The sequence below is a fragment of the Cryptomeria japonica genome, chromosome 8 (genome assembly GCF_030272615.1).
Source record: "Cryptomeria japonica chromosome 8, Sugi_1.0, whole genome shotgun sequence".
Classification (NCBI taxonomy): Eukaryota; Viridiplantae; Streptophyta; class Pinopsida; order Cupressales; family Cupressaceae; genus Cryptomeria; species Cryptomeria japonica.
The window spans coordinates 570429200-570501288 of NC_081412.1; the positions used below are offsets into that span (position 1 = coordinate 570429200).

The 72089-nt window shown below is 32.3% G+C and overlaps 1 protein-coding gene across 2 annotated transcripts; it reads left to right on the top strand.

The window, feature by feature from the left end:
* The first annotated feature begins 28961 nt into the window (after nucleotides 1-28961).
* On the top strand, nucleotides 28962-34822 carry LOC131030596 (probable anion transporter 3, chloroplastic). 2 transcript variants are annotated; one of them, XM_057961464.2, is made up of 10 exons: nucleotides 28962-29109; nucleotides 29320-29428; nucleotides 29732-30320; nucleotides 32151-32377; nucleotides 32576-32948; nucleotides 33036-33080; nucleotides 33267-33413; nucleotides 33712-33849; nucleotides 34078-34111; nucleotides 34218-34822. In XM_057961464.2, the coding sequence occupies exons 3-10, from the start codon at nucleotides 29811-29813 to the stop codon at nucleotides 34388-34390; spliced, it is 1647 nt and encodes a 548-aa protein (XP_057817447.2). In that variant the 5' UTR covers nucleotides 28962-29109; nucleotides 29320-29428; nucleotides 29732-29810; the 3' UTR covers nucleotides 34391-34822. The 2 variants fall into 2 exon arrangements, with proteins under 2 accessions (XP_057817447.2, XP_057817448.2); XM_057961465.2 differs by having other exon boundaries at nucleotides 29095-29230.
* Nucleotides 34823-72089: the final 37267 nt, after the last annotated feature.

Sequence of the window (72089 nt, forward strand, 5' to 3'; positions counted from 1 at the left end):
CATGAAGGTAGCATTCTAAGGATGAAATTCAAGTCGACACACTTATTATTTCTCAGATTTTTGGTGCTTAGAGCAATCTACAATTGATATTATGTGTGTTTGGGTTTCACTCAATTCTATACGGAGAAGTGGTATGATGGAATGTGTTACATTCCTTGATGTGACTAATGATATAGTATTGTAGATGGTGGTTTCATGTTTTCTAATGCTTTATGTTTTTTATTAAGGAAAATCAGGTTTTAAGGGACCCGAAACCCGCTTACAATATGAAAAGATAAGCATGAAAGAAGCAAGAGAAAATAGAACAAAGACAGAAAAGATGCAAAAGACCAACAGAAAACACAACAGCTAGGAAAAGGGACAACATAGAGCCAGCGAGAGATTGGCAGACAAAGACCTGAATTACATTTCAAATAAAAACTTTTATGGACTCTTCTGCATCCTTGACCAGCATCATCATAGCCTTAGTGACTTCTCTCAGGTCTTTGTTCTCTTGCTTCAGATGAATGTCTTTAGTCTTTATCTCCAAATCACAGGTCATCTGCCTAGTTCTACACCTGGAAGTTTGGGGAGCAGAGCTGGAGGTCGGCATATCATCAATGATCACCATATCTTTGTTCTGATGGTTCCTCTCCAGACAATCCACTAGGGCGTTCATATTTTGAGATGAAACCCTCAAGACCTCAAGACTGTGATTCATGAAATTCTTCAAGCCTTCTCAATTTTAGCAACCCGATTGATGATGGCTTCCTTTTCAACCTCGGCCTTATCTTTGACAATTCTGATCACATCTTCCAGGTGTTTCAAGTCTCCCTTTATCAAATCTTTTTCTGACCAATCCTGCATTTTAATTTCATCCTCTGCTTTACTGGTTTCCACCTCTGCATCCTTTTCCCCAGTATTGGAATCCTTAATCAAATCCTAAATTGATGGTTGTGTTAGTTGCATCAGGTTGGAGTTATCTGTTTCATCTTTTGTGGCTAACTCATATCTTTTTGGTTCATGTAGTAACATGTGGTTATGTAGGTGCTATCTTGGATGCATCTGGGAGGTGTTCCAACATGGTGTGAACTTTCACATGTTTCATTTTCTGTTTAGATTTAACTTGGAGATTGTTTTGAGGCCGATGGTTATACATGTACACGTTACATCTTTGTAGGTTGACCTGATGAATTCTTTCAAGGTTATGGTTGATATATAAAGAACATAATCATTATGAGTTGAGTGTGGAAACAAGAAAAGAAATGGTAATATAATACAAAGGTTTAGATGTGAAGCAGGATAGAGTTGAAGATTGTTTTCAGATGTGCAAACTATAATCTATAGTCTGGTAGACATTGTATTCTTGCAGTCCAATCCTTTGTTATTTTAAGGTTTATGTATCTTGCGCTCAAGAAGTAATCCTTAGTTGTGCAAGTTCTCATTGTATCTTACTCTAAGGCGACACACCTAGCTTGTATAAGGGTAAAAGCACAATGTTGTGTCACACTTTTATAAAGGAAGTGACCAACACAACTAAAATTGTTTAACTTCGACCATATAAAAGTAATACTTCTAAATTGAATTTCAAAATAATGCAAACTGATCAAATATAGAAATATTAATGAAATTTATGTCTATTAATTTTTAAATTTTTAAAAAAAATTGACATGTGTTTTATATATTCAAAGACAAATTTTTTATTGTTGAAAAATACCGAAAAATCGGGGGTTCTAGTCGACATCACCAAACAAAATGAAAACAAACTTATTTTTTATTTATTTTATTTTTCCAAATAGAGGACATATATATGCAGTGTTAAAAAAAAATTATGATGTAAATTTTTCTCGTAATAAAATATTAAATTCCATCATAGCTAAATTTGGTAGTTTTCATTTGGTGTCACCTTTTGTCTACTAAATTTATGATTATTAAAAACAAAATTATACCCTTTTGGAGAAGATTCTCTCATCTAGTGAAAATATATTTTTTTAATATCATTATATATATATATATATATATATATATATATATATATATATATATATATATATATATATATATATATATATATATATATAATTTCTAATCACCTTCTTTTTAAACTTAAAAAACCTACTCGTAATTTTTAATTAATTAAAAATATTAAAATTAATCAAAATACTAAAAACATTATATGTCTAGATTCGTGACTTCGAGCTCTACAAAAGGGTATTTTTTTATTTTTGTAGAAAAATATTCTGCTTGAAGAAAAACTGAGCAAAAGTGAAAAGTTAAAAAAAAATTAAAAATAGGTAATTCGGCTGCCATATCACATGCCACATAGGTAAGTCTGGTCGAACTCAGTTCGACGGGATTGAGTTCGACCGAACTATTTTGAAATTTTGTTGAAAAATTCTAAGCTCAAGTACTCACAAATAAGGGATAATATAGCCAATAGTCCAGCTGAACTAAGTTTGGCCGAACTCAGTTCAACCAAACTCTTGGCGCCATTTAGGCGTCATGCCAATGACACGAGGCGCCACCTGGTGGGGTGGTAGTCCGGTCGGACTACCCCCAATTAGCCCCAAGTGTGACACAACTTCATTCTTTTGCCCATACATCTCTTAGGGGAAGTGAGCTCCTTGGCCCATGACTTAAATCTTGTAAATAGTTATACATACATTGTCAGTTTGATGGTCATCGCAGTTTTTCCCAATTTGGGTTTTCCACGTAAAAATCTTGGTGTTCTTCTGTGGTTTCCTTGTTATTTTTGTTGTTCACTTTCATACTTGTGATGTATGAGATATAAGATGTGGTAAAGGTTTAATATTATTAGTTTTTTATGTATGTTGATTTGACCCCCCACCCTTTAGCATCCAATAGTGTTCAACAAATAGTGTACTTTGGAACAATTAGATGATGCGGGGAACAAAATAATGCCTTGCTTAGAATTTACCCACCCATCCAAACATGTTGTACTATAGTTGGTTTTTTACTACAACACACTAAATTGAAAATATACTTCTTGTCATATTTGCGTTTCTCTCAACTAATACATTTTGTAAGAATGTATTCATTTTTTGCATGGTTAAATGATGTTGAGTTGATCAAAACTAAGAGAGATAAATATGGAGGTACCCTGTGTCCACTTGTATATCTAGACAAGAAATTCTCGTGTCATGACCTATAATAACTACACTATCATATTAGTTTAATAGTTTTCACTCCTAGGTCTCTTAAGAGACTACATCATAATATTGTACTCTAGAATGATTGAGTGACTTGTGGAACAAAAAGAGGCCTTACCTAGGATTCACCCACCCATATAGATTTGTTGACATAGTCATTTTATCAAAGCTACTAACAACTTGGTAATTTTTTAGTTTAGCAACTTTTTTTTAACAATCATTTTTCTCATTTTTTCGAGCTATGGTTCTAAATTATTACTATCTTATTTTGGTTGGTTAAAATTAGGAAACATTCATTGAGTTACTTGTTTTGGTGTTTCCAAATGATTCCTCAATTTCCTCTAGAGATCAACCACTTCGTCCAATAAAGAATAGTGGGAGGTTGTGCCAATGAACAAGACTTCGTCTAATAAAGAATAGTGGGAGGTTGTGCCAATGAACAAGAAACTCACCCTTAAGATAAATTTCCCCTACATTTTAGGCTCTACTAACCCAGATGGGTTTCACTTTATGGTATCACTTAAAGATATGTAACTTGACAAAAGAATGACACTGAGCACATAATTTCTCATCTATAAGGAATATTATAAGTTGGTTTGGTAACTGTTCGAGGGAGGGCACTATAATTATCCCCCTACATGATTTTTTTGCATAAACTATTGATCACTTGTCCATGTTAGTGTATGGGCACTATAATTTGTCCCCTCCAAGGCTTTTTCAGTTGGAGATTCCTAAATATTATATGGTTTATAGTTCATTGCCATATTTTTTTATTCCAACTTGAGAGTATGACTTTGTTTAAGGGAAAAAATATGTTGTGTTAGGACTTGAATATATTTGAAGCTAGTTTTTCTATCATAATTCTTAGCAACCATGTTATGTCTTGAGTTTATCTAGTCAAATATTCTTTGCAATGCGAGCTCAAAGATGATCACTTTTGATAATTCTAAAATGGAAATAATATGTAGATATTTAATTTAAATCTTCATGGCTTCAATGACTACCTCATTATGAGAAATCTAAATTGTATTACTCATTTTCCATAGCCCTTAAATACCTAACCTAAATTTACTAATATTAAAAATTTATTCATAATAATACTATATTTTTATATGAAAAAATGAAATTTTTTATATTTATTTTTCTCCTACACATTATTAAGCATACTTAGGTTATATTAGGATGGTTTATATGAGGACACGAGGCATAGTCCTACATTTACATGTGTCATTCACACCCACATTTGGGTGGTTGAATGTCACACCCTCTTTTGGACTCATTTGCCACCTCCCCATAACCATTAGTTTGTCCCTACCTAAGTTGGTTTGCCACATGTTTGGCATTTTCCAAGTAGGAACAACTCCCACCTAATTTGGTTATTTGGGAGTTATTATTCCTCTTGGAATTATGTGCCCACATTTTGCTATATAATCAGCACTCACCTCTCCCTTATGAGTGAATTCAGAGCTAACTCATATGAGTTCATATCAGCTTAGTCAGTACAAGGGAGTGTGATAATATCATCATTCTATTATTGCACCATATTTCAACATTTCATTCTCTTTATTTCTCTCGTGTAGAAGGTTGATCTTGGTTTTACAGGTGATCCTAGGAGATTGAGTCCTTCAGTGACTCTAACACTTAGCAACCATGTTGTGTCTTGAGTTTATAGTCAAATATTCTTTGCAATGCGAGCTCAAAGATGATCACTTTTGATTATTTGAAAATGACAATAATATGTAGATAGTTAATTTAAATCTTGATGGCTTCAATGACCACCTCATTATGAGAAATCTAAATTGTATTACTCATTTTCCATAGCCCTTAAATACCTAGCCTAAATTTACTAATGTTAAAAAAATATTCATAGTAATATACTATATTAATATATGAAAAAACAAAACATTAAAATTTTTAATATCAAATTTTAAAATTTTAATTTCGTCAAAGGCAACTCCTACTTGAAATGGACCAAGCTGATTTACGACATCCTTAAATCAAACTGCTTGAAAAGGGATGCAAGACAATTGCATTCATCTTGACCATTCGTTATTGTTGTTGAAATTTATTTTGCCATGGATGGAAACTTTCGTATTTGTCAAGCTTCTCATTTATTATGAATGTGGAACCATGGGTGTCACACCGAGCAATGTAAGAGGCAGTGCACATTGTGCAAAAAATGACTCAGGGAACCCCCATCTTGTTACCATTTGCAAAGAATTTTACCCCGACTTTTAAAGAATCATCACCCGCCAACAATTTTTTATTATACAAAAACTATCTAGTCACCATGCACGCCCTTCGATTCATTGTGCTAAATGAAATTGAATGTAGAAGTACACATTTAAAATATTAAAAAATGGTTGCAGTGGTAAATAATTTTAAAAATGTTAAGATGTGTGCAGAGTTAATTTCTTAATTTACAGTTTTCATTCTCACTTTATATAAATGTATATATAAATAAAATATGATATATTATAATAAAATAACAATGTTTTATTATAAATATACAAACATTATGATAAATAACATTATATATTAATAATTTATATATAAATAATATAATTAATAGTCATGTAGGAGGAAAAATCTGAAATCATTATGGAGTGTGTACTTCATGAATTTAATTAATAGTATATAAATTGTATTAATTATGTTTATAAATATAGTGTTTTAATATATATTTGATTTGAAAATTTTAGTGTCTATATATATATTCTGTTCTCTTGGCTTGCTCTTCTTCTTGATGATGGAGCATGTAGTTTGATCTGAAACGTTGAGGAAATAATTACACACAACTTTTATCAGATAATAATAATTTTTATAAATTGTAATTTAACTTTTAGAAAATATTATATAGATAAATAATTATATTTTAGATAATAATATTTATATTTTTTTTAATTTTGTTTTCCCACAAGTTTAGCAACCTAGCTAATAATATATAAGTTTTACAATATTAATAATTATTACCTTTTTAATGAGTTTTATATGATTTTTTTTTTTTAAGTTTCCTTTTACTTATAATTTTTACATTATAGTGAAATTTTATCTTTAACAATTTGAATATAATTTTTCTAAATTTTAATATTTTATTAAGAAGTAGAATTTTATGTTCAATTTTATAATCATTATAATTGATTAATATTGAATTTATCTTTCAATTCATGTTAGTTTTTTTGTAATACAAAAATAATTTCTTTAGATACATATTTCATTAATTTTTAAAATTTGATATATTAAAAAAAAAGTTTTATTTTTTAATTTAATTACTTGCCAATTTAAAATGTTTATCATTTATTATTAAATTTTTAAAACTATTATAATTCTATAAAATACAACATATGCAAAATATGTTTTTGTTTTTGTACTTGATTTTTCTTTCTTTGATTGATCCAAACAAAAATAATTATGTTGATGTTAGGATATTAAGGTTATTATTAAAAAAAATCTTTGATAAAATTTCATATAGAGAAAGGGGCCTAATTATTGCCTATAATCATTCATTGAATTTTACTAATTAAAAGCCGACTAAAAAAATATGTTAGGCTAATAGTAGTCCATTAGTAGACCCAAAAGTTGGGAAAAAAGTTACTAACTAGACTAATTGTGCAACTTTATTAGTACCTTAGCATACAATTACTAGGGCATTTGTGCATATTCAATTAGTTTTGCAAATTTTGGGGTGGTCAAAGTGAATAGTTAATAGGAAAATAGAGTATGTATTGAATGTTAAATCAAAATGACCACTTTTTGGTCCTTCCACGCAAAACAAATCCCACTATGCTCAACGTAGCTACCCACAAGCCAAACAATATGTATAAGCACTCAAGTCACATACGAAGAAGACCAAAAAAAATTAATCATCAAGACCCAATGTACTATTTAGGAGCTATAAGGTGCATGAAGTTAGCCACAATGGCTATTGATTCCCTTACCCTAGTATAATTTAAATTATTATTATATCTTATGTTTTATATTATGTAAATTCATTTTGTAAAATACTATAGTTATATTAATAATTAGATATAAATATAATATAATATACAATTATTATTAAGTCAAAACCCTAAAATTAAATTCTCTATATTTATATATATTAGAAACATATTGTCGATTCTTATATTGGGTGGTAGTAATGAGGTTTTGTTCTAAGTTCCATGGTTATTTTGAAAATGTTAGAGAGCATTTGAGACATGAATAAAGAGATCAAATTGCTTTTACTTCTTCTCCTACCAACCAATGAAAAAAAATGGAGACAAGATGATTTGTTGGTTTCCTTCTTAAATAGGTACATTGCATGCAAGACATTAGATCATCCAATGGGCATAGCTACAATACGTTGGTCAGTTGAATGTTATAAAAATAGAGCATACTATTTTATGAGAATGGAGAAACTATTATATGAAAGAATCAAAAGAATTGTGCAACATATTTTTAGACTATTCTTAACACTAAATTTAAGCATGTACGAGTATGATCCTTTATGACATTTTGAAAATAAAAAAATAGAATCTGAGGCTTTTCATTTTTGTAAGCTGCACTAAAACACAAGAAAAGAACTAGAGTGAAGATAAAATGTACATGCCAATATTAACTAACTCAACAAATTATTTGCTTCATTGGTAGTCACTACAAACCCCTAATTAATTGAACTTAATATAATTCCAAAAAGAAATATTTGTCTTTTGGGATACCGTTAACATTTCCATCCATCTCTCTCCACCTCTCCCTCTCTTTATATTTATCTATTTCGTCTCTATCCACCCCTCGCCTCTCTCTCTTTATATCCCCCTCCTCTTTCTCTCTTTCTCTTCCCCTCTCCATCTCTCCATCTCTCCTATTGAAAACCTAACATGGACTTATTGGTAATGGATGCATAGTTGATTTTAAGCTATCAATTTCCTCTTTGTCCCTTCATATCTCTATCTCTATATATTTCACTCTCTCTACATCAGTCTCCATATCTCTATTACAAGTTATCTTTGTCACCTTCTTTCTCTCTCACTCTTTCCCCCTCTAAATCTCTCTATATTTATCTATATCTCCCTATCCCTCCCTCTCCTTCTCTATCTATCTCTTTTTATCTCTAACTCTCCCTTATTCACCATATATCTCTTGCTCTATATCTCAATCTCTTTATTTCTCTCTCCCTTTATCTCCCTCTCACTCCTATGTCTCTTTCTATCCCCATCTCTCTCTCCCATCTCTTTATCTCTTTCTATCAATACATTTCTCTACCTCTATCTATATCTCTCTATCTCTCTCCTTATCTCTCTACATCGTCCTCTATCTCCCCCTCTCTATATCTCTTCAACTCTCTCTCTATATCTCCCCCCCCCCCCTCTCTCTCTCTCTCTCTCTCTCTCTCTCTCTCTCTCTCTCTCTCTCTCTCTCTCTCTCTCTCTCTCTCTCTCCTTTCAATATCCATCTCCATCTCTATCTTTATCTACCTCTCTATGTCTATCTCCTTATCTCCCTTTTGCTCTTCCTCCCTCTATCTCTCCATCTCTCCCCATTGCAAACATGACAATATGAGCCTAATTGTCAACCTGATTCAAAGTTTTTTTTTAAATAATGTTTGGGTCCTTGTAAGTGGATGCATAGTTGCTTTGAAGATATCACTTCTCCATTGAAACCTATGTTAAAAAAAAAATATTATGTACTTCACAAATGTTTGAAAAAAAATAGACCAAGATTTTTCCTAATTTACCTTCCACACTTCTTTGGTGTACCCATTGCACACCAAGGTGCAATTGCTAGTTTATATAAATAAGAAATTTTTTTTCCATTATAGCATATGAAGATTCAACCACTTAATTTTTACGTTATATAATGTAGTGAATTTTTTTAATTATATAATTAATTTAATTATATTATAATTAATATTAAATTATTATTATATTATTATATTGTAATTATTAAATTATTATTATATTATTATATTGTAATTATTAAATTATTATTATTATGTTTTAATATATTATTTTTATAAATCTATTAAACTCTTTACAAAAGTCATATAATTTTTAGTGCCAAATTATTATGATTTTTACAAACATAACATGTGCATATTGGCAATGGATCCTTATTACTCTCTATCACTCAATATCACCATGTAGATCTATCTTTCCTTCTCCCTCTTCCTCTACATCTTGCTATCTCTTCTACTTTATATCTCCTTCTCTATCTTCCCACATCTCTATATCGGTTTGTCTCCCTTTTGTCTCGCTCTATCTTCCTCCCACTCCCTCTATCTCTAGACATGTGTCCCTCTATTTATTTATATATCTCCCTCTACATCTTGCTATCTCTTCTTCTTTATATCTCCCTCTCTATCTTCTTACCACCCTATATCTATTTGTCTCCCTTTTCTTCTCACTCTATCTTCCTCCTACTCCCTCTATCTCTAGACATGTGTCCCTCTATTCATTTATGTTTCTCCCTCTATGTCCCTCTCACTATTCTTAGGCCTCAATATCTATATCTCATTGTCTCTTTATCGCTATCTCTCCATACTTCTTGTCTCGAATCTCCCTTTATGTCAATCTTGCTATTTCGTCATCTCTCTCCACCCCTATATCTCTCCCTCACTCTATTTATATCCATATATCACTTCCTACATATATAAATTTATCTTTCTATCTCTCCCTAGATCTCTACCTCTCTACCTCTACATATTTATCTCTTTCATCTCTATCTATCCCCCTTCCTCTCTCTCTCTCCCCCTCCTCCATCTCCATCTTTATCTATACCTTTTTTTATCTCTATCTCCTTACCCCCTCTCTCTCACTCTTCCCCACTCCATCTCTCCCTCTCTCCCTATTATGAACATAACATGTGAGCTTAATTATCTCCTGAATCCATAGGTTTTATTTCACTCTTGATTGGATATTTGTAAGTGAATGCATAATTGATTTGAAGATATCATTTCTTCATTAAGACTTTGTTGCACAAACAACATCACTTGCTAAATGGCCTATCAATTGACCTCATTTAATACACAAGAGTATGCAACTAATAGACCAAAAAATTCCCTAATTGACCTTCCACACCTCTTTGACATACCTATTGCACACCAAGGTGCAATTGCTAGTTTTAGACTAATGTCATATTACTCCATCAATTGTCTTCTTTCACTTTCACTGCTGAAATATTTCTATATTTGTTTCAACATCAAAGCAAAAAAGATGGCAAACAAAAAGATAGTTGGCTTGAGGTACTAGACAAGCCAAAATCCACATAACATCAATCACTAACCTCCTTATGAAATCTAAACAACAAGCAATCCTTTTATTATTTTCACAAAAAACAATAACTCATTGATTTTTAACAAATAGGAAGGGACTCGAACTGTATCACAACTCTTGTTATATTTTTATATCTCCATTAAACTCTTGATCAAAGCAAAAAATCTATTAAAAACTATATTATTATTATTATATTTGCATGATGGAGATAGGGATAATTGTTTGATTAGTTAAACTAGAGTGAGTGGTAGTTGAGAGGTGGAAGTGAAGATATAATCATCATTAAATAATTAAAAATATTAATAAAATGTTGATTTTATTTGTTTTTCATGCATTTAAATGTCACAAACACATCAAATTAAATGCTTCTATTTTTTATTAACAAATATTTTTGCATCTATAAGTGAGTATAATACGCCTTCAGAGTAAATAATTATTTTTAATGCATACACCATTTTAATAAACTCAATAAGATAATATTTTTCTATTTCTTTGATAGGCTTCATAAAATATTGTACAAACAAAGACTCTTAGAAATGAGAGAAATAATTTATAATAAAAAATTGAATGGACCATTATTAATCTATTGGTGAAATTTAAGATCAAATCTTGTTGAGTGTAAGGCTTTGACATCATAAAGATCATGCCTTGAACAAATTCGAATACCCTTTAGTCTTTAACTCTTAGCCAAACAAATCTCAACCTAAGACTCCTCTAACACAACCTGAATACTCCTTTGATAGTGATAATAATAATACTTTTATAATAATAAGAATAAGATGATAAAGCAATGTAATCTATTTCGTAAAGAACTGAGCATCTGGAAAAGATTTCAACTCCCGTAAGAAATGACGGTAAGTCATCATCGCTTTTTAAGACTTTGAAAAAGTGTTACTAACTATTTGCGAACAATTCGCCGCATTATTCTACCTTAGCTAAATATTCGGATAAATATTTTTAATAACCGATGGTTGTCAAACAGTAATTACACTGTTCTATCACCAGCAAAAGAATAATATTTGTTTGTGTAAACGTACACTATTACACTTCTTAAAAAAACATCTCAAAAGTTTGGTTTTTTTGGTTTTTTCAATTGAACAAAACAAATACAATGAATATATGGAAAAGTGAAGAGCAAAACAATCCCATGTAAACCAAACAGTAACATTAACATCAACGTAATACACATGGCAACAAACACTAGTCAGAGTCAAGAAAGGCTGCCCCATGAGATAGCATAAAATGATTCAGCACTACAATATATGACAAACGTTGAATAGTTGATAGTGCACAAGAAATTGTCAAATATGCATTCAAGTGTATCTAGTTGTTGGATAGATATATCAAGATATTTTTTTTTATGTTTTTCAGATCAAATGCTACGATCTATCATATAGAATAGATAGATAGATAAATAGCTAATGTGTTGGATAGATAAATATGATTTTGACTTGTAAATATTCAAAATGTTGAATAGAGAATACACTCTACTATGAGCACATTGATGGTAGTTGTTGAATGGCAGCTTGTGCATGGAGGGTCCCATGGACTCGGATGTTTGTGCAAGTGGATGGGGTTAGAAATTTGTCAAGTAGGGAGAAAGGACCGAAGGACCTAGTAGATGAGCACGTTCCAATGGTTGTGATAACATTTGTTGATTTAATGCCCACTCTTGCTGATTTGGTGCCCAATATTTTTTACAACATTGCACCAATAGTTGTGACTTTAAAGTTGGTATTGTGATGATGACTACCCCATAATTGAATGAAACACATCCCTAAGCACTAAAAAGAAATGAATCATGTGATGCCACATCAACGCACAAGTATCACTCTCACTTTTGCATAAGTATCGTTTCATTTTTTTGGGTTGTTTTGGACACCTTGAAAAAAAACATGTTGGTGTAGCATCATATTTGATGATGTGACCCTAAAACCTTAATTATAAGCAGGGGACTTGCCAACTAAGCTGCTGTAAAAAAAGGGGAGTGATTTGAAATTTTCATGTAGGATTTTGAGAAGCGTGAAGCTAGGGTGCTCAACTATTGGGTCCTCTCCCCTAAATAAGTACAATTTTTGGAAGAACTTTTTCTTATATTTGACACTCTATTTCATAGAAACTTTTAGAAAATTTAAAAGTTGAGTTGATATATTATTTGTATGATCAATTATTTTCTGGATTCAATTGTGTAAGTAATTTTTGCATTGACGTTTAGGGTCACACTTCGTGAACCATCATCAGGATGAAAGAGAATAGTTGCAAGATAAAAATGATGTATTACAGACCAATACTAATTTAAAAAGAGAAGGGAAAAATAGTGGTGTGAGGGATGCACACAATTCAAGGAAGGAAGAAAAATAAAATAACAATAACAATAAAAATGCTAGAAAGGAAACATAAGAAGATGGTCCACAGAGTGTGACCCAAAACGTCAATGCAAAAAAAAATTACACATTTGAATCTTGAAAATAATTGATCAATAACATGGATTGTGGAAATCTCACAAATCTTATAGATAATTTGTAGGTTGCATATAGGAAATGAGAATTAAAGTTTTACAAGGGAGAATGAACAAACTTTTTAGAATGAATAATGAAGGGTATAATCCTTGATGTAAGGCATTAGTAGAGCATTGTAAAAGGCATGGTTTTCCCCATTCAATTAAGCGGTGATGCATTTAAAGGTAGCAACTTGGCTATTTGGGAAGGTAGAAGCTTTGGGTTCACTAGATTTAAATTCCAACCAAGAGATTCAAATCCCTAACCACTCCCAATATACAAACAATGTATTTGATGATTATGAGGAAAGACAATATTGAAATGATTCAAAACTAATGGTTTTTGTATAGATAGTGATATTTGAAGTTTAGGGCACAAAAAATACTATACAGTGGAGCAATTTTCAATCAATATAGAGGAGAACAAGGTAAATATTTGGAATTTCAACTCCGTGATGGTAGTGTACATGTTATTGCTAAATGTCAAACCAGGACTATGTTTTTTTTCAAAGGGGGTGCCAACAAAAATGGATTTTTATAAATGGGCCAAAATAAATTTGGGAAATTGAGGTAACAATAGACCTAGGAAAAGGATATGTTTCTTGTATATTTAAATGGGTTGAAAATGTTCAACAAGTTCTTTAATATGGCACATGGACTATCAATGGACAAGTTTGTTACCTTATCACATAATGTTTTATTTTTCATCTTAAAGGCCCATGTTGTGCACAGTACCCCATATGGGTTGAGTTACCATACCTACACTTGGCTCTTTTAGATCATTTTAAGGATATTGTGGGTCAACTTGGGAGATTAATGTGGCACAAATAAAATAATAACAAATTTTCCATCCCAAGGGTTCATCCTAGAGTGTGTATATAAATTGATCTAGATCAACCATCACCAAAGAATATTAAATTAATGGGCCATGTGTTTAAAATGTTGTAGCCAGTAGTTTATCTTGACAAAACCTTTAATGTGTGTTTATTTTTCCATGGCGACCAACTTGATTTGAGACTGTCTAGTGACTTGAAAGCTAAAATAACTTAACGCACTACATGCACTTTCTCTCTAACACATTCACCTCAAACCCTTCCTATACAAACTACTCATAAGACTTCCTCATTGCCATGTTTTCACCATAAAATTAACACTTCATCCCTCACCTCATCTCCTCAATTTTAGTCAACTCCTACAATAACCTCCACTCCTTATAAGAATATTGTTGTGACTAATCTTTGAAAGATGGTCAAGAGAGAAAAAAAAAAAAGAAAAAAAAAAGGAACCTTCCAAGCCCTTACCACACTTTTGGCCCCTCTTTTGTACACACGAAGACTCTATGTCCATGTTTCCTTCCCCTTCTTTAATAGTCCCTACCAATTGTTCATCTATCTTCTAGCATGTGTTGTTAGTCTAGATATCTATCTACTAGTATAAGAGAATGAAGTAGAAATGAGCAACATGTCTGACTTTCAAATCATTTTGGGGTTTTGCCTTCAAAGGGTGGAATCATTGTAGATCACTGACATGATATATCATACATACATACATACATACATACATACATACATACATACATACATACATACATACACACAAACAACTTTTGTTTTATATATACATCTAAAGAGCAAAGCGTTCTTTAGGATTCAATGTCAAAAAATCTCAGCAACTCGCTAAAGATCTAATCAATGAATTAATGAAGATCAAACAAAGATTTAACTTTTTTCAAAATAGGATATTAGAGTTCAAGGAAATTGTAGGTCAAAACAAGGAAAACCCTCTTGGCTAAGAAGGTTGAAGGAACATAACTACCCCAAATTCTAATATAATTTGAGAAACATTAAAGAAGTTATAGGTGTAGTTGACAAAGTAGTGAAGACAAATGGAATCATAACCATCGAATTGGACCATCATCTCCTTCTCCCTTGGCTTTTTATGTCTTACTTGGATAACCACTCCTTTTGGGGGAGAAGTTAGCCTAGGGTCAATTTGATCCTTGGACTTAAATCTTAAAATTTGATCCTAAGTATGGGGAATTTTAAGATTTTAACCCAAGGATCAAATTGACCCTAGGCTAACATGATTTTGTAATAGGTGACTTAGGTTCCTAAATGAGGCCCTATTTATCTGGATCTTAAGGGATTCTTTTAAAGTTTAAACTTATGGAGAAACAAACAAACTTTTGAATTTTTCAGCATAGGAAATCTTACTAAAAATTGTAAATTACATATTAAAATTAATAGAAGGACCATGCTTCCTATTCTTGAAGGTTTTTAGCCTTGGTGGTGGTGTGTTTTATTTTAATTCCTTTGAGTTAAACAACTTGAAGGAATCTATTTAATATGTTCATAAGGAAAAATCCCTCCAAGGGAAACTTGTTCATGCTAAAAAACTTCTCAATGTTGTTCCTAGAAATATTAGACTACAAACTTCCATTGTTGATACTAAAGCCCAACTGTACAAAAGTGATAAAAGAAGGAAACAAGAGAACTAAATATTTCTTTAATTATCTCAAATTCTAAACACACACAAAAAAAAAATGGTTCTATTAGGGATGAATTTGATTTTCTTCATTCTAATCCTTTTGAAATACACAATCTATATAGATGATTTTATAAAGATATTTTCAAATGTGATCAATGGTAAGAGATTCAACAAACTCTTCAGGATAAATTATCAAGGTTAATATTTGTAACTAGATAGATTATAAATATAGCTAATACCTAGATAAAGCTCTTTCTTTTGAAGAGTTGGAAAATTCTCTTTCCTCCATGGCCCCTTATAAAAGTCTAGACAACAATCTAGGTTTCCTATGGAGTTCTACCAGGCTATATGCCATCACATTAAGGAATATTTTTACTAGACTTAAACTTGAATGCCTTTCAGAAAGGATCTTTAGGTATGAAAATTATTGGCACTGGCATAGTCAAACTTCTTCCCAAAGGGAAAAAGGAGGACACTATCTTTGTTTGATGTACTATCATGCTACTTAACACCTCCTATAAAATCATTACAAAATCCTTAAGCATTAGGGTTAAACCTATGGTGTAAGGAATTTTTAGAGCTAAGCAAACAAATTTTGTTGCTAGTATATTTATTCTTGACAATCTTATTTTGGTTTTGAAAACTTGTGAATGGTCTTAACAAATGGGTCAAAAATGCTATTTTGATCAAACTTGATTTTGATAAGGTACATGACATAATTTGATGGATTTTTATCCTTAACATGCTTCAGTGGTTGGGGTTTGACTCTAAAATTTGAGCTCATATCCAAATAACACTTCAAGATGTTGATCCTCGAATTATTAATAATAATATGACAATAGACTCATTCTTTTATAAATAACCATTCGATAAGGGTGCCCCTTGGATCCATATATTAATGTTCTTACAATTAATGTATTGGACTATATGGTTCAATATCATTCCAAGAATGTCTATCCCATTAAATTTTATTGTTATTTGTTAGGAAATAATGCAAAATATCCTAAATGTTTAATCTATTTCCTACATAACCCCATGAGAGAAAAAAATGCATGCAATCTTACAAAATAACTATAATGCAAATATCGACTAGACAAATCACAAGATAGCAAAAGATATACCTTGGTAAAACCCTCAAAAGGGAAAAACATAAACTCCAAAAGCATCCACACTATATTTATTTTTATTTAACAATAAAAATTACAAAGAACTTATAGAGTTTTTATGTATACTTTTGAAACATCAAATTCCTCTAATGCACTCTCCATGTGTCCAAGCATGTAACCACATATTCCATGCCATACTTAACATATACACTCACAAGAGAAATTCAATACAATGACAACCCACTCGCCCAACCAACATTTACTACTAAACATGTGTTTTATTTTATAGACTCAATCTCACACAAATACAATCATGGTACGATAAAATCATTTGCCTCAAAACTATAAGTACAAAAAACCATTGACCCCTTATTTACTTTTTGATACATATTATTAAACATTTTTATCCAATTAATAATTAATTATTCTATGTCTACCACACATAAAATAATTAACCCAATGTTACATAAAAATTAACAAGTGGGCCCAAATAAATATCAAATGTGGCTAAACACATCTCCTAGATGCACCACAACTAATTATTTTATTATTTAACATAGTCAAATTATTCCATGTTATGAAAGGTGTGCACCACTCAGTCCTAACATGTTATTATCTCTCATTATGCTATGATAGTTTGTTAGTTTTACAAAATATTGAGAAAGATATCTCTAATATGATGGATATATTGGATAATTTGTATTGTTGTTTTTAGGATCTAAACTTGCTGATGATAAAACTATTTTTTATGATTTGAGTAGGATCTATACCTTACTAGATACCTCGAGAATGGAAATAAATTATGAGGTATCTTGGGATACCCTTTCTTTCTCTAATATGTGTGGCTAGTATCTTAAAAGAGCAAAAACAAACTTTTTATCTTGGGAAATAAATTCCTTTATTTTGCTAGGAAAACCCAAGTTGCTAATAATTTTTTTTTTGCCACACATATTTATTATTCATCTTTTTGGATGCCACCTAATAAAGGTTATGAGGACAATTGAAATTATTCATCAATGTTTATAAACTAAACGAGATGGTAATATTAGATTTATAGCCACATTTTAGACTAATTGCATTCAACCTAAATGCAAATGAGGTTTGGGGCTAATAGACCCAAAACCACAAGGGATTTGTTAAGTAGCCAAAAGTGAAGAACTATGGAAGATTCTCATAAATAATAGAGTTAACCTAGCCTCAATTAAAGGTAAATGGAAATTGGTGGGGTGGTTAGATAAAATCCTTCATGCTTCATTTTTCTTTGTTTAAGATTCACCATCCTTTCAATCGATTTGGAGAGCTTGCCAGTGCATATGTCATTTCTTATAGTGGAGAGATGGTATCTTCAACATGGGTCAACTTCTCCACTTTGTATCTCTGATGAAACAAATATATTCTCTATCATGAGTAGTCCCTTTCTTTAAGTTTTTTGAAAGTCTTATTTTAGATATTTAGAAAAGGAGTCTACAATGTTGGAGACCTTTGGGAATTTCTACATTGAGCTACTTACCATGGAATATTGTTATAATTTAATTTAGTTTGAGAAACAAGTAAAAACAAAATTATTTTTGTTTTTATGTAGTCTTTGGTGTCGTTGGAATTGTTTGTAACTTGTTATGAACCCCTATTCAGTGCAATTTGTCAAAGGTTGGTTATGGTTGTTAGCTTAGAATTTCTTTTTTTTTTCTTTAAATATATATCTAATTGCTTAATTTTGGAAATTTAAAGCCAATTCAGATGCTTAGTTATTGACTTTGAAGTTACTACATCGCAAAGTTGAAGTGTATTATGGTCTAGGAAATTAATTGCCTATTTTTCCAAAGACATTAAGAGACAAGGCACATTTTTTGGAGATGCTCATTTGTTAAAAAATAATGGAATTCTATGTTTAATGACTTGCCTATTATTTTTTAACATAAACTAAGCTGGAAAGAGGCCTTACTTGGAGCCAAGCTTCATAATAATGTTATTTATTGTGGTGTTCAACATGTTATTTTATTGCATTTATAGATAAATAATTGTAAAGAAGTTTTTAATAACCATAATGATCACCAAGAATTTATAGTTCTAAAGCTTTGCTTTGATGTGTTTCATTGTCTTGCTTTTTTATTGTTGTAGTTACAAGTAGAGTCCGAGAAGAATTTAAAGACACATTTCCAAATTCAATAAATCAATCTTCAAGTGAATCAGCTTCTAAGTAATAAGAGGATTTGGATTGCTCAAGGACTAAGGTCTCTTTTGCAAAACTATTGGTTCTTTCTACTAAGTTAATGGTTAGTTGACTTATTCTCTTCCCTTCTATTCATGTTTCGATCATTTGGATATTGTGATGTTGCTTTAAAATCATAATTAAATATACTTTTTTTAGTCTCTCTTATTGTAATTTTAGACTAGCTAATTTTTGATGGACAAATATCATTAAACTACATTTTACTCTTTGTATATCATTGTTTCAATAAAAAAATGTGTTACATATATGCTTAAATTAGTTTAAGGAAAACCTATTTTCCTTTACAATATAGTATGAATCAATTCATCAATTTACAAAACCAAATATATAGCTTTAGTCTCTCGAATGGGAAACATGCTAAATTGTACAGTCAATTATTAAGAAAATTTAACATGCCACCATTAAATTATATTATATTTTAAAGTACACATTCATAGATATTTGGTTAATTAATGATAAAATATATTACAAAATATTCCCATCATTTATATAAACTATGAAGAAAATGACTAAGTATTTTTTTTTGTAACACATACACAATTTATAACCAAGTCCCCTTCTTAGGTGATTTGTATCCATCTACCCATGCTTGTGCCTATGATTTGCATACATTTTTACAATAAAGAAAATGACTAAGTATTTTGTTTTTGTAACACATACACAATTTATAACCAAGTCCCCTTCTTAGGTGATTTGTATCCATCTACCCATGCTTGTGCCTATGATTTGCATACATTTTTACAATAAATTGTTCAGAATGTTTAACTTCTTTTCACTACTTAGTGAAACACAAGCAACTATGGAATTATTTTCTCACCATAAATTATAAGAGATTGCATGGCATTGCTCTAAAAATATTTATTGTATGGTTTCTTTTGTAGCCTTTAATATATGAAATATAGGCTACTGATGCTTTAGGTGGGTTTACTTATGATGATTGAAGATAATAGTAGAATCTAATCATGTTCATTTGTTATGTTAGCATTTTCTAGTCTCAATTATTATTGTGTTGACTGTAGTAGGTCTTTTGTGATCAATTCCTGAGATGTCACAATTTTTTTAAGAAAGACCATCCTTTGCTACCAAGGAAACAAATATAGTCCATGCTAATTATTCTTCCTTGCTACTTCTAAATGAGATCCTAACAACTATGGATTTAGAACTAGAGAAGGTTCTAAGATATACAAATGTATTTATAATAAAAATACAATATGAATTGTTGAGTATGATATACTTGCACACATTAGAAGAGGCTTACAAATTTACATTTAAAGACAAAGAAATGCCACTAAGGATACAAAATTCATCAAGAAGGAGTGGTAGTTTGCATAATTTTTATAACCAACCACTTAAGGGGCTAGCTAAGCACTAGCGAGACTAAGAATCTAAAAGGCAGAGATGAACCTAGAAAGCCATCTAAGAACTAGTATGCAACTTCAATATCCTACGTTTTTCTTTTACATTAATTTTTAATAACTTGATACAATCACACACTACTAAGCCATTAAAGAGGAAATAAGCATAGTTAATTCTCATCCATAAATCCTTAGAGGAAAGATAATGTAGTTACCATATCTAAGCTAAAGTACAGACTGAAAGTGCTGAAGTACAAAAAAATATGAAAACAGAGTTGAGAAGTCTCCCAAAAATGCCATTTGAGGTGTCGGAACGCCACAATAGAGACCAAGAATGCGATTCGGGAGCCCAAGAGAGCTAATCTGCACTCTGAAAGAGCTAATCAACCTATCAATGAAATTTCCTGCAAACAAACTTGTTAAAGATCAAAGGGGCTAGGCCCCACGGTGGGCACCAATAAATGTGATGCTAAAAATGTGGTAAATAAAAAGACATACACATATAATGAGACAATAAAACATAAATGAAAAGCTTAATTGAAAGCTAGCTTAAAAAATGCAAACCATATGCCTTCCTTGAAATGTCCCATTTTTCTCTATTCTTGAGGACCTTGAAGGTGTTGGATTGATTGGCTCTTAGCAGAGCTATGACCTCCAAAGTGGCAACTCAAGAGTTGAGTAGCTACTTGATCATGATTAATTATGCAAATGATATAAAATGCAATGCTATGATTAATCCAAAATGTTAATTACTAGATGATTGAAATGAAAATTGCCTATAGTAATGATGCTAAAGCTATGAATGCAAGGGATCCTTATTGCTCCAAAATGAGGGATATTTATAGGAATTCCAAGACCAAAGCTGAGGTGGCAGGAATCAACGGTCCAGATTTGATCTAAATATATCAAGAGCCAAGATTGAGGAAGTTGGAGAAGAGGTTGGAGGAAGGGACACTTGTCATCTCTGTGGTAACAAGTGTCAAGGAGCCTTGCTCATGAGAGGGCAAGTGTCCAAGGGAGGAGACATGTGGTAAAAGTGTCATGTGTCTCAAGGGGAGAATATCCATACCATAGGAGGTTAGGATAAAGAGGTTAGGATGTGCAAGATAGGATAGGGTTAGTTAAACCCAGGATGAATGGGTTAGGTTAGGGGATGGTTAGGTTAGGTGGTTAAAAGTTAGGAGCCATGTGCTCATTTGAATTTAGAAATTCAAATAATTGGAAAATGATAATTAATCTCAACAAACTTGAGTTTGTTCATCTTAATTAGGGATTAGAAGAATTGATTTATATGGGGGCACATTAATTAATTTAGAATTAATTAATCAACGGGGGATATGAAATGAACTATATAAATACATCATGTAGATTTATTTACTAGTAGATGAATAGAGAAATTAATTAAATTGCTTGTGAATTCAATTAATTGGGAAGGGGAATTAATCAAATAACTGCATATTTAATTAACTATCTTTAGACCATTTTTAGGTGTATACAGTTACCATATCTAAGCAAATTTTGATAGCCTAACGACATGTAAATCAACACTTCAATAACATGAAAGAAGAAGAATAGAATAAAGATATATAAAAGAGAAGAAACAACGATATATGTGGGGAAAACCCTTTTGGGTAAAAAAAAACACTCCAAAGCATCAAACCAATGTATTAATCTACAACAAATTGTTACAATACACTTGAAAGCTCATAGCCTTTACATGAAGTCTATATATTTCTCTTCTAGAGTAAATCTAAAAGCATGACCCTGCAAAAAAATAATTTCCTCAATCCCTTATCAAATATAAATAGAAGACACACAATGTATAGAGATTTACAAGTTTGAAGTAGCTTCTAGACAAAGCCAAAAGAGAGGGTTGTACAAATTATCGTGGTACATTTTCCAACCACTTGTAAGCATGTAAATGACACTTATACATCACTTTTTAACCCCTCTCACATACCTCCAAACTTGGGGACAATTTTTTTTGCTAATAATAAGTATGACAGATTCTCCTATGCACCTTACAACTATCATATAATTCCTCATATATAACAACACTTAAAACTATAAGATAATCTACCATAAATGACTATAATTAATTGTTTCTCTTAAAAATCATAATAACCCAAGACGACTTCTAACACTTGTCCAGCCTGTCATAACAATCCATCAAAACTTGCAATAAGAATCTATCATACAATAATGACTTACATAGGTTTTGACGATGCTAACACATGGATAAATATCTCTACCAAAGTGGGATGCCTACTTTCCCATATAAGGACAACATACATTCTCGTCATCTTCCATTTCACCTCCCAATGTGAAGACAACTCAGTGTGCCATGTCACACTAGATGATAAAATATGATGAGCAAGAAATTACAATTAAGGCATTAAATAAATAAATACAATGTCAAGAATGGCTAAGGTTGAGACACCTTCATTCCCTAAAGAATCACGTGCTTTTCTATTGGTAAACATATTTTTTACTATATTTCCAACTTGAATAATTACCCTAAATTGCTTAGGAAGAAGTGACAAACGCTCAAACAATTGGAGATATTGATATTGAATTAGAGGACTTCCTTTGCATTTGAGAGGGGCATCTCCCTTATATGGCCAAATTAGGTTTTTAAAGGGTATAATTTTAACCAAAAATTAAAAAAGGTAAGAAGAAAACAAAAAGGACAAGAAAGATAACTATAAAAAAAGGAGAACGAACACAAAGATTCATTCCACTAGGAGGGACTATTGGAATAGAAAAGCATGCAACTAGGTTTTAAGAAATGGAATGTAATATAACATACAAAAACACATTAACAAAGATGATGCATAGATCAATTAATATCATATAACTCCATCCTAGATGTATGAAGAAAATGTATACATAAAAGAAGAAATAACTATAGTTCATCGCATGACAAGACATTCAAAGAAATGGTTGTAAATTAAACATATGAACAACTAAAAACATAAAGAAGTGCATTTTGACTCACACACCAACTGTCTCATTATTTATTTATTTATCTAAAATTAAAGAGTTCATAAATATGTTTTTCTGGTACAAGATTAAAAAATTCCCTTTTTTTCCCTTAGAAATTATAAAAAAAGGTCTAAAAATTGTTGATAGCAGGGCAACAACAATGCAGGAAAACTGATTGGGGGGGGGGGGGGGGGTGAATTAGTTTGCACCAAAATCAACCAAATTAATCACAACCTTAGATCTGATCAACAAAAACAATAGAAAAGATAAAAACCACATCAACAACACACATAACACAAGGATTTTTGACGTGGACAACCCAGTTAAGGGAAAAACCATAGGGGGATATTACAATGGGGAATTCACATGCATTCAGGCACATTTCCTAGAGCTCACTACTCAAATACAAGAAGGGCTACAATCTTGAGGAAGTATCACTTCCTTACAAAGATTGGACAATAATCCAGATTACATGAACTGAAAGAATAGCATCTCCAAATGCCTAATTATAGTTCTAGTTAATCACTTTGTCCACACAACGACTCTTCTATGTTCTTCTTCACACTTTTGAATGATAAATTCGCTTGTTCGCACATACAATTCTCTCTCAAATCATAAAATACTCGTAGACACACAACCAACATGATTACAACACTTATTTATATAGATCATCAACCCCTTAAGGTTAGCTCAACACATAAGACCTAATTACAAAATTACATCACACGATACATAAATTCATAACCAGACCAATATAATATCGACAAGGACATAGAAAAGACTCAAATCAAATGCTCTAACATGCTACACCACCAAATAATTCGCCAAGATCATTCACAACACACTACACCAAATATGTCGCATAACACGAAGAATACCACCAGACCAATAAAATCTCCATTAACGTACACCACGATCAACGCAGACCACCAAAACACATAGAACGCGATCAAATAATATCAACAAGCAACATGAATTCCACCACAAACATCACAATAACTTGGATAACAAGATTCATCATTATTACATCACTGAAGCTCAAGAACGCCAACTGAAAAATTGAAAGATATGCTTGTGAAGTTCCCAATCATGAACCATTCGATCAGAAGACACACATGAAGGTCCCAAACACTCTCCAAAATCCATAATTCAAGATATAATCATTCTGGAGCAATATAGATCAAATACCACAATTCTACAACACAGAACACTAAAAAACCAGTCCACGTGTACCGAACCTCACAACTCAATCAAATCACCTCATAGCAACATGAAACTCATACTGAATCAACTAGAGATAAGTATCTCAAAACCCAATAAACCACATTAGCACGTTTGCACTAGATCACCAAAACCAACCCTTTGAAACACACCAATTCTCTGCAACACAGGAATATGTTGACATCAATGACAACAACATATCCCAACAATCTCCCCCTTTGGCATTGATGACAACATATGAATGTGAAAAAAAATCAATACAAAGAAAGAAATCAACAACCACCAATCTCCCCGTAAGATCATAAGGATCAACTCCCCCTTAGACATATAACTCAAAAATACTTCGTGGTTTTTCACATGCTCTTCTCCCCCTTTGACATCAATATCAAAGACACAAACAAATCATGCATCTCTCCATCTAAGAAGGATAATCTCCCCCCTTAGGATAAACTCACAAATCTGAACAACTGAACAACATACTAACTACTCCCTTGGAGCAGCAACACCCACTCATCAATCCGGATAACAAGATAAGACAATGAAGTCCACCGGATCGATGTAGCCCAATGTATCTAGTTCTCAGTAGGAGGGGCAATCACCACTAACTTCTCATACAAATGTGTCAGCGGGCAAAGGCTTAGTGAAGCAATTTGTTCCTTTGTAGAGACACATCCTTTAAAGTATCTATAAATTTTAGTTCACAGCTGGTTCTTTAAAATATAATTATTAATAATAAATCTTATTTTGGTTAGACTTCTTCTAACCCTTCTATAAAGAGAGTTACCTAAAATCTAACTTTTAAGGCATGTATATCCATAGAAGAACAAATCTTCTATTCACTTACATGTTAGGATTTTCATTATTTTTAATTGGTGTTTCCATATTTGAATTGTACATCATAACCCATTTATATTTTATAAGGTTGATACAACCTTATCAAAGTTTGATGAAGTTATCAGAACTTCTCAAATAGTCAACAAACATTCACATGTTTTTTTTATGCTTCCACATTTGTACACCTTTCTACCAAAGCATATTCAACCAATCTATTTTGCACATATCCTTGGTCCAAAGTTCATAACAATTAAACATGCCATCCATAATAGTGAAGTAGGTTTTATACCTACACTAAGCATTTGATAATAGCATCTATGTCCTTTCCCATGGGTTCCTTAGACATTGAATTCTTCCTCTCCACATAGGCAAGAGTCTGTAAGCACCTTCCCAAGTTTACAATTGGTATATATGTTTCTTGCTCAAATTTCTTAATACTATTGATCCACTCTAGAAAATTGCCTCTTTGATTATGCTTTAATACATGGTTGCATCCTATTTTAAAGATTTTGTTTTGGTTTTAAGAAAAATATAAATTTTAGAAGTTTACCAAGTTCTCAAAACTTCATAGGGTTCTGCTTGTGGTTTCAAAACCAAGTTAGAATACAAGTACTTCAAACTTGCGTTATAACACATCCTTAATAAGCTTCAAAATTACCTTTTTTATATATTCATTTAGGCACCCATGAAGTCTTTCTCTTAACCCTTACAATAGTTGAGAATAACTCTTTGGTTTTCACTGAAGTTGTGAAAACCTTGTTGGGAGTCGACAAAGGTTTCAAAACCAGATTTGATCTTTGACACCATTTTCAAAATGCTTTCTTTCACATCAACAAAGAAAAACCTTTATTAGTAATTGACACAAGTTATAGAACCTAAACAAGAATCCCACATGACCTTTTCTTTCAAAAACACACTTTAAAGAAAAAAAATAGATAACACGCTTTAAAAAAAGAAAAATCAATAAATAACAATATTTAAAGAAAATAAGATTAAACATGATAAAAAAAATCCTTTTTTTTCCTACTAAAATTCATGTTAAAAATATCTTCTTACTAAAAATTATAAACATTACTTTAAAAAACATAAGCACATAAATAATAATAATTAATTAAAAAGAAAAAGTTTTTATTAAAATAGTTAAATATTTAAGCGAGATTAAAGGAAACTATAGAAACATCTCCCATCAACCTATTGATAAATAAGGATATTCCATTTGAATTCGGATCTTCATCGACGTGACCATCTTCTTACCTGCTACTTTTCATTTCCACCAATCCCAACAATAAGGTCAGCATATTTTCCTTTTTATATTCTACCCAGATTTTACTCATTTAGAAAAAAAATCTTTCCACCTAACTTCCAATTGACCCCAAAATTAGAGAAAATTAAAGAAGCCAACCTTCACTTCTTATGTTCATACGACCACCTTCTAAGTCATAGGAATGTTACTTGTTAAACATAAGTAGGTATGGGTTTTCTAGTCTATAAAAATAGGGTAGATTTTTTTTTTAAATGAATAAGTGTATCATATTTTATTAATTAAAAAATATTAGTTCGTGCATGTAATACACAAAAAAGTGGGTGGATGCAAGATCACATCAAGAAAAGTCGAATGAGATCAAAGTCTTATCAATTTCTATTTTTCACTTCATTGTCAATAAAATATATCCAAATTTTATCAACCACCATCCTTATTTTTTTGGATAATTGTGATTTAACTATTAAGAAGATGCTAACTAGTTAAAGTAGTCATAGATGACCTTTCAATTATTTTTTCCAATTTTGAAAAAAAATCTTATCATATCAATTTCTATTTTTCACTTAATTATTAATAAAATATATCTAAATTTTATCAAACACCATCCCCATTGTTTTGGATAGTTGTGATTTAACTACTATGAAGATGCTAACTAGTTAAAGTAGTCATAGATGACCTTTCAATTATTTTTTCCATTTTTGAAAAAAAAATCTTATCATATCAATTTCTATTTTTCACTTCATTGTCAATGAAATATGTCCAAAATTTACCAACCACCATCCCCCCTTTTTTTGAATAGTTATGATGCTACGTAGTTAAAGTAGTCATAAATGACCTTTCAATTATTTTTTTCAATATTAAACCAATTTTTAGATTTTAAAATTTAATGAACCACATAATTTAACTTACCATATTTTTTATATAATGATATATATGACACTTTAATATAGTGTTATAATTTATAATATATTATTTTATAATATTTGTTATAAAAATATATACTAATATAAAATAATTTTAAAGATATAATATATGTTTTTTTTTATAAGAATGTCTTTAATTTGATTTTTTCTAAACATAAATTTAAAAACTTGCTTTTAATTGTGATAATAAATTTAAGATATGTGTTTAATATGCAAGCTTTTAAATTACTCATGGTTAATTGTTTTACAATATCAACCAAAAAAAAAATTAAGATTTTTTGTTTTGCTTGTAAGTTTTAAAAAACTAATCACTATTATTCCTTGTTTTTATAATTCAACACAAATTTACAATCACAAGGAAATAATCAAGAAGACCACAATGAAATTGTACCTTACAAGTAATATGATAATAATTTGTTTATTTATTTTTAATGTATGAAATCAAACTAATAAATAGTCACATGTTTATTTATTTTTAAGGTATAAAATTAAATTATGCATCTTATACATTGGATGCAATCTTCAATGCATATAGAAATATTAACACTATCTTATTTGAAAATTATTCATACAATAAATTCTTTTGTTCTTATAGGCATATATTGTAAGATAATAAGCATTTATATTTGTATTTATGTTTATTTCTATTGTATGAAGCTTGCCACTATTGAAACAATCTAATTTGATAATTGAAAAATAACTCTTTAACAAACTTTAAAATGCATATGAAATCATTTGACGACAAAGTTTGATTTCTAGGATTTACTATCATTATGACCATGATTATTTAATACCAGTTCTAGTTCTTTCTAGTTTTATAATTTGTTGTATAATGAATAAATTCCTTAACAATCTTCTCATTTTATTCTTCTATTACACACCAGATACTAAACCTATGTATAAATAATTCATGTTCTCCCTTCATTGTTTCACCAAGATAATTTTGCACCATTCAAATTACTTTGTAAATATTATTAGTATTCCAATTTTTGTATTTAACTCCAACAATATATTCATCTAGAAGTCTTAGCATTAACACCTTTGCTTTCAAATTAATTAAGTCATTTAATTTGTTCTTATGACAATAATATAACTTAGATAATTCACAAAATTAGATAAAATATATGTATAATTTTCTCTTAATAATTTACAAGACATCATCATAATGATCTACCATTTATATTTTTTTTATTAAAACATCATTTGAAAGGCAGGTAAATGACCAAATCCTCTAAAAAAAAATCACAATTTATATTATTTTAATTTAAACATCAATTGAAAGGCACTAAAATGACCATATCCTCTTAAAATTGATCAAATCCTCCTAAAATTTTCATGTGACAAACAGAGATGACAGGGAGGGATGACCGTCAAATTCCAGGTGTGATTATTTGTTGCAAAAATCTCAGTTTCAATTTTTCTTTATGTTACATCTTGACCACGCCAAAATTCAAACATTTTTCTATAACCTGATCTGCCAAAAGAATTTCGAAGATCTCTTCATAGTTTTATTTTCAAGCTTATCCACTGTAATTATTCAAAAAACAACTTTTGGAAAGACAATTTTTTAAACCTCTTTTTCAAACTTTGTGTTGTCTTGTCTTCACTGTGCTGCAAAAATATATTTTGGGTATCGATAGATAAATATGAATTATTCTGTTTAAGTTTGGTGGGGGTGGTTGAGAGCGCGGAGGGTGGAGTTGCCGTGTCAATTCCATGTCAAATTGGACAAATGTCGACTATTTAGGCAATGTAGTTGTTGAACATTTTGATCTGGTAAGCCAGAACAATTTCCCCATCAAAACACCAAGGTAAGAAGTACTCAATGTTTTGACATGTTTATACAATATTTTAATGCAATACATCTGGTTGTAAACTTGCCTTTGAACTCTACTTGAGACCTTGTGCTGAGCTGTAGGCCTGGCAATCTAGGTAATTACCAGAATGTCAAATGCTTTGATCTAATCGTAGAAATGCAACTCATAGTTTTGAACCAATTCAATCAATTCTATTGGTGGCAGGAAGGACTGTTGTTTCTCTTTCTTATGGGTAGCCAAGCTCGTGGTTAGGGTAGGAATGCACGTGGAGCACCCTGACGATTGCTCTCAAAATTGCCCTTTTTAATCCAAGGTATGCCAGAAGAATGTTTAGGATTTGTACAGTGAAATAACAAAGATTTAAGAACACAGTTTTTGTCATTGTTTTGTCCCCCTTTCAGAAAAGAGTTGATTTTGATGCAGTTTTAGGATATGCAGTTGTTTTCTTCCCCTTTCACTAAAACTGGTTGCTTGAAGTTTCAAAAGTTGATTTTGATGCAGTTTTAGGATATGTGCTACAAGAATTTCTGCACCACCTCGATGGTTCATTGGATGTCTTCCTGATTTGATATTAATTCTATTGGATTTTGGTCACTCTGGTTTGATTTTGATGCAGTTTCAGACTTCATTGTGTAGACAGTATCTGTCGCAACTTGGTGGCTTTTGGGTTTTGGGTCTTGTGATTTGGGTTCAATATGTGTACACCCAATGCAAGGCAGTTGACACTCACAATTGATGCAAGAATGAATCGTGGGCTGTCGTCACCTGCAAGACTTAACCAGTCTTCTTTGCTTGCCCTGAATTCGGGATTGAGTTCCAGGGAGAGATGGCAGAGTAAGAAGGGAATGCTGAGGACTAGAGATGTGACAAGCAAGAATATGCTTCCTGTTACTGAAATGCACAAACCCAATTGTAGTGAATCATGGATGCTTAGGCCAAGATTTCAAGCCCAAAGAGTTCGGCCCCAGGCTGCATCTGGAGCAGATATGACATTTGAGGATGATAGTATTGCACTAAATGCACTTGCAGATAACACTCAGCAATCAAAATTGATGGACTTTATCACATCAGAGAGAGCTAAAGTGGTTGCCATGATTGCTATGGGGATGTCACTCTGTAATGCCAATAGAGTTGTAATGTCTGTTGCAATTGTGCCTCTTACAGCTACTTATGGTTGGAGCAGTTCTTTTGCAGGCATTGTTCAGGTGTGTATGACTTTCTTTATTGAATTTCAGGTTGTGGTGCACCCAATTTGCATGCAATCTGTTTTTCTGTCTAAATTTATTTCAAAATCTACAATTTTTTCTCTTATTTACTTCATTATTGCTTACATGATCTGTATGTTATTTACATTTAGTTGCCCACCTCGTGATGCTCGGGCTCATCAATATTGCAGCCCTGATGAGGATATGAAATATTAATGTGATTTAGATCTGGAACGTCTTTAAGTCTGACATAGATAAATAAGTCTATAATGGGACTCTTAGATATCTGCAATCTAATTACCAGGTTTACAGCTCAAGCAACAATTAGAAATTGGATTAGAGTAGTTCAAAATTCAGTTTTTCCTTTTTCATGGAAGGGTTGAGTACGGTCAATTTTGAAATACAACAATGGTGTTGTAAATTCATTTATGGATCTAAGTAACAAAAGGATCGGTTTTCGATATGCATTCAGCCCATGATCATGCGAATGAGAGAGCCTTTGGATTCAGATTAGCTGATGAAGGGGAGATATGGCATTGATCATCTAATAATAACTGGGTTCCAAGACAGCACTGCTGGATCATTATATTTATAGTTTTATAGGTCAAAAGCATTTTATCCAGAATTAGCAGGTGAAAGCCTAAATATGTCCTGAAAAGCTATTCTCTTGTACAACCCAATCTTCAAATCTGAATAGGCCCAATCATATTTTTTTGGCAGGAATAGATGATGCAGTTACCTGCAAGAGTTGCTCTGTATGCTACTGTTCAATAGACATTAATATGGAGCCTTTAACACTAGATCTGAATTACTTTTATAAGGTCTGACAGTTCCCGTTTTTAATAGTCTATGACAAGCCATTTTTTTATACCTTAACATTGTGTTGCTATTAGAGTATCGGTTAAGTATTGTATCCACACTAAACGTTGAACAGCCTTAAAAGTACAAGTGTGTTATTTTAGATAAATCTATCCCTATAGCCAGGCATAGCAACCAAAAACATGTGCCTAAACAACACTTCATTAGCTGCTAAAAGAGATATGTAAATGTCTCTTCTGCTAGTTGTCTTGTACGTAAATTGTGCATTTTGGCATGTGTTTTTGCCTTTTCTTCTTCTGATCTTGAGTTCTTTTCCAGTGTTTTACAATGATCACATAGAAAGCATAACTAACTGGAAGAAGGCAGAAATACAGTGGATTTTAGCTTACTTGCCTCTAATACTTATCCAATAATTATCAAGCTTCTATGGTTGTGGACTACAAATTATTATATAGCACTGTGATTAATGTCTTCTGCATTTTGTCTACAATGCAAATTATCATTTTTGGCCTGCGTTTATGATATTTTCTTCATTTGATCTTGAGTTCCTTTCTGATGTTACGTAGCTTACAAGGGAATTTAGTTTCCTTGCCTTTAATTCTTGTCGAAGTAGCTACCAAGCTACCATGAGTCTGTTAGAAGTTCCATAGCTTTACTTTGAAGACATCAACAGAATATGAGATGAGATCATTTTTCCATTGTTCTAAGGAATTTAATTGGACATTTATTTTTTGTTCTCTAGATGGATTATTATCTTTTGTTTGTCTTACTCTTAATTTGGGAGCCGTCAGATATCTTGGAAATCAGCTCTGATGATAGTTTTATAATTTTAGTTATCTAACCTTATTCATGGTGCAGTTTAGTAGAAATGAATAAGCTATATAATAAATAGCCAATCTACTATAAAATGTTATGTTTTTGGTATTTTCATAATCACAGACATCATGGCACTTTTAGCATGAAGATTAAACCTCATGTGCAGAGACTGATCTTTCTTTTGGAACATTACAGTCATCTTTCCTGTGGGGGTACTTATTGTCTGGCGTTGCTGGAGGAGCCTTGGCAGATCGTTATGGTGGCAAAGTTGTTATGGCATGGGGAGTTGCAATATGGTCATTGGCAACCTTTCTCACCCCATGGGCTTCTGGTCATTCAGTAGGGATGCTCCTTGCAGTCCGTGCGCTATTTGGTGCTGCTGAAGGAGTAGCCTTACCCTGTATGAACACCACAATATCAAGGTAAGACTTAAAATATCAATTTACTTAATCAATTCTGTCTCTCTTTTCTATAATTTTAATGTTGTCTTCATCATATAGTATCAAAGCACTTTTACCCATGGTATACAGTCAAAATGCCCTGCCTCTCTGTTTTCACTGTTCTACTGTAGATGCTCAAGGTAAATTCAAAATGTTAACCATTAACTTTTTTTATTCAAGGTGGTTTCCTAGTACGGAACGAGCTACAGCAGTGGGCCTTTCAATGGCTGGATTTCATCTGGGTAATGTGATAAGCTTACTTGCTTCTCCAATACTAATGTCCCAAGCTGGAGTTTACGGACCTTTCCTTACATTTGGAGTTCTAGGTTTTCTTTGGCTCTCAATATGGATTCCAAACATTTTTAATGATCCTCAGTTTCATCCTAGAATATCAAAATCAGAGCTTGTGCATATTCACAATGGAATTGAGTATTCTCCAAAGTCTACTAAAAAGTCCACTATCCAGACTACTCAAAAAATGCCTCCTTTTCGTCTGCTATTTTCTAAGTTACCAACATGGGCGATAATAGTTGCAAATGTTACAAATAATTGGGTAAGCTATACAGAAAAGGCTATTTTTACTTGGAAATCAAAAGTCCATTTCTATTGTGTCTAATCTTTGTTCTTCTGTCGTCTTCAGGGTTATTTTGTTCTTCTCTCTTGGATGCCAGTATATTTCAAAACTGTAAGCTTGCTTCTAATCACAATGCTACTCTTTGTTTCAAACAATTGTAATATATTTAATCCAGGAATATGTCAAACCAAAATTGCAAGAGTCATGAATACAGTTTTAGTTCATTCATATTGAACTTCTTAGTTCATTTGAATTTTAAGGACAGATGTCATAAGTCACTTTCATATTTGTGTATAGGTATTTAATGTAAACTTGAAGCAAGCTGCGTGGTTTAGTGCTATTCCATGGGGGACAATGGCAGTTGCAGGGTATGGTGCTGGTGCCTTTTCAGACCTTTTGGTTCAATCTGGCTATACAGTCACTATGGTGCGCAAAATCATGCAGGTCAGTTAAAACTTATACTGGATATAGCTAAATTGATTATGTCGTCAGAAGATTCAGTAGACTTGAAGAGAAAAGATTGAATTTTAACAGTTTTAAATGGTGCTTTTTGTTAATGCCAAGGCCCAAAATCTGTTTCAGCTCCCAATATTATGTTTATTATGAGTTTGCCAGTTTTGCAATTTGTTTGGTAGATTTACACAGTTTAAAAGAATTAGATTAGCTGATTTGTTGAATTTCAAAAAACATCAGCCAAGTTTTTAGTGATTATTTCTTACAGTTTTGTTGTAAATTCCTGCAGTCAATTGGCTTTCTGGGTCCAGGAATAGCACTTATTGGTCTAAATGCTGCTCAAAGTCCAACCATTGCAGCGGCTTGGCTAACGGCGGCACTTAGTTTGAGTTCGTTCAGCCAAGCTGGTTTTCTTCTAAATATGCATGTAGGTTTCTTACTTGATTGATATCAATGTCTTCATTTTCAAACCTATTACAATTGGTATTTGTGACTTACTGAATTATATCATTCTGTTATTGATTCAGAACTCCTTCATTTGAATTCAATGTGTGTCTTTAGCTCTGAGAAACTTGAATGATGATATCATGATTTTCTTTATTTAGAAAATTACTTTCTGAATAGTTGGATTCTTCTTTTTCTGTTGTATGATCAGGACATAGCACCAGGGTATGCAGGAGTTCTTCATGGTATGATGATTGATCCCTCTTTTATCCTCAACCTGATGGAAAAATTTCTTATTAATTTGATTCTTTCATGACAGCAATCTTATTCTTCATATCTATACTTGGGCAGGTATTACAAATTCAATTGGGACATTTGCTGCCATTGTGAGCACTATTGGAACAGGGTATTTTGTTCAGTGGTTGGGTTCATTCCAGTTGTTCTTGACACTTACTGCAGTTTTGTATTTTATTTCAACCATCTTCTGGAATCTGTATGCCACTGGGGAAAAGGTATTTGATTGAATTGAGGAGTATATAGAATTTAAATGACCAACAGATTTGTTAGTTTTCTTCCATCTACACAATTTACTAATAGAGTAACAGGCTAGAAATCAGACAGACCCAGATCCTCCCAAATGATTTTCTCCTTGGGTATCCTAAAAGTATGGGTTGGCATTGTAAGGCCTGAGCTTCATCATATGAGTTTGATCTCGGGCATTCTAATAAGTGTGTATCCACATGTATGTAGGCCCTGAGAGTCATCATATAACTGACCTCAGGTATCCTATAAAGTATGGCTTGGAATTTGAGTCCGAAACCTTCTCAGCTTAAAATCAAGGTCATACTTGCCATAGGAGATATATTCATGTTCAACCCAGTTAACCAATCTCCTATTGTTTGTAATACCCTGCTATTAGCCTCATTTTGAATGTGAAAATACAAATTTCTCTGTAAGATGGGGTTTGTCTTTAGCCATTTGTTACAAGTGAGAATCAATTTTGGCATATTTATTATATCAGTCAACTAATGGCAGATGATTAAATTGTATTGTTTCAAGCACACCAAATTTCTACAGACTTCCTTTTTTGGTCCAACAGTGAGACAAAAATGAGGAACAATGGTTTAGTCCTCTGCCCCTCAAATTTAAGAAAATGCAGATGGGTTTACAGGCAGAGTAATAGTAATATAGTAGATATGCAATTTAAAAGAATATAGTTTAAAATTGCTAAATGGTTAAGAGTTGCCAGTTTGAGTCTCACTCAATTTATAATTTTTGAATAAAATTATATTTTTAATAATATTTTAAAGTGTTGAAACAGATGTTGAGGGATATCTTTATTTTAAAATATAGCATAGGGGTTGATGATACTATATTTTCAATCAATTGATAAAATGTACACAACTTAAAGAATTGATTAAAAAAAAGGTTACAAAGTAAATTTTAAAAATTCAAATAAACAATACAAAATTGATAGTCTATGAATATATTTTTTAAGTTCTTTTTAGCCTAGTCAATCAACTTAAAAGAAGTGATTGAAAAAAGGTTATAAAGGAATTGATTGAAAAAAAAAAGGTTATAAAGGAAATGATTGAAAAAAAGGTTATAAAGGAATTGATTGAAAAAAAGGTTATAAAGTAATTTTAAAAAAATTAAGTAAACAGTACAAAATTGATAGTTTATGAATATATTTTTTTAGGTTCTTTAGTCTAGTCAATCATAAATGAATACTTGAAGAAATATTCATGTAAGTTAAATGATATGTCGACAAAACTTCAATCATAAATGAATATTGAAGTAATATCAATATAAGTTAAATAATATATCAACAAAATTTCATATATCTTTGAGATATGTGTTTTTAATATGAGAGAAGAATACTAGACATAGGGTGCATGCCTATAGATCATTTAATAAATATTTATGCAACAAACAATAAAAAATATGAAATTAAATTTTATAACGATTAAAAATTATTTGAGAAAGCTTTCTTAAATGAGTTAGAATTAAATTAATTTCATAATATGATGTTTTTTTATAAATTAAGCAATATAACAAGGGTGTTGACTTTCAAATATAGAAAGCAAGTCATTAACAACATCATAGTTCATATAAAATATCAAATCATAAACTAAACAATAGTAAAATGAGTTAAAAATTGTATCAGAGTTTATAAAACTATGAGAGAAACCACCAAAAAAGACCAATAGGCAATTAAGAAAACATTTTGGTAGTAAAAAATTTAAAGAGCTCCTTATAGTTTCCCTCCTTAACAACAGGATCACCCAAGACCTTCTTTTGCAACAAACATAGGGTAGTCGTCGAACTGTGCATAACTATGGAACTAAAACTAGAGATGTTAACATCTTCTTCTTGAGGTCTATCACTTTCACCTTTAGAGCAGCCATGTCCTCCACAGTGGTAGCGCTTTTGACATAGTTATGATCCTCCTTTGTCAAGTGGTCGATTGGTGCAGGAGCACCTTCACAATTTTGGCTTGTTTGATCCTGATGGGACCATGAATTGAATAAAGGACTATTGTAAGAGTCCAAGTGTGTGTTTTAGGTTTCATTATGGTTTAGGTTTATCTTAGAGTGGTTTAGATAATTTTACTCAAGTTTTCTTTCCAGTTTTGGCCCATAGTGCCTTTGTAAGCCAAAAATGGCATTATAGTGAAAATGTGTTAAAAACCTTGTAACAAGATTAGAAAGGAATTGGAGTAGGTCTATTTAATGGTTTGACACCATCTCAAATGGTTAGGTGAAATATATTTGTCTTGTAGGTAAAAAATGCACTAAGAGTCAAAAATTGTCAATGTTGTCAAGCAACATTTTGACAAAAAGTGAGAAAAGTTGTAAAATCACTCTACAAGGTAGTTATGGACAACATAAGGGTTGAAATGGTTTGAGTGTGCCTATATAAGGACACTTCAAACATTTTAAATAGGTTGGCTTGGTATTAGCAAGAAGAAGTTAATGAAATATGACTATTTTTTAATTGTTGTAATTGTCCATACAGAGCACTATTTCCGTATTGTTCTTTCATGGGAGTTTGTGTCATGGTTATATGAAGGTTTTTTCATTCTTTGTGTTAGGGTTTTTATTTTGTTTTGGTTTATCAAAAAAAATCTTTTAGTTTTTGCCAGTTCGCTGCCCTGAACTAGGGTTTTGAGGAAAATGGGTTGAAACACTTGGTCTCCATGGGTAACCAAGCAAAAATGAACCTTGGAGACCAAGTTGGACCTTTGTACATATTGTATTTTAAGTTTGTGCTGTCAGTTGTGATGAAAAAGGTGAATTTGAGCACTTATTAGGCAAGTTAAGTGAGTAACTTGGCTAGTAGATTGAAATTATGAGCAAAATGTTGTTCTCAAAGTCTATTTGAGCTAACAACGTTGGACAAAGGTCTGCACCTTCCCTATGAGTGATTTGAAGCAAGTTGGAGCTCCATGAAAAGCTATCTTGCCCTTGAAAATCACAACAAACAATTGGGGCAGTAGGTTCCATGTTTTGGAGAATTAAATGGTTTTGGCAGCAAATTGTCTTTGTACCCTTCCATGCTTGAAGGCTTTACCATACTTGTCAATGCAGGGTTGAATTTTTGTTTTGAAGGTTTAAAAATACTATGGTGTAACCATTTTGGGAGCCCTAAGCCTCTAATGTGCAGCAAAGACAGTGAATGACAGTGAAAACTCAAAAAAACAGTGATTTGATAGTGCATTTTGATCATTTAGAGTTTGTTTGCCAAGTGTTTGTTGAAATGATTGTAGGGAAGAGATAGGGGAGAGTTATAATTGGTGTGGGAGAGTTGTATTGACAGTTTGGGAGCTTGATACAGAATAGAGAAGTGATTTCTAATGCATCATGGTTCAAAACCCTCACATAAACCCTTGTTTTAAGGCTACAAAATAGGACAGACATAAATTGACCTTCCCAAGACCTCTCTTGGCACTAATTCATTATTTGGCCAAAAGGGTACTCAAAAATATTCGTCTTTTTCAAATATTCCAAGTTGAGAGTGAGTAATGAGCAAAATAGTGTTTCAGGAGGGCTAAAAAGGGCTTATTCATTGTAACCTTGTTTTGAAGAAAATTAAGAATCTGATTGGTGCTAGGTTGAATGGTCTTGAAGAACCATTGGAATCCATTTGAAAACACTCAAGGAAACCTCCTAACACCTCAGTATGATCGGGATTTCTATATCTGGGGTTTAGACCTATAGTAAGGGTTTGAGTAAGTCATGAGCAAGTGAGCTTGAACTAGGTCTTTGAGAATAAAACCAAAAGCAAGTCTTTAACTCCTTGTCTAAACCTTTTGAAGAAGCTAAATGCTACCAAGAAACAACATAAACAATGTGTGGTGAGCAGGGGTATCCATATGTTGAAGTTGATGGGTTGAGGAATGAGAACATGATAGTTTGAGTTGAGCAAGTGTATGAACAAATGATAGGAAGAGCTCAAGGAGGAAGTTTTGGGTTGAGTGAAGCTTGTGGACATTGAAAGTGGGCCTTATCAAGAAAACCAAAACCTTTCCTCTCTCATTTGAAGGAGCCTCTTAACAAGAAGATTATATTTAGCTTTAATTGGTCCTCCTATGGGTTTCTCCCTATCACCGATCTTCTCATTCGAGATCTCATCCTCTGATAAATGCTCAACTTCTGCTAGGTCTAGGGGCTCTAGAGTACTCTTGAACCTAGCAATGTTCCTCGAGCTCACTTGCACCACTTCATCAATTGCCTCCACCTCATCAGGGTCTTCAATCAAGTCATATGTTTTCATCTTGGATTTACCTACCAACCTATTGGATCTACAGGGATTGGTGTTTCCCCCACCTTTGTCTTCCCCATCACTCTCAATTCCTTCAATGTGAGGTTGGAGCTTCATTTTTTTAGCAGGTGGGGTCATTTATCCTTCCTTATTTCTACAAGATGGAGAGGCGACCAACACTCCACTATGGTTGGGAAGTGGAGTGCAGAGGTGGTAGGAATGGTTTTAACACCTGTAGGGGTGGTCAGACTAGAATTTGTTGGGGTGGAAAAAGGATTCTTTGTCTTGCCAACATTTGGGATTCTGAGGTATTTCTTGTTTCTTCTACCAGGGGAGTCAAGGATAGTCATTGCCTAAGGGGAGTCAGAATGCATAGGGGCCTCAGTTGTAGTAATGGGTCCGGGAGGGCAAAGCTCAATGTGGAACGGTTAGAGACTAAAGATAAGACCTTGATGAAGAAGAATGGGTTTTGTGTTAGAATATTTTGTTGCTTCTAGAGCATAATTGATGGAACTTTCAAGGGAGTTGAGCAAGAAGAACGGGAAGCAATCAAGGCATTGTGGTGGAGGTTAAATAGAGGAAGATGGTAATAATAGTAAACTTTAAACCTACTTTCAAGGGTAAAAAAAAAATTAATAATCATGAGACATACTTAGTCCCAAGGGGATTGGAGCATCTCTTGGATGAAACCACCATGCAGTTTAACTGGTTTTTCCCCATCCTTAAAGAATATAGCCAATCTTTCATTGTATGCAACACTGCTTTGTTTCCTCCAATTCCTACCTTTAGTGGCAAGACCAATGTCTTTGGAAATCACGTCCTCATTCACTCACCCCGACCTTCACTCTACAGTTTTCCTAGGAAGTAGCAATCTAAATAGACAGGTTTTCATCAAATCTATTCATGCTCGAAAGATACCGAGAAACCCCACCCTCACAACAAATGTGCCAAATCCCATATTCTTTAAATTCAGAATAAGAGTTGGGCTCGATTCTAACCCTATCCCCTCCCATTATCTCTATAGGCCTATAACTATCTCTCAGTTGATAAAGCCAAATGGACTATGTGAGAGAAGAAACAATCGTGAACAAAATAATAAAATACCAAATTATCTTGTAGCGAATGGTATGAGTGCCCAAGAAAGGAAAATTAATTTCATAATCTTAAAAATTATGAGATATGGTGATTTACAAGACCTAAAATTTTGTGAGGAAAAAACACCTATAAGATAAAAAGTTCAAAAAGATTAAGTATATCTTATTTTCTTTTTTTATAATAAGAAATATTTAAAGTGCCTATGTACTAATAGATTTAAAGTAATATTATTATACATATTGCTAGTTCTAGCATTTTATGATGGTTAAAATATTTGTGTTGTAATTTTTGCCACCAATGTTCAATGTTCATGTTGCGGACAAGATTGTTAATGTGCATTGTATTTGAAGAGTAGGTTGTTAGTTCATGAATGAAGTAAGACGAAAGCTTGTGAGTTTTTTTAAATATTATATTCTTTTTTGAAGAAGTTTATATAAAATATAAATTTAGTGTATTGAGATATTTTTTAATTAACGAAGCTTCAATATTTTAATATAGATGAAAAAAATATAGAAAACCATATCAAGGCTTACTAAAATTTTCCAGTAATACCAACAACAATGGATGAATGTAAGGGTTTTTCCCCAAAACCTTTAAGATCAACAATAGACTAATTATTTCATTTCAAATTAGTTATAGGATGACACAAACTTACAAAGCTTTTTTTTTAGAAAAATAGAGAATTTACAATTAGATTTAAAATATCGTTATCAAATGTAATGAATTTGTAGATAGTGTAAGAGTTGGTATAGTATAATCTAATACCATGCAATATTTTGCTATGAAGATAGCTACCCAAGATCAAGGAGCTTCAATGAAAGCATAAGAGAGACCTAAAATGAGAGAATAATTATACCATGTTATACAATAAGAAATCTTTGCATGTATAGGAAAAAGTGGGACATGAGAGAACATAAGATTATGACATATGTTTTAATCTTATGCCTTGAGACACAAAAAGTAAAAATTCTAAGAATGCTAGTTAGTAATAGTCCTTGTTCACACGAACAACCCCCTTAAGTGAATCTTGGGGAGAATGAGAAAACATGAAAAGATGGGTCATAATAACAAGGTGTGATGAGGTACCCATGTGCAAAAAATTCTCTCACAAACATAGAAAGGGAGAAAACCTCATAAGAAAAAATGCCTCTCCAAAAGAGAGAAACATGAAAGAAAGTGAAAGGAAGGAAAGATGCCTCAAGATAACCCTCCAAAGATAACTTCATTCATCAATGCTCTCTATACTATGAGAAGATAAGATCCAATATGAGAAAAATGTTCCTCCATGAAAGAGAAGAAGAAAGACTGTACAACCTCCTCATAATGTATAATCTAGTATAATGATCAAGTGAATGTTTAACCAGGGACGATGATGAAGATGCAAGAACATTGTCAAACCTTATTCCTCCCCTTATGAATAAGCAAAATTAAAGATATATGTAGGATGTCTTCCCATTGCTAAAAGGAATATGAAGGAAGAGAGCACAAAATATATGATGTCTCTAAACTCTACTCAAATACCCCCATGAAAGATGCCACCAAATCAAGAGTAATAGGACTAACTGATGAAGGTGATAATCTAGAATCTTGTTAAAATATGTGTAGAACAAGATCCAAATACAATGATGAATCCTTCAAATTCTACTTAAGGATCTCTAAACCAATGCCAAATTGTAGCAAAAGAATGGGTGGAGAAAGAATTAAAATGTATGAATATACCCTCATTACATTCATAGAAAATTATGCAACTCCATAGGAGATAACGTCAAAGAGGAGATTAATATCCTCTATAGCGTCTTCCAAATGTGCAAGAAGGGACATTAAATAAACCTAAAATATTTTTAAGTATTCACCCAAGAATTTGTGTTTGAAAAATAATATATATGATTCTAGTACAAAGAATCATTAGAATCCATGGATGTAGAAGTAACACAAGATGAAAGAGATGGAATATCATCACACATCTCTAGAACCTCAATTAATGAAAGGAATTGAAGGTTCACTTTATAATTTGGAGTGTGAACATCAATCAAAGAAATATTAGAAGAAAAATGTGAAAATGTGTACACAACAACAATATTTATAATATGAAGATCCTAAATAACCACAAAATCTAATGTCAACTTGATACCCTTCCTTGTGCCACCATGTGTTATTTGATAGATAAAAATGATATTGGTTAATAATGTAGACACACAAAGGAAATCATTAAAGGACCCTTCATCCATATGACCCTTTTCCCACAAACACACATATGCGTTGTTAGCCATCAAGATGCGTGGTGGTGAACAAGTCTCAAATCGAGAGAACATACTTTATGATGAACCCATATGACACAAAGCTCTAATCAAGGATCCAAATCCTTGACTTGGAATTTGCAAATACAAGATACTATTTTTTCTCTGACTTGGAATGAGAAGAAGAAGATGACCCTCTTGATATAGTTGAAGGTAAATTGATTTGATTCTTCATTAGAAGATGCTTCAACTTATCGATCTATTTAAAATAAAACATATTTTTGTTGTTCCATAGATTATTGCAATATGCACATCTAGGTTTCTTCTTCTAAAATGATTCCTCTTTTGAGGATTATTTAGAATTAGATTCATTGTTTCTATTTGTGGCCTATTTTTTTATTCTTTTGTTTCTTTCTAGGATTTTTCTAATCCTTTATATCCCTTAGGTTCATAATCTATCAATACTTGTGACTCAAAAGGCCCATTTGAATTATCTTCCCTCATTCTTGAATCAAAATTTTAGGAAGTTGATTAGATGTAGACATGTTATATGTCTTCCCTATAGAAATTTGATGGGTGTGAAATCTAGAAATAAAAATTGCACATTCTTTAAACCAAGTTTGGATAGAAAATTAAGAATGAATTGCATGTCATTTTTATTAATATCAAACTCCTTGTGTTGTCTTCTTAGATCATCAACCTTAGTGACATAATCTTCAATACTATAAAAAATATTAGTATCAATGTTCATCAACTCATTATCAATTTAATAAAATTCTCTTAATTTGACCATACAAATGAACAAGGTTGCCTCAAGCATCCTTAACTGTGTTACACTTTTGCACATGGAATTGGATATCAAGTGAAGTTCATTAAGTCATACCCTTTTTTTCTTAGAATTTGTTAGATCTAGTTCAATTTCCAACCTTCACTCCTTAAGTTGATCCATATCAATTGTTTCTTTGATGAATAGTCATAAGAAGTTAGGTAAATAATCTTATGATTCCCACTAGAAAAATTTGAATAATCACTTAATTGAGCATCCCCCTAACAATAGATAACCTTAATGTATTAAAATAGCTGTCAAATTAGATCATAGAAATAAAAATACATTTTCATAGATTAAAATGAGTTAGACTAAATTAATATTAAGTAGATAACAATTTATAATTTTAAAAAAAAAATTGTACCAAAATAATTTCACTGCATAATTAGCAAGATCTTAAAATTATGACTTGATTAAAAAATATTAATGAAAAAAAAGCTAGTATGACTTAGAATGGAGCCTTTACCAAATTACAAATCATGAATGGGCACGATTTGGGAGAAAAAGATGCTAACACTAGTATGACTTAGAATGGAGCATTTATATAAAATTACCATTAGTTTATAGCAATGAAACAATTTATTGGGGGGTGGGGGATTTCCTAGTTTATTTTATAGTGGGAAGAAGAGTCTACCATTATGCTTATTCCATTGAGAATAGAACATGAACTAAATCTTGGAGAGGCCATTGAGTGCACAACCTAAGACCAACCATTGCTGGTTTGAGATGCAGACTAATCGGTGCATACTTACTCTTGGTGGCTACAATAATAGGGGTCTACACTATGTGGTACCCTTATAATACTTACAATAGCAAGTATAACCTACAAATCAAAAATTTATAGAATAATGACAACAAAACTACAATTCTAAGATTCTATTGACGCCCACCTATACATGAGGAGATTTGATAGAATATTTTGATTGGGTAGAAAATATTCTTTGAGGTCTAATTTGTATTATAGAGGGACATAATTGTTCTTGTGGCTCTAGGTAAAAGTGTTCAATTTTGATGAAATAACAATCAAAATATAAGATCTTAGACCTTTTGGAAATGATAATAAGGTCAAATTTGATTCAAAATGTAATAAAAGATTAGGTATTGATAAGATGTGGCACACGCCTTTGAATTTCAAACCCTTTTAGATCTAACTTCCAATGTTCTAAAATGAATACATCAAAAGATAAAATCAAATGAATTTAAAGATCAACATATATTTTCTCCAAGAATTTTTAAAGAAACCTATAATGCAAAGCCACCAAAGGAACCCTCCAAATTTGATATTTCTATTAAGTCGTCATTTGATGTAAGAGAACACATACTCAACTTGTCAATAAATACATTATCCACAATCTAGATAGCTCAAGATACTAACAAGAAGCAATCCCACAAGCTTTAGTACCATGTAAGAGTTGGTATAGAATACTTTAATATCATACAAAATTTGGGTATAAAGATATCCACCTTAGAACAATGAGCTTTAATGAAAGTATAACAAAGATTCAACATGAGTGAAATTTTTTATTCTAACAAAGGATGCAAATGAACAATATGAATACATGATTAAGATTGCAATGAGAAATCCCTCTCTATATAGATAAGGGTGAGATATGAGATAGCATAAAATCATCACATTTGTCTTAATCTTATGGTTTGAGACAAATAAATAAATATTCTAAAATATCTTAAATAAACTTAAATAACTAAAACACCTATACGAAAAGTAATTAAACTATATACCTTGTTAAGACCAATAAATAACTCAACAAAATATTCTAGAAATAAAATCATAATTTCAGGTTGTTGAAAATTAATTCCTCACATTTAAGACAATCATGAACAAATAATATACAACACACTTTATTTTTTTTTATATTAAACAATTTTTTTTACAATGCAACACAATAACTAAATAAATTTCTTTGTTCACTTTATTAGAGCATATATTCACTTTGTCATATCACATTCACTTTATTAAAAAATTGCTAAATCATGAATGCATGTGACAATTAATGAAGCATGTTCAATCCCCAAAATTCCATGAATGCATGAGATAATTAATGAAGCATATTCCCCATCACATCACAAAGAAAAAAAAATTCTATGAATGGATGAGACAATTAATGAAGCATATTGAATCCCCATCACATCATTAAAAAAATTGACATGTTGCTAATATTTGATAATGTCATCACCATTATATGCTATCAAATAGGCATGCACACGTGCGCACACACACACATGCACATATACATATACATGTATATGTATATGTATGCATATGCATGTATATGCATATGTATATGTACATACATATACATAGATATACATACATACATGCTAGTAGGAAATTTGTTTTATAATAAATAAATTTAATTATTGTAGATTTCTAGTGAATATAAATTAATGTATTTAAAGATTAAGGAAAATTTAAATATGATTAATACGATGATTTTTATATTGATCGAAGTTAAAAGATTACTAATAGATTGGTTTTTAAAATAATATGAAAATAACAGAATTGGATTGAATCTATATTTATATATTCAAACTTAGTTAAAATTGCATATGTAGAATTGAATTTCGTTTAACTCACACTTACAATATCAATTATAAATAATTGAAAATTAAAAAATTGAATCAAAATTGTGAGGAAGAGCCTTCTCAATCTCAAAGGAAATATTTTAACACTAGCAATAATTATAAATAACAGTGGAGAGTATGTGTTTTGACTTTAGAAACAAAGTTTGAGAATTAAATTGAAGAAAATATGAGAAGTCAAATATTCATAATTTGTAGAGGTTAGATAAAATAGTTAAGGAACATCTTATGTTGTATTCACTTCTTTTTCATGGTTTTTCATGGTATAACATCAAGGTACACTAGCTGTTGTTGCTACAAGTTCATTTTTTTCCTTTTAGGGTTTTTCTAAGGTACTTAATTTGAGTCATGCTTCGATTTTTTTAATATTTTTCAACAAGATTTTTTTGATTTCATAAAATTTTATGTATTTAATACTACCATTTATTTAAGCAAGTAGAATAGTAAATAATTTAATTCAATTTTAATTCAAAATTCTACTTTAATTTGTTAATGTACAAAGCATTTCAATATCAATATGAATTTGATCTTTGTAGATTATAGAAATGACTTCTTGTAGATAGTTATGGCAACACAAAAAAATGAAGATTAAATGTTTAAATGTTTTGAGTGTTTGCATTGGAAGGTCATATGAAAGCTGTAACAAACAATTAATAATGGCTGAAAAATCAACATGACTACATGACATGATAATAATAAAAATGATATAGGAAGAATTGTCCATCTTAGAAATGGTGATAATAATAAAAATGATATAGGAAGAATTGTCCATCTTAGAAATGGTGAAAGAACTAGCCAAGAAAGTGAGCATTGGAGAAGAGGAAGAAGGTATGGAAAATGACAATTTGTTTAAGGATCCATTTCAAGAAAGGAAAAATAAAGAACATATTCCATTTTAAGTAGAAACTAAAATTAACTTTTTTAAAAACAAATTAATTTAAACATTTGGATTTATAAGTAGATAGAGGTTTATTCTAGTGAACATAAAGTGAATGAAGCATAAAGGGAAGGTCGTGCTCTTATATGATAGAAGAAATTATGTAACTATTTGTCAAATGAAGCATAAACCTATTCTTAGTAATCGGGGAGATATTAAGAATTTTATTTATAATAATTAATATCCCATTAGATATAACATATCGTGCCCACTTTTTATACTAATGAATAGTGATGCAATTACAATTTTATTTTTGACAAATTAAGATAAAATAATTAAAGTTACAACTTGTAATCTATGTGCACCTAGTGATGTAATGCCCCGCCAGAAACCCTAAAGGAAAACAATACAATCTGCGCAACTAAGGGTGAAATAATTTTTTTTTTAAAGAACAAGTGCGTAATTATAACCAATGCATGTTTAATAACATAGCAGAAGACTAACACATGATTCCCTAAGGGTTACCAACGAAGATTACTTCGTAGATTATATTAACACCATGGAAAATCCTATTGCTAAGCTATTTAGGAAAATTAAACGTTAAAGATAAAAACTACACATACATCTAAATTCCATAATGAAAGAATCAAAGTACTCCAATGCATTCATTTTATATATACAAAAGATTAAAACAACTAAATTAACATACATTCCAATGATTCCATTTTACAATATCCATAAATACATGTTTACAAAAATACCATGAATTACAATGTTACAATATGAAGGTTACATAAAAGTTTGATGCAACGACCAAAAGGTTTCAACTGAACAATGATCACGAACCAGAGCTGGTACATGAACCCCAAACCAAGAACATCAGCAAAGCCCTTCCTCGCCTGAAGATACATTCCAAATCATCTGATGGGAAGTGGCACTATCACCTGACCATGTGATCCCGAAATGGAACCACCCCACCATGTTAGGAGATAGTAGAAAACCCTCAAGCAAGCAAAAAAAGACAAGTACAAAAGAAATGCATGACTCTGCAAACATTCATGTGACTCAACTCACAAACACTAGTGACTCTAAGGAGAGAGTGTCATCGCATAGCTTAAGATGGATACCATGGTACAACCTCCTAGGTCTCGGCTCTCTGTCCTGGTAACCTCTCCTGGCTTTTAGCTCCAATTAAGTCTCATGCGGACCCTACCAATCCTTTCATGAAGACAAGGTGGTAAGTTTGCCATTCCAGGCCTTCTTGTAACATTATGAGCCCTGTACAAGCACTACACCTATGAACGAGACACATTATCTTAATTAATATTTATCTCACCCATCCCAAATCAATTATTAGGTTATCACTTTTTATCTGACTTTCGATAGGTTATCCTGTCATCCACTTCGAGCACGGCCCCCGCTCGAAAGCCACTCTCTCTCATAGGACACTACAGGAAAAGTCTCTCTCTACGAGAACTCTATGGTGAAACAGACAACCATACCTAATCCTGACAAACCATAGGTGAAGGATACATGATTTACTAAACAAAGGATGACCATTTGGACAAAACACACAATGGCTCACATTCATAAAGTTATACCTCGACACCTGACCAAGGAAAAATAGGACACAATGATAATGCAACAAGAATTGGAATTTAAACTTGACAGAAAACACCATTTACACATGATCCTAACACATACAATCTTTCCTTAAAACACTCAATGGATAAACAACTTGCAAATAAAGACTTCCAGAAAATAATAATTACAACTATATTAATACACTATTTAATAAGTCATAAACCTAATGTTTCAACAGTAATCCATTACTCCCCAAACTCTCCGAGAGAAGCGACTAATGAGTCTTAATACCTAGGTTCTGAACACAAGCATAAATTTCTTTCATATAATAAAAAGTGTGCAATATGTTCTTAAACTGCAATATTCTAATCATTTAAACAAAATTCCACTACTATAGCTAAGAACTTAATTACATCTAAAACCCTATGATTTTTCATTTAACTATCCCAAATGACTAATGATACCTTTCCATAACCATAGTATAAGCAAGATCATAATCATAACTTATAACAAAAACTTCCGTAAATAATAAGCCAAAACTAAAGAAATTTCTGACCTCTTGTAATCTGGACCAGTTTCCAAGACCTCGACGCCCTTACACCCAATAGTAACGTGCTTTTCTTGCGAACCTATCTCCAATATACTCCCAACTTTATCTCAAAACTAACTCTCTTTGATACTTCAAAAGTATCCTCACTATCTCTCTAACCTATTCTATTTTTCTCCTCTATTCTATTCTTTCCCCTATTCTACTGTTTCCTCTATTCTATTCTTTCCCCTATTCTACTCTTTCCTCTCGAGTCTACCTCCCCTTCTCTTCCAACTCAATGGTCTATATATAGGGATTTCATCTACCCTCTTTCCTACTTTCGGGCTATCTCTACTAGAGGTGGATTGATTCTAAGTGACACCACTCAAGATCTAATTGCATCATAATAGCCCTAATCATATATGAACACCTATGTGTTCACCATGTAAAGTTATTCACTATCCATTTCATGACACCACACCACTAATGTGATTAAGTCCATATTTATAGATTATCCATGTGGCTTTTAACTCCAAGACTAAGTCGACTTTACTAAAAATAACTTCCTAAAAACATGAAAGGTTAACTTAAACTACTTCTTACTATTCATGTTGATAAATATGTTAGTGAGTATACGTGGGTTGGTAAACCACATTATTTTCCAAGTTACTCCCTACATTACTTCCTACCCCTACATTAACTCCTTCCACCACATACCTTAATGAGCAAGGTTGCATGTTAATCGGTACCTCCACCGTATTTGCATGTTAACGTGGGCTACATAAAACAAAAAGGGAGGAGGGTGGTCATTGGTAATACCAACCCCTCTCTTTTATTGAGGGGGTGGTCGATATTACTATCAGCCACCCTAGTTATTTGATTTAAAACTCTTTAAACTTAACCCGCCACCTTGCTATTATTATTATATTATATATATATTTTTAATTTATTTTAATTTCCTTTTTTTTTATTATATATTTTTAATATATAGTTAATGACCCTTTCACTAATATATATTTTTAAACATTAATCATTATTTAACAAATTAAATATATATGTAAATATATATTTCGGTTTTTCATTAAAGTAATATTTATCATTTTTTTTTTAAATATGTTTTTATATATCATAATTACATATTTATATATTTGTATATGATCAATTCATACAAGTATATGGTCGATTCACATACATACATACATACATACATACATATACATATACATATATATATATATATATATATATATATATATATATATATATATATATTCTCAAATGATTACATAGACATATACAAAACTCATGAAGTAATCATATTTCATGATAATTGTTATATATATATATATACACACACACACGATCGATTTCACGGTTATTTAACTACCAAATATATTTAACTTGCATCAATATAACAAAATGATTAAATAAAAATCAATCATTCTATATATATATATATATATGGTACGTTATATTATAAACTCTAATTTATTCAACTTCCAAATAATCCTAATAAGATAATCAACATAATTGAACATGACTCCTAATTACACACACACACACACACACAGATATATATATATATATATATATATATATATGTTCGAGTCTGAATCTACATATAAAATATGTATAACTATAGTATAATTTGAAAACCAAACATTGAACATAGTTTCGATAATTCACCTACTTCTCCACGAAGGGCGTTAAATCCTAGAGTCACTATTTAATTCACATTATCAACAATTTTTCACCCTTTACAGACAAATAAAACATAACATGCAGTAATTAAAACCATTAACACACAAACCGAAGAAACCTCAAGCAAATACTCATAAAAGATCAAACAACAAAATATGAAGGCCGAACAAACTAACGGGACGACTAACTGACGACACTCACCCGAGTGTAACTGAAAAACATAGGGTCAACTACTATCTCCTCTACTTCCATTGGAAAATATAAGGCACGCTTAGACCTGTGAAGCCAGGGACGGTACCCCGTACCTACCCGGTAATTGTACCTGCAATATCTTGCATCACCGAAGCACACATGCATACATATATAGAAAACACAACAAACACACCGATGAAGGAGAATCATGACGTTCCCTGTCTCATCAGAGTGAGTGAAGGAAAATCGTCTCCTTGCATCCAATACACTCATAGACACACAACGTACATTGCATAGATAAAGTAAAGTGTCAGTTGATAGCCATAATCAATACAATGCCATAAATCACAAGTACTGAACTACTACAAATAAATTATGCATCTCATATCCAGATAAAATGTAAAATAGTGTCAAATAAGTCTGAATAACAAATCATAGTAATGTATCCACTGAAAGAAAAAAATAATAAAATATGAGTCTAATGAGTTCAAACGAGTAGAGGTACTAAATTTCCCCCCCAAAAACTAGGCTTACTTCTGGAAGCCTAAAACAAATAAGAATACAGCTCTCGAAATAGGTTCTGCACCAGGAACCAAGTCTATGTGAAAGTCTATGTCTCACTTTGGAGGCATACCAAAAATATCCAATGGAAATACATCAGCATACTCTCGAAGAATAGGGTGACTATCAAGAGTGATTTCTCGACTCTTTGACTCATCCATGTCCTTAAGAGTAACTACAAAAAACTAACACCCTCTACGCATGCACCGCTTAAGTTGCATAGCGGAGATCATACGTAAGGATATTGGTCTCTGAACTCCAACAATTTCCACTTTCTTACTAAGGTCATCTAAAAACTCCAATGTTTCTTGCGACAGTCTACGTGAGCCTTGTGAGAAGATAGCCAATCCATTGCCAACACAACTCCATAAGAACCCAAAGGAATGACTCGAAGGTCAACAGAAGTAACTATGGTTCCTAGAGATTCAACTCACAATTGGGAACAAAGGCATCTAGAGAAACACAGACACCTGTAGCCAACTCTACTGGCCACCTCCCCTAGTTTTCTTAGCCATGACCTAGCACTGTATTGAGGAAACGGTTTAGACCTATGGCAAGGATAAAACAAGGGAAACACAAACATTAAGACCTAAGCAAAAAGGTCAAGTTGAATAGGCTCACTACAAACCCAGAGTACCCAGTGTTGAAACTTAAGCTCTGATACCAAATGTAATGCCCCACCAGAAACCCTAAATGAAAACAATACAATCTATGCAACTAAGGGTGAAATAATTTTTTTTAAAAGAACAAGTGCATAATTATAACGAATGCGCATTTAATAACATAGCGGAAGACTAACACATGACTCCCTAAGGGTTACCAACGAAGATTACTTTGTAGATTATATTAACACCACGGAAAATCCTATTGCTCGGCTATTTAGGAAAATTAAACGTTAAAGATAAAAACTACACATACATCTAAATTCCATAATGAAAGAATCAAAGTACTCCAATGCATTCATTTTATATATACAAAAGATTAAAACAATTGAATTAACATACATTCCAATGATTCCTTTTTACAATATCCATAAATACATGTTTACAAAAATACCATGAATTACAATGTTACAATATGAAGGTTACATAAAATTTTGATGCAATGACCAAAAGGTTTCAACTGAACAATGATCACGAACCAGAGCTGGTACATGAACCCCAAACCAAGAACATTAGCAAAGCCCTTCCTCGCCTGAAGATACATTCTAGAACATCTGATGGGAAGTGGCACTACCACCCGATCATGTGATCCCAAAATGGAACCACCCCACCGTGCTAGGAGATAGTAGAAAACCCTCAAGCAAGCGAAACAAGACAAGTACAAAAGAAATACATGACTCTGCAAACATTCATGCGACTCAACTCACAAACACTAGTGACTCTAAGGAAAGAGTGTCATCACATAGCTTAAGATAGATACCATGGTACAACCTCCTAGGTCTCGGCTCTCTCTCCTAGTAACCTCTCCCGGCTTCCGGCTCCAATTAAGTGTCATGCGTACCCTACCAATCCTTTCATGAAGACAAGGTGGTAAATTTGCCATTCCAGGCCTTCTCATAACATTATGAGCCCTGTACAAGCACTACACCTATGAACGAGGCACATTATCTTAATTAATGTTTATCTCACCCATCCCAAATCAATTATTAGGTTATCACTTTTTATCCGACTTTTGACGGGTTATCCTGTCATCCACTTCGGGCACGACCCCCGCTCGAAAGCCACTGTTTCTCATAGGACACTACAGGAAAAGTCTCTCTCTACGAGAACTCTATGGCGAAACAGACAACCATACCTAATCCTGACAAACCACAGGTGAAGGATACACGGTTTACTAACCAAAGGTTGACCATTTGGACAAAACACACAATGGCTTACATCGATAAAGTTATACCTCGACACCTGACCAAGGAAACATAGGACACAACGATAATGCAACAAGAATTGGAATTTAAACTTGACAGAAAACACCATTTACATATGATCCTAACACATACAATCTTTCCTTAAAACACTCAATGCATAAACAACTTGCAAATAAAGACTTCCAGAAAATAAGAATTAAAACTATATTAATACACTATTTAATAAGTCATAAACCTAATGTTTCAACAGTAAGCCATTACTCCCCAAACTCTCCTAGAGAAGTGACTAATGAGTCTTAATACCTAGGTTCTGAACGCAAGCATAAATTTCTTTCATATAATAAAAAGTGTGCAATATGTTCTTAAACTGCAATATTCTAATCATTTAAACAAAATTCCACTACTATAGCTAAGAACTTAATTACATCTAAAACCCTATGATTTTTCATTTAACTATCCCAAATGACTAATGATACCTTTCCATAACCATAGTATAAGCAAGATCATAATCATAACTTATAACAAAAACTTCCGTAAATAATAAGCCAAAACTAAAGAAATTTCTGACCTCTTGTAATCTGGACCAGTTTCCAAGACCTCGACGCCCTTACACCCAATAGTAACGTGCTTTTCTTGCGAACCTATCTCCAATATACTCCCAACTTTATCTCAAAACTAACTCTCTTTGATACTTCAAAAGTATCCTCACTATCTCTCTAACCTATTCTATTTTTCTCCTCTATTCTATTCTTTCCCCTATTCTACTCTTTCCTCTCGAGTGTACTGTCCTTCCTTGGATGCAAAATGAATTCTCTAATCCTTCATTGCTTCTCACCTCCCCTTCTCTTCCAACTCAATGGTCTATATATAGGGTTGTCATCTACCCTCTTTCCTACTTTCGGGCTATCTCTACTAGAGGTGGATTGATTCTAAGTAACACCACTCAAGATCTAATTGCATCATAACAGTCCTAATCATATATGAAAACCTATGTGTTCACCATGTAAAGTTATTCACTATCCATTTCATGACACCACACCACTAATGTGATTAAGTCCATATTTATAGATTATCCATGTGGCTTTTAACTCCAAGACTAAGTCGACTTTACTAAAGATAACTTCCTAAAAACATGCAAGGTTAACTTAAACTACTTCTTACTATGCATGTTGATAAATATGTCAGTGAGTATACATTGGTTGGTAAACCACATTATTTTCCAAGTTACTCCCTACATTACTTCCTACCCCTACATTAACTCCTTCCACCACATACCTTAATGAGCAAGGTTGCATGTTAATGAGTGCCTCCACCGTATTTGCATATTAACGTGGGCTACGTTAAACAAAAAGGGAGGAGGGTGGTCGATGGTAATACCAACCCCTCCCTTTTATTAAGGGGGTGGTCGATATTACTATCGGTCACCCTAGTTATTTGATTTAAAACTCTTTAAACTTAACCTGCCACCTTGCTATTATTATTATATTATATATATTTTTAATTTATTTTAATTTCCTTTTTTTTTATTATATATTTTTAATATATAGTTAATGACCCTTTCACTAATATATATTTTTAAACATTAATCATTATTTAACAAATTAAATATATATGTAAATATATATTTCGGTTTTTCATTAAAGTAATATTTATCTTTTTTTTTTTTTAAATATGTTTTTATAGATCATAATTACATATTTATATATTTGTATATGATCGATTCATACAAGTATATGGTCGATTCATATACATACATACATATATATACATATACAAAATTCATGAAGTAATCATATTTCACGATAATTGTTTATATATATTATATATATGTGTATACGATCGATTTCATAGTTATTTAACTACCAAATATATTTAACTTGCATCAATATAACAAAACGATTAATTAAAATCAATCATTCTATATATATATATATATATATATATATATATGGTACGTTATATTATAAACTCTAATTTATTCAACTTCCAAATAATCCTATTAAGATAATCAACATAATTGAACATGACTCCTAATTAACTACACGTGTATATATATATATGTTCGAGTCCGAATCTACATTAAAAATACGTATAACTATAGTATAATTTGAAAACCAAACATTGAACATAGTTTCGATAATCACCTACTTCTCCATGAAGGACGTTAAATCCTAGCGTCACTATTTAATTCACATTATCAACACTTTTTCACCCTTCACAGACAAATAAAACATAACGTGCAGTAATTAAAACCATTAACACACAAACTGAGAAAACCTCAAACAAATACACTCATAAAAGATCCAACAACAAAATACGAAGGCTGAACAAACTAACGAGATGACTAACTGACGACACTCACCCGAGTGTAATTGAAAAACATAGGGTCAACTACTATCTCGTCCACTTCCATCGAAAAATATAAGGCACGCTTAGACCTGTGAAGCCAGGGACGATACCCCGTACCTACCCGGTACTTGCACCTGCAATATCTTGCATCACCAAAGCACACATGCATACATATATAGAAAACAGAACAAACAAACTGATGAAGGAGAATCACAACGTTCCCTGTCTCATCGAAGTGAGTGAAGGAAAATCGTCTCCTTGCATCCAATACACTCGTAGACACACAACGTACATTGCATAGATAAAGTAAAGTGTCAGTTGATAGCCATAATCAATACAATGCCATAAATCACAAGTACTGAACTACTGCAAATAAATTATGCATCTCATATCTAGATAAAATGTAAAATAGTGTCAAATAAGTCTAAATAACAAATCATGGTAATGTATCCATTGAAAGAAAACAATAATAAAATATGAGTCTAATGAGTTCAAACGAGTAGAGGTACTAAATTTCCCCCCCAAAAACTAGGCTTACTCCTGGAAGCCTAAAACAAATAAGAATACAGCTCTCGAAATATGTTCTGCACTAGGAACCAAGTCTATGTGAAAGTCTATGTCTCACTTTGGAGGCATACCAGAAATATCCAATGGAAATACATTAGCATACTCTCAAAGAATAGGGTGACTATCAAGAGTGATTTCTCGACTCTTTGACTCATCCACGTCCTCAAGAGTAACTACAAAAAACTAACGCCCTCTACGCATGCACCGCTTAAGTTGCATAGCGGAGATCATGCGTAAGGATATTGGTCTTTGAACTCTAACAATTTCCACTTTCTTACTAAGGTCATCTAAACACTCCAATGTTTCTTGTGACAGTCTACGCGAGCCTTGTGAGAAGATAGCCAATCCATTCCCAACACAACTCCATAAGAACCCAAAGGAATGACTCAAAGGTCAACAGAAGTAACTATGGTTCCTAGAGATTCAACTCACAATTGGGAACAAAGGCATCTAGAGAAACACGGACACCTGTAGCCAACTCTACTGGCCACATCCCCTAGTTTTCTTAGCCATGACCTAGCAATGTATAGAGAAAATGGTTCAGACCTATGGCAAGGATAAAACAAGGGAAACACAAACATTAAGACCTAAGCAAAAAGGTCAAGTTGAATAGGCTCACTACAAACCCAGAGTACCCAGTGTTGAAACTTAAGCTCTGATACCAAATGTAATGCTCCACCAGAAACCCTAAACGAAAACAAAACAATCTATGCAACTAAGGGTGAAATAATTTTTTTTAAAAGAACAAGTGTGTAATTATAACCAATGCGCGTTTAATAACATAGAGGAAGACTAACACATGATTCCCTAAGGGTTACCAACAAAGATTACTTTGTGATTATATTAACACCACGAAAAATCCTATTGCTCAGCTATTTAGGAAAATTAAACGTTAAAGATAAAAACTACACATGCATCTAAATTCCATAATGAAAGAATCAAAGTACTCCAATGCATTCATTTTATATATATAAAAGATTAAAACAATTGAATTAACATACATTCCAATGATTCCTTTTTACAATATCCATAAATACATGCTTACAAAAATACCATGAATTACAATGTTACAATATGAAGGTTACATAAAATTTTGATGCAATGACCAAAAGGTTTCAATTGAACAATGATCACGAACCAGAGCTGGTACATGAACCCCAAACCAAGAACATCAGCGAAGCCCTTCCTCGCCTGAAGATGCATTCCAGAACATCTGATGAGAAGTGGCACTACCACCCGACCATGTGATCCCGAAATGGAACCACCCCACCATGCTAGGAGATAGTAGAAAACCCTCAAGCAAGAAAAACAAGACAAGTACAAAAGAAATACATTATTCTGCAAACATTCATGTGACTCAACTCACAAACACTAGTGACTCTAAGGAGAGAGTGTCATCGCATAGCTTAAGACAGATACCATGGTACAGCCTCCTAGGTCCCAACTCTCTCTCCTGGTAACCTCTCCCGGATTTCGGCTCCAATTAAGTCTCATGTGGACCCTACCAATCCTTTCATGAAGACAAGGTGGTAAGTTTTCCATTCCAGGCCTTCTCGTAACATTATGAGCCCTTTACAAGCACTACACCTATGAACGAGGCACATTATCTTAATTAATATTTATCTCACCCATCCCAAATCAATTATTAGGTTATCACTTTTTATCCGACTTTAGATGGGTTATCCTGTCATCCACTTCGGGCATGACCCTCGCTCAAAAGCCACTCTTTCTCATAGGACACTATAGGAAAAGTCTCTCTCTATGACGAAACAGACAACCATACCTAATCCTGACAAACCATAGGTGAAGGATACACGATTTACTAACCAAAGGTTGACCATTTGGACAAAACACACAATGGCTCAGATCGATAAAGTTATACCTCGACACCTGACCAAGGAAACATAGGACACAACGATAATGCAAGAAGAATTGGAATTTAAACTTGACAGAAAACACCATTTACATATGATCCTAACACAAACAATCTTTCCTTAAAACACTCAATGCATAAACAACTTGCAAATAAAGACTTCCAAAAAATAAGAATTACAACTATATTAATACACTATTTAATAAGTCATAAACCTAATGTTTCAACAGTAATCCATTACTCCCCAAACTCTCCTAGAGAAGCAACTAATGAGTCTTAATACCTAGGTTCTGAACGCAAGCATAAATTTCTTTCATATAATAAAAAGTGTGCAATATGTTCTTAAACTGCAATATTCTAATCATTTAAACAAAATTCCACTACTATAGCTAAGAACTTAATTACATCTAAAACCCTATGATTTTTCATTTAACTATCCCAAATGACTAATGATACCTTTCCATAACCATAGTATAAGCAAGATCATAATCATAACTTATAACAAAAACTTCCATAAATAATAAGCAGAAACTAAAGAAATTTCTGACCTCTTGTAATCTTGACCGGTTTCCAAGACCTCGACACGGTTTTGCCAAATAGTAACGCGCTTTGCTTGCGAACCTATCTCCAATATACTCTGAACTTTATCTCAAAACTTACTCTCTTTGATACTTCAAAAGTATCCTCACTATCTCTCTAACCTATTCTATTTTTCTCTTCTATTCTATTCTTTCCCCTATTCTACTCTTTCCTCTATTCTATTCTTTCTCCTATTCTACTCTTTCCTCTCGAGTCTACCGTCCTTCCTTGGATGCAAAATGAATTCTCTAATCCTTCATTGCATCTCACCTCCCCTTCTCTTCCAAGTCAATGGTCTATATATAGGGTTGTCATCTACGCTCTTTCCTACTTTCAGGCTATCTCTACTAGAGGTGGATTGATTCTAAGTGACACCACTCAAGATCTAATTGCATCATAATAGTCCTAATCGTATATGAACACCTATGTGTTCACCATGTAAAGTTATTCACTATCCATTTCATGACACCACACCACTAATGTGATTAAGTCCATATTTATAGATTATCCATGTGGATTTTAACTCCAAGACTAAGTCGACTTTACTAAAAATAACTTCCTAAAAACATGAAAGGTTAACTTAAAACTACTTCTTACTATGCATGTTGATAAATATGTTGGTGAGTATACGTGAGTTGGTAAACCACATTATTTTCCAAGTTACTCCCTACATTACTTCCTACCCCTACATTAACTCCTTCCACCACATACCTTAATGAGCAAGGTTGCATGTTAATTGGTGCCTCCACCGTATTTGCATGTTAACGTGGGCTACGTAAAACAAAAAGGGAGGAGGGTGGTCGATGGTAATACCAACCCCTCCCTTTTATTAAGGGGGTGATCGGTATTACTATTGGCCACGCTAGTTATTTGATTTGAAACTCTTTAAACTTAACCCGCCACCTTGCTATTATTATTATATGATATATTTTTTTAATTTATTTTAATTTCCATTTTTTTTATTATATATTTTTAATATATAGTTAATGACCCTTTCACTAATATATATTTTTAAACATTAATCATTATTTAACAAATTAAATATATATGTAAATATATATTTCGGTTTTTCATTAAAGTAATAGTTATCTTTTTTTTTTTTTAAATATGTTTTTATATATCATAATTACATATTTATATATTTGTATATGATCGATTCATACAAGTATATGGTCGATTCATATACATATATATAATCATTTGAGAATATATATATATATATATATATATATATATATATATATATATATATATATATATATATATATATATATATATATATATATATATATATATATATATATATATATATATATATATATATATATATATATATATATATATATATATTCTCAAATGATTATGTAGACATATACAAAATTCATGAAGTAATCATATTTCACGATAATTGTTTATATATATTATATATATATATGTATACGATCGATTTCACAGTTATTTAACTACCAAATATATTTAACTTGCATCAATATAACAAAATGATTAATTAAAAATCAATCATTGTATATATATATATATATGGTACGCTATATTATAAACTCTAATTTATTCAACTTCCAAATAATCCTATTAAGATAATCAACATAATTGAACATGACTCCTAATTACCTACACGTATATATATATATATATATATATATATATATATATATATATATATATATATATATATATATATATATATATATGTTCGAGTCCGAATCTACATATAAAATACGTATAACTATAGTATAATTTGAAAACCAAACATTGAACATAGTTTCGATAATTCACCTACTTCTCCACGAAGGACATTAAATCCTAGCGTCACTATTTAATTCACATTATCAACAATTTTTCACCCTTCACAAACAAATAAAACATAACATGCAGTAATTAAAACCATTAACACACAAACTGAGCAAACCTCAAGCAAATACTTATAAAAGATCAAACAACAAAATACAAAGGCCGAACAAACTAACGGGATGACTAACTGACGACACTCACCCGAGTGTAACTGAAAAACATAGGGTCAACTGCTATCTCCTCCACTTCCATCAGAAAATATAAGGCATGCTCAGACCTGTGGAGCCAGGTGGAGACGATACCTCGTACCTACCCGATACTTGTACCTGCAATATCCTGCATCACCGAACCACACATGCATACATATATAGAAAACACAACAAACACACCAATGAAGGAGAATCGCGACGTTCCCTGTCTCATCAGAGTGAGTGAAGGAAAATCGTCTCCTTGCATCCAATACACTCGTAGACACACAACATACATTGCATAGATAAAGTAAAGTGTCAGTACATAGCCGTAATCAATACAATGCCATAAATCACAAGTACTGAACTACTACAAATAAATTATGCATCTCATATCTAGATAAAACATAAAATAGTGTCAAATAAGTCTGAATAACAAATCATGGTAATGTATCCACTGAAAGGAAACAATAATAAAATATAAGTCTAATGAGTTCAAACGAGTAGGGGTACTACAAGTGATAACATATACAATATCATTACAAGCATGCCTATAATGCCCCGCCAGGAACCCCAAAGGAATAACCACATAACTAAACAACTAAGGGTGAAATACTTTTTTTTTTTTAAGTTTAATTCACATAAAGTTCTTTACTTACTACATTGCACGTTTATTACACAAGTGAAAGTCTAACGCAAGAATTCCTAAAGGGTTACCAATGAAGAATTATTCGAAAGATTAAATTCCATTATTAAGGTTAATCCAATAATCCATCAATTACTTATTGAACACAATAAACCATATTCATACAAAAGATTTCATCATTTAAAGATTGAAAGTATTACAATATATATTACTCTTCAAGAAAGCATTTGCACAAAGAATAAGGATAACTGATAAAATAAACATCCAATAACAAGATTACATTATTCATCTATTAAATGGCTTCCAATAATACATATAAAATTACATCTTTACCAAATATCAAGGTTACATAATCCACTGATACAAATGACCACGTAAGTTTCAAATACAAAAATGTCCAACACGAGAAGATACAAGAATCATGAACCATGGCAATATCTACAAAGCCAATCCTCGCATGAAGGCACAAACATAAACATCCGATGGGAAGTGACACTACCACCTGACCATGTGATCCCAAAATGGAATCACCCTACCGTGCTAGGAGATAGAAGAAGACCCTCAAGCAAGCACAAGAAAAACATGGTCGACAATACAAGTGTGACTCCACAATACTCCAAGTCAACTCAACATCACAAAATACTAGTGACCCTAAAGAGAGTGTCATCACATAGTTTATGATGGTTACCCTAGGTCTCGACCCCTAACCTGGGTTATCCTGGTAACCTTTCCCGAACCCCCAGTTCCATCCAAGTCTCATATGGGCCCTACCAACCCTTCATGAAGATAAGGTGGTCGGTTTGCCATTACAGGCCTTCCCACTACATCTTGAGTCTATATGAGCACTCAACCATGTGCGGGGTACAATAACTTATTTAATGTTAAGAACTACCCACCCCCTAATCAATTATTAGGTTATCACTTATTAACTCACTTTCGAGGGGTTATCCAGCCAACCACTTCAAGCACGACCCCCACTCGAAAGCCACTCTCCCATATGACACTATACAAATATAGTCCCCCTATGAGAACCCTATGGCGATACTGATAGCCATACAACCACTAAAAAATACATGTGACAAAAAACATAATCTTACTAACCCTTGGTTAACCATAAGGAATAAGCACAATATGGTTTAAAATGACAAGGTCATAAGGACAACACCTGATCAAGAGGTACAACGAACACTACAACATGACGACTAAACATTTACAAGAATTGCAACAAAATAAGCCCCTTGCTAAGAAATGTCAAATTCACTAAGACCATACTCAAACAATCTTTTGAAATTAATAACATCATATATACTTGCAATTCAACATTTAAAATTTAATAAAATACAACCACACTAATTAAAAGAAATTCAAGTCGTCATTAATCTAATAAGGTTAGAAATTAAACTAATCACAAATAGCCAATTTGCCCCCTTTCAATTCTGAACAAGCAAAAATCATAATAACTTAATGTATAAAACATACCATATTAAATAATACATTTTCCACAAAAGCATCATTTGATTTTATTTTTCCCAAATAGTACGATTTCTAAAAATATTAAAAATCACAATAAATATATATAATAATATACATATATGATATAAATATATATTTGTTGAATATATAAATACTTATATACACATATTATATTATGTATATATATTACATCAAAAAAATTAACTTATATAACAAATAAAGCTAATTTACAAACAATAATTATAAAAGAAAAATTACATTTAAAATAGTATATATATATATATATATATATATTATTAAAATATAAAAAACCGAATAACAAAATTTGGGCAAAACGTTTTATACTTTTTAAACGTTGCCAAAAGCACAACGTAACATATTTATAGCCGACGGTTCTAATTTCCAATGCGGACTGTTGTTTTATGCGAAGGAGGGTAGGCCGCTACCAATGGTAGTGGTTGCTACCATGTGGTAGTAGAAGCTACCAATGGTTGTAGTGACTACCATCCCACATGGTGGGGGAAACCCTGCCATGTGGTTAAAAAACTTTTTTTTTTAAGAATTTATTTTTACTAAAATATTTTACTGGTAAAATTTCCTACACCCAAAATGCACTCTGTAAAAACAGAGGAAACAAAAAATAAAATTAAAAGAAAAATCTTTAATAAAATTTTTTGTTTACAAATAGATACCAATAAGACCCAAATCAAATGATATTGGGCAAAATCCATAACAAATTTAACCAAAATAGAGAGGATTTAATCCAAATTTCCATAGTTCTTGCACAAATGAAAAAAATCAAGAACACACACAGGGAGGCCAATTTGTAAACAATTTGCTAACATAACCTTTTGTTTTTGAACAATTTGAAAATCTCCAAACAAACAAAAACAAATCTATTATTTCCAAACTAGAAATGAAGAGATTTACTCACAATTTATACAACTTGAAAGCACACACAAAAAACTAATTTTTCTGGTTCGAAAAACCAATTTCTTCAAAATTAACAAATTAAGTTGGGAAGAGATAAACTCAAACACAAAACACTCTATTCCCACAACTCAAACTAAATTTAACACTTCCAAATGAATTCCATGAATTCCCAAGCACAAACACTCAGGAAGATTTTAAAACATTTCAAATTTTTGCAACAAAAGGAAAGAATAGAATCTAGCCAACCTTAAATGCACTCCTGGAAGAAAATTGGAGATGAGCTTCAACCTGCACCAAATCTTCAACCCAAAAATCCAATTTCCAATTTTGTTCTCAAAACTTGGCTTCCAATTTTTTTTTCCCTCTCTCTTCCCGTGAACTCTCGGGCAATATATCCAAATGTTTTAACCTAAACTTTTAGGTTAAAATTTTTGTTCAATCAATAGAAAATTTCCCCAAAAAGGTAAAATCAAATCTCCACCAAAAGGTCAATGGAGATATTTTCTTTTTTCCTCATTTCTTTTTCCATAAATTGAAAATAACTTCAACATATAAAATAAAAATTCTAAAAGCACACTTTCTAACTTTATTACCTTTCTCAAATAAATACAATTATTATTTTTAAATATAACATGCACTTTAGCCATTTAAATTTAAAAACTCAATTTTTTTAACTAAATCATTAATAACAAAGGCATATTAATTTAATTAAATACACCAACATGAAATAAAAGAGGCATATTAATTTAATTAAATACACCAACATGAAATAACAAAGGCATATTAATTTAATTTAAATATACTAATAAGAAATAATACTATTCATTCAAATTAACTTTTCTAACTAGCAGGAGGCATGCAAAACGAGAAATATCCACCAGACGACTCACAATACGAAAATGCCAAAGGGCCAAAACTCGCATACTGGTCAAACAAGAAATGATGACCGACTAACAACACTCACATGAGTGTAACTACGGGTCAATTTAAGGTCTAACAACTATCTGCTCCACTCCCATCGGACAAATAAGGTATGCCCAGACCTGTGAAACTAGGTGGAGTCGATACCCCGTACCTACCCGGTACTTGTACTTGTAATGTCCTGCATCAAAGAACCACACGTGCATATAGATAAATATATATAACTGACACGACACACACATCGATGAAGGAGAATCGTGACCTTCCCTATCTTACCAGAGTGAGTGAAAGAAAATCATCCCCTTGCACCCCATACACTCACAAACATGAAACATGAATATAACACATTGCATGTATAAAGTAAATATGCCAGTCCATGACAATAATCCAATAAAAATCACATTAAACATCCATAAGAAAATATTGCATGAAACACATACTGCAAATCAAAATAAAGCATATCACCATACTGCATAATGTCTAAACAAAATATCACAATAAAGTTTCCACTTAAAGAGTCAACAAAAGTTAAACATGAGTCTAAAAGTCTGATCGAGAAAGGGGTACTACATTGTCTCTGAGAAGGTGGGGAGAAGGAGAAACACATTTTGAGTGTAAGAATCCTCTTATATATACACTAAGAATGGAAGCAACCTATCAAGGTTAGGTGTGCAATGTTGGCATTTCAATAGAAGGAGATTGTTGATATTCATTAAGGATATTGAGAAGGTTGTTGAAGATTATTTGATATAACTGAAAAAAGATGATAACTATCTTTATAACATTATTTTGTCATTGATGTCAAGAAATTGATTTCCTAATTCAGTATGATGTTGCCATATCTTGAGAAGATTGATTTGAAGAGAATTAAGATGTCGGTAGAAGACACAGAAAGAATGTGATGAATAAGGGGAGAAATAAGTTATTCAATGGGCAACTACTACCGAGTTAGACAATGAGGAGATCATGATGTTTAGATTGTTTTTATATCCTACAAATGTTGTTGATTGTAAGGTTAATACTATACTATGTCATCGAGCAAAGAACCTAGTCAGTAAACCCTAAGGAACCTAGTCGGTAAACCCTAAGGTTATCGATATCAGTTAATGAAGGTGGAATGTCCACCGAGTAAAGTTTAGTATTTAGCGAGTTGCAACCAAGTTATGACAGATCGCATTGGATGGATAAAAACATCATTTAATGAAGGACAATGATGAGCTGGAGATTTATAAATGATTGGTATGTCATGCATGAAATTTGTTAAGGATCTACGACAATGAAAAATCAGGAGGAAGATCTACAACGTAGATTGAACCACAATAACCTTGTGCAATTTCCAAGAAAGGAATGCAAGTCCCTAGACAAGGTAAAACATTTTTAGATCGAAGGATACATTGAACCTGGTCAAGTTTGAAGATCTAACGGCTAAGATTGATCATGGGAAATGTGATCAAGGAGATTCAACGGTTAGCGAATTGTTTATAAATAAGGAATTGTTTATGAACAATGTATGCGGGCAAGTGTAAGCATAAGGATGCTACATAGTGATTACCGAGCACATAAGCTTGAAGACCTATTTTGAATAATAGAGTAAGGAGCCCAGCAGAGGGACAAGATAAATCCTATGACAAGATTGTTTTGAGCAAATAGAATCTGCTTTAGCATTTTAGATGTGAAGTTGCAGATATATTTTTATTACTATTATTTTGTAAGTGACAGAAAATCTCTTAACCGAGTGGACTTAACAGTCTTATTTGTAAACCCTCTAGCAAGGTGACATTCTAAATGAGTGTTTGAAATCCTTTGACAAGGTCACTTCTAACAAAGTGAAGATCCTAATAGAAAATGTCTTAACCGGGTCACATCTAGCAATGTGTTTGTAATCTTTAACAGGATTTGCTTTTAACCAAGCATACTCTAGAAGAGTATATTTCTTAGTGGGTTCGAAATCCCATAGTGGGTTTTCCCTATTTGGGTTTCCATGTTAAATCTAGTGTTATATGTGTTATGATGATTATGTGTTTATGAGTTAGCATGTTTAGCAGTTTTTGGTTATATTGCTGAAGTATAAGTTATAGAGGTTGAATCTGTTGATAATATTGAAGAATAAGTTTGTATGATTCACCCCCCCGCTCTCATATTGTTAGCTATTGGCATCAAAACTTTACAATTGGTATGAGAGCTTTGGACTCCGGAAGAAAAGTATAAAGGTACTTGAGGCAAAGATCCTAAGATGTATAAAAGGGATGCACCGAAGCTGAACAAGTCAAGTTTATCCACATGGCAGAAAAGGATGAAGTTGCATTTATCAGGAATTGGAGAATATGCAACATATTATTTGGAGAATGATTACATACCACCAAGCATCAACCCAATGACCTTGGAAGAGATAAAGGCAAAGCAAGAACATATTCAAGCTATGATTGAAATAACCTCTGCAATGAATGAATTGAGATCTGTACCTAACATGCCAGTTTCTTTGGATGCTACTATTGGTAAGCTACATGCATTTGAGTTAAGTAATTTTGATAACAGTGGGTCTTCGGTAAATAAAGTAGAATCTGCATTCAGTTCTTTTTATATTGGTGAATCTGATGATTACAATGATAGAATGAGTAAGTACTTTGAAGGGAATCACAATGGAGCAAGTGAAAGATTTCGTAAGAACATGGAAGAAGTACACAAACTGTATGAGGAAATCAAGAAGCAAGAAGAGTTTGAAGCATTATTAGCCAGAAGGTTACCGAGAGGAAAAGGTAAGTATAAAGGAAAGCTACCTTTAAAATGTTTCAATTGCGATAAAATAGGACATATGGCTTCTAACTGCCCTGACAAAGAATCTAGTGAAAAGAGAGAACATCAAGATAATAGGCAGAAAGACAACCAATACAGAGGACACCGAGACTTCAGAAGGAGAGATAGAAAGACATGCCTAGTAGCTGATGAGGAATCTAACGGTGACAAATCTGATGAAACTGATACAAAGGAAGTTGTTTATGTGGCTATTAAAGATGGATCAAATGAGGAAAGGTATGAAGAAAAAGCCCTAATATCTCACATAAATAATAATGATTCTTGGATCATAGACAGTGGATGCTCACATCATATGATAGGTGATAAACACAAATTTGTTAAATTAGAAGACTGTGATGGATGCTATGTAAGATTTGGTAATGATGCACCATGTCTGGTGAAAGGTAAAGGGTCTATAACACTTCTCGACAATGCTAAATGTGATGATGTATACTGGGTTGAAGGTTTGAAATACAATTTGTTAGAGTGTAGCATAGCTAAACAATACAGGATACGGAATAGAATTTTAGAAAGGAATTGTCAAAGTTCATGACAAGCATGGAAAGTTAGCTGCTACCGGGACACAAACAAAAGGTAATACATTTCATCTTGACTCAACTCGGAACAAGTGTCTTTATGCTAAGATAGATGATACTTGGTTATGGCATAAAAGGTTTTGTCATGTAAATTTTGATAATCTGATCAAAATAAGCAAGAAGAACCAAGTAAGAGATCTACTGAGTCTGGAAAAACCTATGAATGCTATGTGCCAAGGATGCCAGATGGGTAAGATGAAAAGATCAAGCTTTAGAAGTAAGTCCTACACTTATAAAGGAATTTTAGATCTAGTACACACTGATCTTTGTGGTCCCATGAAAGTTCATAGTTATTATGGTGATAAGTATTTCATATTATTTGTGGATGATTACTCAAGGATGATGTCAGTTATATTTTTAAAAGAAAAATCAGAAGCTTTTCAAATGTTTAAATGGTACAAGGCAAGAGTTGAAAATGAAATAGGAAGACAGTTGAAATGTCTTAGATCTGATAGAGGAGGAGAGTTCACTTCTGATGAATTTAACTTATTCTGCAATGATCATGGTATAAAAAGGCATGTGTCTGCACCGAGAACACCACAACAAAATGGGATAGCCGAGAGAAGAAACATAACAATTGTAGATTGTGCCAGAACCCTGATGATAGAAAAGAGGGTACCTCAAACATTTTGGAGAGAAGCAATCAGCACTGCAGTTTACACCCTGAACCGAGTACAACTGAAGAAAGGAAGTATGAAGACACCATATGAGATCTGGTATGACAAGAAACCTAATGTAAGTTATTTTAAAGTTTTTGGAAGTAGATGCTATGTTCACAAAGATGACAAAAATGGAAAGTTTGATCAGAAAAGTGAGGAAGGAACATTTCTTGGTTATTCTTCTAGAAGTAAAGCATTTAAATGTCTGATCAAATCATCTAATAAAATAGTGGAAAGTGCAAATGTGAAAATTGATGAATTTGCAGAAAGAAGTGATGAAGGAAATTCCAAAGAACCAGAAGATTATGAAGAATTTATTTATGTTCAACCGAGAATTCCTACCGAGAAAATTGTTGAAGAAAATGAAGAAGATCATGTAGAGCCTACCGAGCCTATATTAGCCAAATATGTCAGAAGACATCATGCATCAAGTCAGATTATAGGAGATAAGGATGATCTAGTGATGACAAGAAACCAACTGAGACAAAACACATGTCTGATATCTGAATTTGAACCGAGAATAGTAAAAGAGGCATTTAACAGTGAAGATTGGTGGTGCAGAGGCACCTAAGCACACAAGCATAGCAGGAGGTCAAAAGTCATAATATGAACAATTTATTGTATTTGAGTCATTCATAACATATTAAGGTTATTTGAGTCAATTGAATCATAATATGTAAGGATAAATGAGCCATTTTGTCCAAAGATATCATATTTGGTCCATATTGAAGTTTTAAAAGTGTCCATGTAAGAGTTAGAGTCATTTATGTCAAAAATTGTAAAAATTGCAAAGTTGCAATATTGCCAAAAGTGCAACAAAAGTGTAAAAATGAAATCCATTGGTTATGAGGTTGTTGGAGAAGTTAGAAAGGAGTTGGAAATGGTTTATAAAACTATGTTTGGTCGAAATCAAGAAGAGAGATCAGTTTGGAGGGGATTTGACAAAGATTATCCATCAAACCCTCAAATTGTCATGAGGTTTTAAGGAATCTATGGCTGTCATAGATCCATGGAGGATCAAATTTGATGTAATTTTTATATGTAGATGTTATTTAATGATATATTGATGAAATATCTTTCAGATGAATCCTTTCTTGTGCATTTTTGTGGAGTATTTGGCAAGATATGTTTGTTTTTTTCAATGATTGTCAAAACCCTGCCAAGGGTTACCTAGTTCTGGACAAATGATCATAACTTTTTATTCAACCGTTGGATCTGGCTGAAATTTTGAGAGAACTTGTGTAACTCCGTATTATAAATTCTGACTGAAGCGATTTTCTTTATGATAAATATATAAAATATTATGGATGGCTGTTTGTTACAGTTCACGGTGAAAAGCAGATTGGTGAAGGCAGCAACAATCTGGTTGTAGCATTTGGTATGGTCACATGAGGGATAATATTGAAGAAAGGATATATTTTTTGGAAAGGTCTCTGAATATTCTTTCCAATGCTTTTGGTCTTACATTATTTGGTTAAGAATTGAATATTTTGTGATCATTTTGGTGAAAACAACTATTAAGGGATGAAACCCTAAACTAGGGTATTCCATGGCAATAAAGAATTTGTTCTCTCATGTTATGGTGAATGTTATGATCTGAAATATTGAATGAAGTGTTTTAAGGATGTAATATAACCTTTTAAATTGTTTTGAAGTTGAGAAGAGTGATTTATCTTTTTATATGTCTCTTGATTCAAGTTTAAAGTTTACCCTTGAATGAAGGTTTTATGGATTTTCATGATGCTCTGCATCAAATGGGTAAATGCTCTGACATAAGAGATTGATCAAATCAAGAAGAATGACACATGGACACTGATCCCAAGACCAAAGGACAAAAATGTAATCAGTACAAAGTGGATTTTCAGAAACAAGCTAAATGAAAAAGGTGAGGTCATTTGAAACAAAGCAAGACTAGTTTGCAAAGGTTATGCTCAAGAAGAAGGAATAGATTATGGTGAGACTTTTGCACCTGTGGCTAGACTTGAGGGAGTAAGAACATTGTTGGCATATGCTGCTTTCAAAAATTTCAAGGTATATCAAATGGATGTTAAATCTGCATTTTTGAATGATATACTAGAAGAAGAAGTTTACATTGAACAACCTGAAGGATTTGTTGAAGACAAGAGTAAAGATCAGGTATGTAAACTAAACAAAGCTTTATATGGTTTGAAACAAGCACCTAGAGCATGGTATGAAAGACTGCACTCTTATTTGATCGAGATTGGATTTATAAGGACAAATGAAAACAACAATATGTACATGAAGAATGATGAGGACAATGGAATACTGATCTCAACCATATTTGTTGATGATATTATTTTTTGTGGTAATGACTCCTTATGCAAGAACTTTGGAAATGAAATGTGCAAAGAATTTGAGATGTCATTAATTAGTGAGATAAAATATTTTATAGGTTTACAGATACTGCAAATGAAAGATGAGATTTTCATTACTCAATCTAAGTACATAAAGGAAATCTTGAAGAAATTTGGAATGGAGGATTCCAAACCTGTAAGTACTCCTATGACTACCAACTGTAAACTATCAAAGAATGATGAATCTGCATCTGTTGATGAGACACTTTACCGATCTGTGATTGGAAAACTTCAATATGTTGTGCACAACAGACCGGATATAGCACATGTAGTAGGTATTGTTGCAAGATTCTCTATAGATCCCAAGGAAACCCATATGACCACAATCAATAGAATTTTCAGATACCTGAGAGGCACTGAAGATTATGGCTTAGTATATGAAAAGAAGAATGATTTTGATTTAAAAGTTTATACTGATGCTGATTGGGTAGGCAACATAGATGACAGGAAAAGCACAAGTGGTGGAGCTTTCTTTTTAGGAGAAAGACTAGTGAGTTGGCTTAGCAAGAAACAAGGATGTATTTCACAGTCAACAGTAGAAGCTGAATATGTTGCTACAACATTGAATTGTACCGAATCAAGCAACTAGTAGAAGCTATAAATGAAAAGGTTACCGAGCCAGTAACTATATTCTGTGATAATACTAGTGCCATTAACATTTCAAAGAATCCGGTAATGCACTCTAAGACAAAGCATATATCTATAAAGTATCATTATCTCAGAGAAGAAGTTCAAGAAAAGAAAGTTGTGGTGGAATATATCAGTTCAAAGGAACAATTAGCAGACATCTTCACAAAGCCATTGCCAAGGGACACTTTTGAGTATCTCAAAAGCAAGTTAGGGGTCCTACCCTTATCTTCTACTCACTGACAAAGTTCGGTGAAAGCATCAATTCGATGACTCTACAGAATATTATTTGTGAGTTGATGTTGATTTACACTTTAGGAGGTCACCTAAAGTTGTGCAAGAAAAAGTGAATAGAGACAAGTTGCTCTGACCGAGACTGAGATGATACATAGCAAGGCAAATCACTTCACAGGGGAAGAAATCATGATTTAGTTCTTTTCCTTTTTGGCATTGTTGTCAAAGGGGGAGAAGACTAAATGGTTGACTGAAATCCTAAATGATGAAAATAACAGAAGACTAATGACAGGGGGAGAAGATTACTGCAAAAAGGGAGAAGACTAAATGACAACAACTCAGAATCCTAATGAAAAAGGGAGAAGACTTTAGAAGATTTTAACAGCTCAAGGATAATAGGAAAAGTCTAATAGCAATCTGAATCTGAATCAATTTGAATATCTTGTTGGTATTACCATTTAAGAGTTGGTTTTGCCATCAATGCCAAAGGGGGAGATTGTTGGTATTTCAATAGAAGGAGATTGATGATATTCATTAAGGATATTGAGAAGGTTGTTGAAGATTATTTGATATAACTGAAAAAGGATGATAACTATCTTTATAACATTATTTTGTCATTGATGTCAAGAAATTGATTTCCTGATTCAGTATGATGTTGCCATATCTTGAGAAGATTGATTTGAAGAGAATTAAGATGTTGGTAAAAGACACAGAAAGAATGTGATTAATAAGGGGAGAAATATGTTATTCAATGGGCAACTACTACC

What these genes read in the sequence shown, in the direction of transcription:
- LOC131030596 (XM_057961464.2), top strand. Translation starts at nt 29,811, where the DNA reads ATGTGTACACCCAATGCAAGGCAGTTGACACTCACAATTGATGCAAGA. An exon ending in CTTTTGCAGGCATTGTTCAG is followed by an intron (nt 30,321 to 32,150) that starts GTGTGTATGACT and finishes GGAACATTACAG; the next exon opens with TCATCTTTCCTGTGGGGGTA. An exon ending in GTTTTCTTCTAAATATGCAT is followed by an intron (nt 33,850 to 34,077) that starts GTAGGTTTCTTA and finishes TTGTATGATCAG; the next exon opens with GACATAGCACCAGGGTATGC.